General features: G+C 37.9%; 2 long non-coding RNA genes across 2 annotated transcripts; both read left to right on the forward strand.

The window, feature by feature from the left end:
• The first annotated feature begins 39,174 nt into the window (after window positions 1-39,174).
• Window positions 39,175-40,740, forward strand: LOC118479840. The gene is made up of 3 exons (XR_004861012.1): window positions 39,175-39,276; window positions 39,789-39,855; window positions 40,649-40,740. It is a non-coding gene; the product is annotated as an uncharacterized LOC118479840 (long non-coding RNA).
• Window positions 40,741-45,944: 5,204 nt separating this feature from the next.
• Window positions 45,945-47,688, forward strand: LOC118479841. Its single transcript, XR_004861013.1, has 3 exons — window positions 45,945-46,095; window positions 46,608-46,674; window positions 47,468-47,688. It is a non-coding gene; the product is annotated as an uncharacterized LOC118479841 (long non-coding RNA).
• The last annotated feature ends 24,401 nt before the right edge of the window (window positions 47,689-72,089 follow it).

Raw genomic sequence — 72,089 nt, forward strand, 5'->3', positions numbered from 1 at the left:
TTTTTTACAACAGCAATGACTATCAATTTTATTGTTTCATCAAGTTGCTGAGGGCGGCGCTGTATTTTAAGCATTTGTGGAAAGTATTATACGGGGACTAGGTCAGTATTTCCATACAGCAGAAGCCCCGGGATAATACCCCAGATATCACTGAGCATAAAGACCTAGTATATCTCAGAAAGAGGGACCTTTCAAACAAGATTTCGGGGGTTACCCATATATCCAAGAAGTTGTTACCCACGAATTAAGCAAGTTTGAATTTTTGGTTTATATCTCGTCATAATCTACTAAATGTGCAAAAACCTACTGGCATATCCGCAGTGAGATTGTTTATCACATTTTAACTTTCCAATTCTTTAGCATGTTGTGACAGTCCACTGATGTACTATCATTTCCTCTTTTATACAACAAAACTCATTTTTGAATTTTATCATGTTTTTGGCTTTTTCAAATTTTCTAATGTTTTTGGATTTTCTGAAATTTCTTACTCCCCCTAAAATGCAAACACATTAAAGAAAATTGAAAACAAACTATACAGAAAATTGACAACCGATATCAAATCGCCTCAATTCGCCATCCTCTTGGCATAGACAATCAGAACTCCCCCTTTCAGCAAACTATTTTCTCATTATGATTTCAAAGCACTTAAGTTTGTTTTAATCAAAATGATTTTTCCGGAAAATAAGTTTGTTTTTACCACTTGTAGGTTTGATAGAAAACCACTTGTAGGGATTGGTTCATCATCTTGTCCATTCAATCATTCGTATCAGGATTACATCAAGTTCAAACTAATGACCTTGAGTAATCACTTTGTCAGAATCAATCTCTTACCACTTGTAAGTATTTCCAAAACATTTAACCACATGTAGGAATAAAAACATCTACACAAATACATGTTACCAATCAAGATGCTGATTCCTGCTTCACGCTTGCCCACCTGGAAGCTCCGGCAAGTCCTCAATCTGTAAAATTTAACAAACTTTAAGATTCATTTACACAACTAGATTTTAAGAAAGATGCCGATTCCTGATCCAAGATTACAAAATTGGGATCTCCGGCAAGTCAGTTTTTCAAGCAAAGAAAATGTCCACCCAAGCCTGACCAGCCTTGGTTGAAATCAATTCATCAGCAGTTCGGGCGTAAGTTGCTTTCTTTTTAGCATAAAAGTCTTTTACCCCTTTAACTTTCCTATCGTTCATCTTCCCGAAAATTTTCTTAACATTTCCATTAAATGTCTTCTCAACATTGGTATCAAGATTATGGAGGTAGAAAAGATTGTTGAAGTCATAAAACCTTGTTTTACATGTTTAGAATCATGTAAACAGTGTGAGGAAAAATATACAAGGTTTAGTGAATCAGAAAAGATGAAAGAAAAATTGCTAGTTGATGTGAAGAATTTGAAAGAATCATACGATGTTTTGAACAGAAAGTGAATAGTTTGCAAACGACAAACACTGAAAGAGAAAAAGCGTTGAAAATGTTGAATGCAACGATGATGTCGAAGCAGAAAGAGATAAATTTCTACATTGAAGAATGTGCGAAATGGAAGCAAGAGTTGGATGGTGAAAAAGTTGAAAATGAAAGAATCAGACGTTTGCTGAGAAGTTATACAAGTTCTGATTACTTAATTGATATAATTTACCCTACTGTTGCAGGTTTCGAGGCGTTTAAAGATGAAGATAAAGACAAGAAGTCAAAGAAGAAAACGGATACTGGTAAGAAACATAGTGTCTGTTATAATAGGTGTCCGCCTCAATTCGCCATCCTCTTGGCATAGACAATCAGAACTCCCCCTTTCAACAAACTATTTTCTCATTATGATTTCAAAACACTTAAGTTTGTTTTAATCAAAATGATTTTTCCGGAAAATAAGTTTGTTTTTACCACTTGTAAGTATTTCCAAAACATTTAACCACATGTAGGAATAAACATCTACACAAATACATGTTACCAATCAAGATGCCGATTCCTGCTTCACACGTACCTACCTGGAAGCTCCGGCAAGTCCAGAATCTGTAAAATTTTAACAAATTTAAGATTCACTTACATAATCAGTTTTTAAGAAAGATGCCGATTCCTGATCCACGATTACAAACTTGGGATCTCCGGCAAGTCAGGTTTTTTAAGCAAAGAAAATGTCCACCCAAGCCTGACCAGCCTTGGATGATTTCAATTCATCAACAGTTGGGGCGTAAGTTACTTTCTTTGTAGCATAAAAGTCTTTTACCCCTTTAACCTTCCTATCGATCATCTTTCCAAAAATTTTCTTAACATTTCCATTAAATGTCTTCTCAACATCAAATTCATCCTTTTCAGGAAAAAATTGATTCGAGATCTCAACTTTCCTAATCTTTTGTTTAAAATTCTCAGTCCTCAATGATGGAAAGTTCACCTCATCCATTGGAGGAACTGAGTTTTCACTCTTTTTAACAACAACTTGTGGCTCTTCTGATTTTGTGGAATCAGATTCATTGCCAGATTTTACTTCAGATTTCTTAAAACCCATTTTTGGTTGTCAAGTTTCACACTTCGCCTGTAAAATCTTTTCGAACATTCACCAACTTCATATGTAGAGTTTTTAAACACTTTAAACTTCTCAGTTGGTGGTTCTGTTTTATCAACAACAACTTCTTTCAATTTTCCAGAAACTCCCTGTTTTGTGTTGGTTGTTTTAGGACAGTTCCATGCAATGTGACCAACTTCATTGCATCTAAAACAGGTTCTGGTTTCTTTTCTCTGAACTTCATTCTTCTTTTTCTCAGCAAGAAACTCTTGATTTGATTGTCTCCAGAATAAACTCTTCTTTTCCTCTTCAGTAGACGGACCTGAAACAAATTCTGTATTTGTTTTAGAAAATTTTTCATTTTTATAATTTTTATAATTTTCAGGTGGAATAAAACCTAAACCTTTCTTTTTGAAATTACGGTTATGATTTGGTTTCTTTTGAAAACCACAACCAGAACTGTAACTCTTTTTCTTGTTTAACCGTTGTTGAACTCTTGAAGTGTACCTTTTAGGTTTTTCAACAAGATTTAAATCTTTTATTTCAGAAATATTGATTTCTGTCATTTTGAAAACCTTTTTAATCATGTCAAAACGAACACTTCTTATTGGAAACTCTTTATCAAAATACAATTTGTAAGAATCATTCAAAGTATACACAACTTCAAATTTTTCATCATTCAAATTAGATTTTGACAATAAAAATTCTATACTATAAACCCGTTTTCCCGATGTTTTCAAACTCCTGACAGACGAACTCGAACTCCCGATAGACTGACACGAACTTTTGGACTCGGATTTTAACTCTGACTCCTCATCCTTATCCAACACCTGATCGACCATTCTTTTTATTAATTCGTACTCATGATCTGTGTCGGACTCTGTGAACGTGACATCAATGTTGTCTGGCAATACATCGGTTAACTCGGACTCTAACTTTAGATTAACTGCCTTTTTGACTTGTTCCTCATTCGGTTTTCTAGGCAAATACCCTTCCCAAATCGAAGGCGGACACCTATTATAACAGACACTCTGTTTCTTACCAGTATCCGTTTTCTTCTTTGACTTCTTGTCTTTATCTTCATCTTTAAACGCCTCGAAACCTACAAAAGTAGGGTAAATTCTATCAATTAAGTAATCAGAACTTGTATAACTTCTCAGCAAACGTCTGATTCTTTCATTTTCAACTTTTTCACCATCCAACTCTTGCTTCCATTTCGCACATTCTTCAATGTAGAAATTTATCTCTTTCTGCTTCGACATCATCGTTGCATTCAACATTTTCAACGCTTTTTCTCTTTCAGTGTTTGTCGTTTGCAAACTATTCATTGTTCTGTTCAAAACATCGTATGATTCTTTCAAATTCTTCACATCAAATAGCAATTTTTCTTTCATCTTTTCTGATTCACTAAACCTTGTATCTTTTTCCTCACACTGTTTACATGATTCTAAACATGTAAAACAAGGTTTTGTGACTTCAACAATCTTTTCTACCTCCATAATCTTCTCAACTTCGACTATCTTTTCAACAATCTTTACTTCCTTCATCCTTTTTGCAGCTTTTCTCTCTTTTAGTTTCTTCAATTTTTCTGCAAAATAAAGTTCAAAAGTGTCAGAAGATAAATGAGTTTTTCCAAGACTTATTTGTTCAATCTCTTCATCAACACTTGTCTCTGATGAACTGTTTTCTGATGAAACAGATCCTTCATCTTCACTTTTCTCTTCATCAGATAACACTTCTATCCATTCCTTCAACAATTCTGGCTTTTGAACAATCTGAGCAATAAAAGCTCGAACATTTGAATCAGCTGGAATGTACTTGTCCCAGCTAAAACCTTCAGCCATTTTCTCATCATCTTGATCAATAATGCCATAATACGCTTTCTTGTTTGCATCCTCGATCATTTTTCCATGTGCAGTTTGGGTTTTCTTTTGTTGATGTGGTTGATGAGTGATTTGCTGATATATAGACTTCCGATAGTAATCATCTTTGCCAAAAGGATTCTTTGCTCCACTAGGCTCCTGATTTTTGCACTCTCTTTTGAAGTGACCTTTCTCCCTGCAACGAAAACAGACAACTTTAGATTTATCAAATCCTAGATTAGAAAGATTTGCATCCAAGAAATCATTTCTTCCTGTAATCATTCTAAATTTTTCTGCTCTCCTCAAAACACTTGCTAGACACCATTTGATGTCCATGAGCTCCAATTCTTCTGCGTCTATCTGGTCATAATCTTCCTTTGTTAGCATTGGATTACCAATCTTTCCGGCAATCAACCCTTCATAAGATTCCAAAGCAGTAACTAGTAATCCCATATGACTCTTCACAACTTCTTCAAAAAAAATTTGTCCATTTTGAAGATGCAATGCCACATTGCACTGAATCATATGCCCATTACCAACATTCGCACTTTGAACACTTGGAGGATTAACATTTGAAAACCCACTAGTGTTGACTGAACTTTGACTGTTTGATCCGGATGAATTTCCTGCACTAAACGCAGTTTGGATCTTTGGACTTGCTTCAGTCTTCTCAACATTTCCTTTGTAATATAACTTGATGTCTTGTTGAGCATTTGAACTATTCATTCTTGCAATTTTCTGCTGTTCAAGATCTTGACCTTCAAGCTTCTCAATAAATTGTGCAATTGATAGTCTACTAAACACTCATGTATTCTTTAGAATCATGAGATATGTACCCCATTCTTTCTGAGGTAAAGCATCAGCTAACTTCTCGACCCACTCTGCTGGAGTTTTAGTGATTTTTAACAAAGACATGGTACGCACAAGATGGGCAATATCTTTCTATGATACTCTTCGTAGTCTCCCCTGGCATACTCGTGAACAATTCAAATTCTTTTTTCAACAAAGAAGCTTTGCTTTGTAGCATCTCAGTACTTCCTTCAAACTTTTTCTTAAGTGCTTCCCAGATTGAAAAAGCAGTTCCATTATGCTGAAGCAAAACAAATATATCTTCTTTGACACCTTGTTGCAACAGACTTATCATCATTTTCTCTCCTTTATAGCTTTCTCTCTCTTGGTCTGTGAATTTTGAAATGATTTTATCAACTCTCATAGCGTTTTGTGGTCTAACATACTCAGTTTCAATGCTTTCCCAAGCTTTCAGATGGTTCGCCTGAACCCAGTTTTCAAATCTTTCTTTCCAGCTATGGTATTCTTCAATATTCATAAGTTTTGGGGGTTTTTGCAACGTTCCGGTTTCATATTCCACGTTCATCTTTCGAACCACAGTAGCTGGAGTTGTCGGAGTAGCAAACGCATTGTAGAATTCAGAATACATGTTTCGGTATTGAAGAATTTTTCAAACAAGCTTTCAAACTAACTGGTTCACCTCGTAAAACACCTGTATCACCTTCAGACACACAATCAGTTTAAAAACACTTATCAAAGCAACTGAATCAAACTGATACTCTGTGCGAACTGAATCACTCGAACTGATGAATATTCTGTGCGAACTGAGGTTTAAATTGGCAAACCGTGAGAACTGCTATGACTCGGATCAATTTCAAACGATCAGACTCACTACGTGCGAACTGATGGACTTTCAAACAACCTGATGAACTTTTGATAACTTGGAACTCCAAACCATACAAACTAGAACTGACTTTCAAGCGATATGATGACTTTCAAACGAATTAGACCTTTTCACATGACCTGAACACACTAAACGACCTGGAACGAGTTTGAATTCAAACGAACTGGACCTGTGAACTGGGATCAAATTCTCACCGTGTGAAACAGAGTTCACTTTGTGTGAACTGATCAAATATCAAACCTGAATAAAAATTCTACTCATGTGAAACCAAACTAACTCAATCACTTTATCAAATGCCACTGATTTCTAGATTATTTAACTAACAAATGAAACCCTTCATGGCCGACAATTTCAAGTCAATTCAATTTGATTGGGCCACTTGGTCTATATGATGCCCGACAACTTTAATGATGATAACATGTGTTCTCTTGGGCTGACAAACCATAAAATGCAAACTTTGAATTGGAATGAGACATTTTAAGACAATCAAACCGTGATTGGGCCGTTTGACTTAATGGGTCTGTTAAACACTGATTGGTCGACAATTTTTAACTTGTAAAATGTCATTGGGCCAATACAATCAATGTCACAAGGGCCGACAAACTTAAACCACGACCGATACCCTTTTATTTTGTAAACAACTCCCATTGGGCCGCCGCCCAATCCACTAACTGACATCACTAAACAACCACTGGACCACAAATCCGCTTTAAATGCCTAACCAATTGAATCATTTATAAAACTCACACTTTAGATGCGACTGATGACAAAATCTGATTGGACCTCAACAATTTCTACAAACACTTGCATAGCATATGTATCCGACAACTACTAGTAACCATATGATATGATTGGGCCGACTATATTATTCCTTTCTGATTGGACCGTGTGAACTTTATCTTGTGCCACAACATCACATGTGCAACTGACAAAACTCTTGAAGAATGGACCAAGAATCACATGACCATGTGATGTATTTAAACGGGATTTAATTGAACCGTCAAACAATTATCAATTCAATAAATTCTGTTAGATCTTTACGTGAATGTGGCCGACAATATTACATGGATTCGATCAACTTCTATCATTTTTCAAACGGAATAATGGCATCTCAAGTGAAATTAACCAATGAGACCCACTGAAGCGGAATCACCCAATTTGATTATCAAGTGAAATCAGTAACTAATATTCGAGCGGAATCAGTAATATATCACTTTTGGAGCGAAATCAGATCAAATCTTGGAGCGGAATCAGTAATATCACTTTTGGAGCGAGATTAGATCAAATCTTGGAGCGAAATCACGATACGAGCGGAATTAAACCTTACTTTTGAGCGAAATCTTACTTTCTAGCACTTTTGGAGCGAAATTAAAGTCAAATCTCGAGCGAAATCACTTCAAGAATGTTGCTGACGTCATCAAACTTTCGAGCGTTTGAAGCGAAATCATGAAAAATGCATGTTTTAGATTGAATTTAAAGCTGAAATTTTAAAGGCTTTGTTAATACATGTTTACGCACAACATATCCAAAAATCAGCCGATTTGGACCATAAAAACCCGTTCGATTTTGAAAAAATCAGAAAAAATGTGAAAGAATGAGTTGAAATCAGAATTTTCCAGCTGAATTCGACAGAACTCCTCCTCCTGAGCTCTGATACCACTTGTAGGATCGTTTGTAGACCCGAACGAGTCGTTCAGAGGAGTTTTAAACAGTTTCAGGTGCGGAAAACAAGAAACTGATGTAGAAACAGCACGCAATTCACTTAAATCACTGATTTGATTGATATTACAGCTTGTACCTTCAAGAATCAAACCGGCAGCACCTCGGTATGATTTTCTGATTCCCCACCAAATGACAATGTCACAAGCCTATTTATATTACTTCTGATTTCCCACCAAATAACTAAACTTTTGATTCCCCACGAAATGACTAATTTCTGATTCCCCACGAAATGACATGTCCATTTCGTGGGAAATCAACTTTCGTGGGAGATCAACTTTCGTGGGAAATCAACTTTCGTGGGAAATCAACTTTTGTGGGAAATCAACTTTACAACTCTATTTTCCCGTACAATGTGCCCTGATCTAACAAAACTAGTACTAGACTCGATACAAGACGAAGTCGACAGATGTATGCACCAACAAATCACCTTCAACATAAGAAACTAGTTATTAAAGTCATTAATACATAACCAAATAAAAAGTGCGAAAATATTAAAAATAAAAAGTATTACACTAAACACTTGTCTTCACCAAGTGATGTAAAAGACTTAGGCAAACATGGCCTATGATTGTCAAGAACTCTTACGATCAATCTTGGATCCCGAGACGACTCACACACTATATGATGGATGATGGATGATGGTGGTGGATGATGGTGTTGTGATGGTGGTGGTGGGTGGGTGAAGTGTGAGAGAGGTGGTGTGCCAAGGGATGGTTTGCAAATGAGCCAAGCACCCCTATTTATAGCCTGAACAGCAGCTCGGGCACGGCCCCGTGTCCATTGGGCACGGCCCCATGTCCATCCTCCTTCTCTTTCTTCATTAATTGCAGTTTGTCTGCATTAGTTAACCACGCCCCCGTGTCCGCTGAGCACGACCCCGTATGCAGAAGCGTATCTGTACTATCAAGATTTCCCTAGATTCTGCGAATCTTAGAGTTGACCACGGCCCTGTGTCCGCTGGGCACGCCCCCGTGGTGGGTGATAGAAGCTTCTACAACTTTGTCTTTTCTGCTGACACTTGGGCACGCCCACGTGCTCACTGAGCACGGGGCGTGTTCAGTCTTCTGTTCTCTTCTTTTCGCTTGGGAAGATGCTGTCAGGGGGTCGGGCATGCCACGTTTGTTCGTTTTCTTGTATTTATGTTAGATTTTGCTGCCTTTTTGCTTCTTTTGTTCATTTGAACTCATTTAATCCTGAAAATACAAAAGGAAGACAAAAACACACTTTTCCCAACATTAGTACTAAAAAAGGGTTAGTTTTTTGCCACAATCGATGTAATTTATATGTTGCATTTTGTGCACATCACCAATCGAACAACCGGACACTACCCGAAACATCAAAATTTCACTAGAAGCACTCTTTTAACATTACCAAGCTAGTTATGGTCCCCAAACATCATAACACCTCCTAAAAATATCTAATAACTAAAACACATAACTAGACACTTGGATTCCAACCATGATCTAAGCATAACATTACAACCTAGCCTAAGACCCCCCCCCCCCACCTAGTTCATGGCCAACATGGCCCCCACCTTATGGATTTTATCTCAATATTATATTAGATATGCTTGAAATTTACTAAACACTTTACACAAGGGTTAAGATGATAGAATGGATTATAAGAAGGCGTAATGAGTTCTTGATTTCATTTCATCATAACACACCATCACTCCTCTCTCCCTCTCTTGTGTTCTCGGCCGAAGACCACCACCACCCAACCACCACCATCACTTCACTTCCATTCATTCTACATACTTACAAGGGTGCTAGGAGACGTATGATGAAGCTGGGAGCTTTCGGAAGTTGAAGAACCTTCACCGTTTGCTTTTATCCACTTGTTTTCTACACTTGAATCATCCCTAGCCTTGAGCTAGTGGTAAGAACCTTGATCTATCTATTTTACATCTAATTTAAGTGGTTAAAGAAGAATTATAACCAAGAACTTAAAGAACACTAAAGATCATAAGATGTAAACATGAACATAAGCATAATTAATGAAGTAATCTTGATGAAAATGAGTTGTTATGCTTGTTGATCATTGATTGTTTGTAGAAATGATATTGATCATCAAAAGATCTTGCTAGATCATGATTAAAAGCATAATCTAGCATAGATGTGAAAGCAGAAATATGGTAGGATGATGGATCATCCACATATGAATCATGAACTTGAATGACTAAGTGGTTTTCTTGAAAAATAATGATCAAAGTAAGTTATTAATCATGTAGATCTAAAGATTTATGAATGGTTCTTCAAAGAAACCAAGTTAAAAATATGAGTTTTATTAAATCTTGGTTCTTACATAAACAAATCTTATTTTTAATGGTTAAACAAGTGTAGAAACACTTGTGTAACAAGAAGATTTCATAAAGAAACATTTTTAGAAAATATGATTTGAAGTTGTAAACATCTAACTTTTTTAAAAATGAAGTTTTTAAAGAACTAATCACATTTTAAAGGGTAACTAGGCTTACTAATAACACTAGTAAGTTACTACAAATTTTTACAAATAATCAAGTTCATGAAGTAGTAGAAAATGCATGATTTTTGGCAAATTGGTAAGTAAAGATTATTTGTTGATGATTGTGAATTCATTGTGTTGGTTTTTACAAAAGAAAATGATATGATTGAAAGCATGGAAATCTCCATTTTTAGGGGAAACTATGGCAAAATTTTCTAAAAATATAAACACTTAGAAAAATATTTTTAAACAAATATTTACAAGTATATTTTAACCATGAGTTTTCTATAAAAGCTTTGCCATAATTTTTGTTACAAAAATATAATTATTGGAGGTTGATTTTCATAAATAAAAGTGACTAAATATGTGTTAGGAAAATATATATTTAGAAGACACCATGTGTGTGATTATTTGTATATTTTGTGTATTAGTTATATTGTTTTAGGACTTAAAATAATATAACTCATTAAAAATACCAAGAATTACCATCCAAAATATTACCAAAATTCCAAGAAAATAAATATACAAGTTATACACAAAAATATTGGAGAAACCGAACTATGGAATAAGACTTACAAAAATATTCCGGAATTTATTCACAAAGTATATTTTGGTAAATAATATTTTGGACACCAAGGAAACAAAAATATGATTTTTACAATTACTGCAAAAATATATCATATTTTTTACAAGGAAAAATATATTATTTTTGACAAGTATGAAATATATATTTTTCTTGAAATTTCAGAAGATATATTATTTTTAAGAAATATATATTTTCTTACACAAAATACAATATTTTTGGATAAAGAATTTGTCAAATAAATATGAAGAATATCATTTTTGGAGAAAAATGAGTTTATATATATATATTTTCTATGTTGGACATGAAAATATATTATTTTTGAAACCTATAAAGAACTACAAATATTTTAGCCAAAAGAAAAATTATAAATAATTTTTCTAGATAATATTTATTACAATATATATATATATATATATATATATATATATATATATATATATATATATATATATATATATATATATATATATATATATTTTGGAAGTATATATTGGTGGACTTTTATTAAAAATAATGTTCCGGAAAATTAATATGAAATTAAGCATAAAGAATACTTAATGAATTCAATAAAAATACATATTCTCGTACGTATAAATACACACCGGAATACAACCCCGATACAAGGCAAAAATATACAAGTGAAAGATACCCCCATCCTTGGGAAGGAAAAGCATGTGTAAATACCCGAAGTGTATCAAGCCAAAAACATATAACCATTACAAAACTTATAAATATAATTTAAGTTAAAATACTAATTATTTTAACAAATAATTATATAACATGGAATAATATCGAAGACACAAAAGAAACGTAACTCAAAGACATTAATACTAAGGCACGGCCTGTTCGTCTAATAGATTAGTACATTGTAGGTAGTCGTGTTCACCGAAGGAGCTTGAGTTACAATTGTTTAAGACGCAAGACTGTGAGTTCATGTTCCCCCTTTTCTTTAACTATTTTCGGTTTTATAACTTCGGGGGTGAAGTACATGTTACAACTGTTTACAAACGTTATTATTTGGTATGGTTAGCTAAGGAAGGGTACTTCTAGATCATGTGAGTGGTGGGTATGACGCTTAAGGCCATCAATCCTCTGGTAGGACCGAGAGACATGAGTGATAGATCTATTTGGGTGTAGCGAGCCCACACCCATGCGGACAAGGGTGGCCCATGTGGTGAATATGTCTTATTCCCGGAGACAAATTTGCTAGGTTTGAGCTTTCCTGCATCATTTCACATATATCAATGGCCTTGCAAACCATTGGTGATCTGTTTTCCTTGTTGCTTTCATACCAGGAGTTTTACAAACACACATTCATACTTTCAAAGATTATAAAGGTTTAATTCGTGCACACAAACACACACATGAACTCGCTCAACCTTTGTTGATGTTTTTAAACTACATGTATTTCAGGAAATTAAGTATGGACTGGCGGGCGTTTGGATGTTTCAAGTAAAGTTGAGAATAATAGGTGTTGTCCTATGTCTGAGGATTTGGATTGCGTGTCCTATTCTAGATAAGACACAACCTTCAAAGCCTAGTTTTAATTAATGTCTTTTGTCGAGTCTTTGTGAACTTTAAAATAAGTTGCATGGTTTGTACTCAAATTTGATGTCTGTGTTTTAAACGATGTTGTCATGTTCTAAACTAAGTTAATGGATGATCACCTTCAGTTTTATCATATAGTTGTTGTTATGATTGAATGCAATGGTATTAAGAAAGTCACACCATAATCGCGCTTCCGCAAAAAGTCAGGGTGTGACATTCATACCATTTAAACGTATGCAACATGTATTCTACCCCTGAGAGTTATAAATCTGAAAACAGTTAAGAGAAAAGGGGGACATGAACTCACTAGTTTGCGTTCTTCAATCCGACGTAACTCAAGCTGCTACTAGTGTGCACGACTACCTACAACGTACTACGGTTTATTAGACGAGCGGGTCGTGCCTTGACTTAGTATTAATTAGTGTCTTTGAGTTACGTTTCTTTGTGTCCTTAACATTATTCCAAGTCATATAATTATTTGTTAAAATAGTAAATATTTTATCTTAAATTATATTTATGAATTTTGGAATATTAGTTAAAATAATACATTTTAACTTGTCAAGTTTATGTATTTGTACTTGTATAACTCCCCAAGGATGGGTGTATTTGTATTCGTATTCTTATCCTTCTATATTTTTGCCAAGTATCGATGGCGTATTCCGGTGTGTAATTATACATACGAGAATACATATTTTTATTGTGTTTATTAAGTATCTCATACTTAATTTTTGTATTAACCTTTCCAGAATAATATTTCTAATAAAAATCCATCAATATATATTTCCAAAATATATATTTTAAGAAATATTACTTAGAAAAATTATTTAGAATTTTTCCTTGGCAAAAATATTTATACTTTCCATACAAGTCTCAAGAATAATATATTTTCAAGTCTAACTTAGAAAATATACATATATGTAAATCTATTTTTCACCCAAAAATAATATGTCCAAAGTTTATTTCAGAAAATATATATTTTCTCCGAAAAATCATATATATCTTCTAATAATTCCAAGAAAATATATATATATTTTTACTTACCAAAAATAATATATTTCTTCTTGTCAAAATATGATTTATTTTATAATACTCACGAAAATCATATTTTTGTTCTCTTGGTTACCAAAATACCATTACCAAAATATACTTATGACTTAAATTCCGGAATATTTATGTAAGTTATATTCGTTGTTCGGTTTCACCAATATTTTGGGTATAAATTATGTATTTATTTCTTGGAATTTTGGTAGTATTTTGGATTGTAATTTCTTGATATTTTGATGAGTTATATTATTTCAAGTCCTAAAATAATATAACTAATACACATAATATATAAATAATCACACATATGGTGACATCTAAATATATATTTTCCTAAATACATATTTAGTCGCTTTTATTATCAAAAACCAACCTCCAATATTTATAATCTTGTGACAAAAATTATGGCAAACTTTATATAAAATTTCATGGTTTAAAATATACTTGTAATTATTTGTTTAAAAATAATTTTTTCTAAGTGTTATATTTTTAGAAAAATTTTGCCATAGTTTCCCCTTAAAATGGAGGTTTCCATGCTTTTAAAGCATATCATTTTCTTTTATAAACATCATCAATCATCAACAAATCATTTAAGACTTACCATATGCTTTAAATATGCAATTTACACCTTGACATGAACTTGAAATTTTGTAAAAAGGTTGTAGTAACTTAGTATGTTATTTAGTAGGTTAAGTTACCCTCTAAATCATGGTTATTTGTCTAATAATCACATTCTTGCAAAATCTAGTCCTTTACAACTTTCAAGATGATTTTTTCAAAAACAATTCTTTTGTATTTCTCTTGTTAATAACATGTTTCTATATTTGATTTATCACTAAAAATATGATTAGTCTCTTTAAAAATCATGATCTTGTAAATCTTGTAAATAACTTTGTTCTCTTGAAAATATTATCTTTGAAATCCTTTATTTTCAAGACTTATAACATGTATCACAAATCATCATACACTAAAACAAGTTTATTTTCAAGTTCATGTTTAACATAAAGGATGATCATTATGATTTTCTCAAGCATCACCCTCATACTGTCTAGATCATGTGTTTAATCACAATCTAGCAAGCTTCTTATGATGATCAACATCATAAACACAAGAAATCAACAATCAAGTATATTACATACACTTAAACATCTTTGATTTTCATGATTTACAGTTTTATGTTCATGTTTATGCTTATGTTTCTTCATGATCTTTATGTTTAACAAGTTATATCATCTCTTAACCAACATAATATGAAGTAAAATGAGATTAGGAAGGTCTTACTACTAGCACAAGGCTAGGGATGATGTTCAAGAAGATGAAGATGACAAATGAGGTGGATAAAAGCACTAGAGAGAGGTCCTTCCAACTCTGTTGCTTGCAACTTCCTTAGATAGGCCCGAGACACCTTAGAATTACCTTGGATTACATGGAAATGGGCTAGAAAAATTTAGAGATGCAAGGGGGTGCTTGGCCGTGAGTTTATGGAGAGAAGAAGGGAGATGTGTTTGAGTTTCAAGTGTTGGAATGTTAATTGTTATGATCTTGTGGTTATTTTATAAAGTCTTCCAACAATATATGGTATAAAGTATATTATGCTTAGCATATTCCAAACAAATCTAATAAATTATAGTAAAAAAAATATTATGTGGGACCCATGTCGCTTAACCGGCCATCAAAGGGGAGGGGGGTAAAGTGTAACATTTAATGGTAAGTTAAGTGTTATAGTTAGATTTCAAGTATACTAGTTAGGGTTATATGTGTTATATGTTTGTAGGATGTGTTATGATGTTTGGTGACCATAACTAGATTTGTGACACTAAAACAATGCTTCTAGAAAGAATTTGATGTCTCAGGTAGTGTCCAGTTGTTCGTTTCGTTACTGTTCGTTAAAGTGCTAAATTGCGCAGTTTAGTGTGCTTTATGTTGTCTTTCATGACAGTTTTGATTCCCGATACCTAGGAAGGTATTCAGGACCATTAAATCATAATTTTGCTTTTTATTTAGTTGTTAAAAGCTGAATTTTTGCTGAATTTATTTATTTTCTGCAGAATTTTGCAGTTTTAGTGTGTTTCTAGCACTTTCCGGTACCTATGTCATCATTAGGAAGGCAATTTTGTAATTCCTACTTTCCTACACACTATACTAGTGTAACACTTGGTCCTGAGGCTTATTTTGTGTCTTAACATCACGTCTGTCTAAGTACTGAACTCCGGTCAGTACTTCTAGTTTGTCTGATAACTATGCTAACTCTGCTCTGTGCATTAATAGAACTATATTGTGTTGCATGTAGAAATGATGAAAGTCTTGCAACATGAAATGCCATTGTATGTCTATAACAGAAATCAGAAATTCATTCCTCTTGTAAACTAGATCATGCACAGTCATTAAAGCACATATTACTGTTTAATTATTGTACGGAATGCATGGAAAAGTGCCAGTTGTCACATAACCACTGTCCAACTGGAAACCAATGGGTTCACCAGTTGTAGTGGCTGCTCCACTTAAACTACCACCAAGAGTTTCTTGAAACTCAAGGGGTGTAGCCTCCTCAGCGGTTTGTGGGTTAGCAGATTGAAGTTGTTAAGACTCAGTCATTTGTGGAAGTGTATTCTCTTTAATGGGTGAGTGAGAGGGACTGATTTGTGTCTGAATTTCAATTGCCTCAAACAGAGGTATAATGGTGGGTGGAATTGATGGAGAGGGTTGTGGAGTGAAAGTGATATTGCCCTGGGAGAGGGGCTTTTAAGCATACTTTCAAGTGAAAGGTCTGCTTCTTGTTGTGTTGTCCCTAAGCTAACAACATGATCCTTTTGTGCGGATTCATGAGGAGTTTGGTTAGGTGGAGATCTTACCAACTCTTGTGAGGAAGTTGCAACAGTGGTTTCAAGTGACTTTTGTGTTATCACTAGGTTAACCTCTGGGATCTCATATTCCTGAGGACCCTTTTTATTTTGTTTTGGTTTGGTGGCCTTTTTGGAGATGGACGACTTCTTTCTGTTTTGGCCGGTGTGGGTTTCACAACACCGGTTGAGGTGTCATGATCATCAGGAGTAGTGGGCTCAACAACAGAGGTTTAAGCAACAGATGTGTACAGATCTAAAACAGGCTCATCCCCCTTCATTTATGTTTTGGAAACTTTTGACTATTTATCCATAAGTCTTGTTAAAGTTTCACTAGTAAGACTATTTTTTGAAAAGCTACACCTTGTAGAAAATCTTTTTGTGGCACTTGTTTTTTGTTGGTAATAGCTTAAAAGGCTTAGGTACATTAGAAAGCATTATTTAAACCCTTTTGAACATTTTTCACATTTGCTACCAAATCCGAAAACGGTGCTTGGGATTAATTGAAATCAGATTTTGTTAAAATGGCATATCCCAAGTACTGGATTTTTAATAGTATCTCATTAAAAGCAGTGGTCTTGGCAGAGAGACAAATGAGTAGGGTATAGAATAAGAATTTCATTTCAGCAGGGAATTTTGTTTTAAAAATGGTGACCCCTGTTAATTGACCATCATACCCCCTCTCAAAGAACTCTGTGTGAAGTTCATGTTTTTTAAAAGTGGTTTTACCTGCCTGGTCGTCCAATGCAAACGTTGTGGATATTGAGGATGGGGAAATTTGAACAAGTGTTTCTCCGACTTTAGATGTGATATCATAGGGCTGTTTCTTTTGTGACTGTATTTCAGCATTAGCCCAAAAATCTCGGAGTGTTTCCGTATGGATTGGAGCATCGCAGTAAGAATTGCTTTGTATTTTGATGACAAGAATGTCAATTATTTAATGAAAGGGAGCATTTTTGTTTGTTTTCTCAAAGTTTGGAAGGTAGTTGTGTGGATATGTGATTATCGGAGCCATGATCGGAGAAGAAAGTGAGTAGGGTTTAAAGAGGACGATAATGGAAACCGCTTTGGAGAATTTTTGAATTCGAGACAACAGTAAAGCTCTGTTGAAGATGAAACATGGTTTATATAGGGTGAAAAAGTGAATGCTGATGTGACAGCGGTTACAAAGATCTGATGGCTAACATCTGTCCACGTGGCAACCTCTGTTGTGATAATGGATGACAATTGTTCGGAAACCTCTGTTGGGCAACAACAGAGGTTGGGAACAGTGAAATGAACAGTGGCTGATTTTAATCTATCAGTGGATAAACATCAGAGGTTACGACCAACAGCTGTTTAATCAACAGAGGTCATGAAACAGTGGTAAATGGAAAATAGAGGATACCTTTCTAGCAGTGGATGAATTTTTAGCCAATCGGAAGTTGTAAAACAGTGGTTATGGAAATAAAATTTTAAGGATTCTTGAAAATTTTTTCAATCAAATCTATTTTTAAGGATGGATTTTTGATTTTTCTGAAAACATTTTAATGTTTTTTATTCATAGATAACAAAATTTGTTTTCAATCCATGTTTAGCATGCCAATCCTAGAGATCAAGCTTTCAAAGGTAGATGTGTCTAAAGCTTTTGTCAACACATCTGTCAACTGATCCTTAGTTGGAACATGATGCAAAGAAATCAAACCCTTTTCATAGTTATCCCTCACAAAGTGATGTCTGATGTCAATGTGTTTGGTGGTAGAATGGGAGACTAGAATTTTAATGATGTTTACAACTAATTGACTATCCAACATAAGAGGAGTCTTTAGAGCAGTTACACCAAAATCCAGCAATTGATTTTGAAGCCACAAAAGTTGGGTTGTACAGCTTGCAGCAGCGATGTCTTTTGAGCTGCTTGCTTTTTGCTTTGCCAACAAACTAAGCAATTCCCTAGAAATTGGCACCCACCTAATGTGGACTTCCTTGTGGTGTTGCACCTAGCAAAGTCACTGTCTGAAAAACCTGAAAACTTGATATTCCCAATACCAGGATACCAGATACCAAGTGTGGGAGCACCTTTTATGTATCTTAATATTCTTTTCATAGCTATAAGATTTGACTTCCTAGGTGCTGACTCGGATCTTGCACAGACACATGTTACAAACATGATGTTTGGCCTAGATGCAGTTAGGTACAATAAAGACCCAATCATGTTTCTATATAATGTCTGATCAACCAAGTCATCTTTTCATCTATAGTGACCAGCTTTGTGGTTGCCAGGGGTGTAGTACATGGTTTACAATCATTCATATCAAATTTTGTTAAACGTTCTTTTACATATTTTCTTTGATGAATGAATGTTCCATTTTGCAATTGCTTAACTTGGAGACCAAGAAAGCATTGGAGTTCACCCATGGCACTCATATCAAACTCTGATGTCATGAGTTTTATGAACTCTTCACACATGGAGGTACATGTGGATCCAAAGATGATGTCATGAACATAAATTTGGCCAATCATCAAATCCTTTCCTTTCCGTTTAAAAAAAAAGTGTTTTGTCAATTTTTTCCCCTTGTAAACCCTATGGAAATGAGAAAGGTGGAAAGAGTTTCATACCAGGCTCTAGGTGATTGTTTCAAGCCATACAAAGCTTTGCTGAGCTTGTAGACATGATCATGATAAATGGCATCTTCAAAACCAGGAGGAATGCACATTTGATATCCATTTGGTACACCTTAATGTTGTGGTTGACAACAAAGGCTAATAACAATCTGATGGCCTCAAGTCTTGCTACAGGAGCAAAGGTTTCATCATAATCTATGCTGTAAGATCGTGATTTGACCCGAATGAGTTATTCAGAGGAGTTTTACTCTGTTTCAGGTGCGGAAAACAAGAAACAAAGCTAGAAACAGCTGATTCTTCACTTTAACTACTGATTGTATTGATTAGAATGCAATTACAGTCAGTCTTCACAACGGCAGCACTTCGGCGTGGAAAACAAGGTATGATCCCCTGATTTCGCTCAAGACTAGCCTATATATAGTGTTGTGATTTCGCCCCAACATGCACAAGACCATATGAGCGAAATCAGCTAATGTGATTTCGCCCGAAATCACCTCTATGACCCTATGAGCGAAATCAGCATCTTATACACATACACTCTCCTATTTTCTCGTAAAACGTGCACTAATCTATACAATGCAATCTAAGACTCGATACAAGACGAAGTCGACAGATGTATGCACCAACAGACTCCCCCTCAGATGTTGACGAGTCGTTGAGTCTTAGATCATGCCATGTCTTCGCATCTTCAGTCTTGTTCAGTCTCTGGGCTTCTCTCTCTATCTTCATCAGTAGACTCCCCTTTAACAATATGCTGGCATTTCTTTGTTCTTCAGCAGCATCTGTATCAGGATCGTTGTCTGGCTTTCCATCCCACAGTTGTTAATTTCCAAGATCAAAACTTGGCTCTAGTTCTACTTACGATCGATAGCCTGGCTCATACTTTGTCTTCAGCATCTTCAGGAATCAGAAACCTGGCTTTCTTCAATCAGAGTCCATAGGTATCGTAACCTAGCTCTCGTCTAGTTTAGATCTCAGGATCGATTGACCTGGCTCAACTTGACTCTGCATAAACTCTACCTCAAAGTAAGATTTATACATTTAACAATTTGAATATTTAACATATGCACCTAACATCGACTCCCAACATAAACGAATGCACCAACACCCTGATATAATCAGACGACTCCCTCTCATAATGACTTCCCCTTTGATGAACCAATTGTTGAATTAAAAACATATTTTGTTGTTCAAAACACACTCCCCCTCACAACAATGTCATCATGTTTTGCACTTTGAGACTTTGAAAATCAGCTTTCCAACATCAGTTGTCGAAAATCTTTTTGACTTTTTCAAAAGTTTATGCTAAAACACACACAAAATCATTTTGGATTTTCTGAAGAAAGTAAATGACACCACTTGCAGAGTCAATAGACTGCACAAACTGAATATTTACACCCAATATTTTTGTGAGTTTGCGTAAGAGGATCATATCAGCTTTTGAGACATGTCACGAACACTGTTAAGCTGCATTACATTTTAAGTTCTAAACAATTCACCTAGATTGTCAGTATATTTGTCCACTTAAATTTTCACACAAACTTCAATTGATCCGAGATACGATGTTAATGTCTTAGATACTTAAACTTGTTCGTGTGTCCCACTACTTGAATATACTCCCGTATCCAGATCCCAATATTCAGTCTTACAGGTGAGTATACCACAGATGATATCTGTTTAGGGGTTAATTGCGAGGGACGTGAGAGCCCAGGTCGATACTTCCGTATACGCAAAGAGATGACGGCTTCGACTTCCGGGTGTGTCCCCTATAGAGGATCTTTTGATTACAACAGCAGCGACTATCAATTTTATTGTTTCATCAGCTTGCTGAGGGCGTAGCTATGTTTCAAGCTTTTGCGGAAAGCATTATCCGGGGACTAGGTCAGTATTTCCATACAGCAGAAGTCCCGGGATAATACCCCAGATATCACTGAGCATAAAGACCTAGTATCTTAGAATAAGGGACCTTTCAAACAAGATTTCAGGGGTTACCTATATATCCAAGAAGTTGTTAACCCACAGAACAAGCAATTTTGAAATTTTTAGGTTTATATCTCGTCACAATTTACTAAATGTGCAAAAATCTACTGGCATATCCTCAGTGAGATTGTTTATCACATTTTATCTTTACATTTCTCTAGCATGTTGTGACAGTCTACTGATGTACTATCATTTCCTCTTTTCACAACAAAACTCATTTTTGATTTTATCATATTTTTGTATTTTTCAAATTTTCTATTGTTTTTGGATTTTCTGTAAAGAATGTCTACTCCCCCTAAAATGCAAACACATTAACGAAAAATTTGAAAACAAACTAATCTCTTGACCCACTTGAACACAAAACTAACTGTACAGAAACTTGACAACTGACATCAAATTGCATCAATTCACCATCCACTAGGCATAAACAATCCGAGCTCCCCCTTTCAACAAACAATTTTATCACTTAGATTTCAAAACACTGAAGTTTGTTTTAATCAAAATGATTTTTCCGGAAAATGAATTTGTTTTTACCACTTGTAGACACTTGTAGATTAACTACATGTTAAGGTCGGGGATATGGTTCATCATCTTGTCTGTTTCTGTTTTTATCATGTTAGTAAATCAAGTACGACTTCATGTCCCTGATTTACCATTTTGCAATCAAGCAACCTCTATACCACTTGTAAGATCACAAACAATACCACTTGTAGGAATGTTACGTCTACATGAATCGCTTTACCAATCAGGATGCCGATTCCTGCTTCGCACTTACCAACCTGGAAGCTCCGGCGTAGTCCTTTACCTGTAAAAATTCAAACATCTTCAAAAACTTTCATTGAAACTCTTTCAAACATGAATGATGCCGATTCCTGATCCACGATTTCAAAGTTGGGATCTCCGGCATAGTCCTAAGACTTCAAGGGAAACAAACTTCCATCCAAGTCTTCTAAGACTTGATGGCTTTCAATTCTTGAGCAGTAGGGTTGTAAGTTGCTTTTTTAGTTGCATAAAAATCTTTAACCCCCTTTGCTTTCCCATTAAGCATTTTCCCAAAAATGTTCTTAACATTCCCATTGAATGTTTTCTGGACATCAAACTTAGTTTTCTCTGTGTAAAACTGATTCAAGATTTCAACCTTTCCAACCTTTTGTTTAACCTCTTCAAATTTCAGTGATGGAAAATCATCATCACTTACTGTAATTTTCACCTCAACCTGTGGCTCTTCTGGCTTTGTGGAACCAGATTCATCGCCGACTTTCTTTTCAACCTTCTTAACAACCCACACTTGGTTATTCTTTTCATTCTTTTTACAAGAATTCTTTGTCGAACACTCACCAATCTCATAAATTGAGTTTTCAAAAATTTTAAACTTTTCGATTGGTAGTTCAACCTCAACAACCTTTTCTTTCAATTTCTAAGAAACTCCCTGTTTTGTTTTGGCATTTTTCGGGCAATTCCATGCAATGTGACAAACTTCATTGCACTTGTAACAGGTTCGAGTTTCCTTTGGATGAAACACTCCAGTTCCATTCTTTCTCTTCTCAGCAAGAAACTCCTGATTTGATTGTCTCCAGAACAGTTTCTTCTGTTCCTCTTCAGCACTTCCACCTGACACAAATTCTGTTTTTGTTTTAGAATTTTTATCATTTTTATAATTTTCTGGTGGAATAAAGCCAAGACCTTTCTTTCTGTAGCTACGATTTTGGTTTGGTTTCTTTTGAAAACCAGGACCAGAATTGTAACCTTTTTTCTTGTTTAAACGTTGTTGAACAAATGAAGTGTATTTTTTAGGTTTTCCAGTAAGATTTAAATTTTTTATTTCAGAAATATTAATTTCTGTCATTTTGAAAACCTTTTTGATCATGTCAAAACGAACACTTCTTATTGGAAACTCTTTGTCAGAGTATAATTTGTCAGAATCATTTAAAGTGTATGCTACTTCAAATGTTTCATCATTCAAATTTGCTTTTGATAACAAAAATTCTTTGCTGTAAGACCGTCTAACTGACGAATTTGTACTGTTGACAGACGAATTTGACCCTCCAGACTCAAACTTTGACTCGGACTCCTCATCAGTATCCAACACCTGATCGACCACCTTTTTGATTAACTCAGACTCATGATCAGTGTCAGACGAGGTAAACGTGACGTCAATGTTTTCTGGTAATTCATCAGTTGTGTCGGTTTTTAGCTTTATATTGACTGCTTTTTCAAGTTGCTCCTCGTTTGGTTTTCTAGGAGAATACCCTTCCCAAATTGGAGGCGGACACTTGTTATAGCTAACAGTCGGTTTCTTACCTGTATCCTTTTTCTTCGGCTTGTCATCTTGAAAAGCTTCCATACCTGCAATAGTCGGGTAAATACGATCAATAAGATAATCAGAACTAGAATAACTTTGCAATAATCGTCTGATTCTCTCATTCTCAATCTTCTCTGTCTCCAACTCTTGCTTCCACTTAGCACTCTCTTCGATGTAAAAATTGATAGCTTTCTGTTTCGACATCATGACAGCATTCATCATCGTTAGTGCTTGTTCTCTCTCAGAGTTTGTCTTTTGAAGACCAGTTACTGTTTTGTTCAAGACATCATAAGATTCTTTCACATAATTGAGGTTGAACAGTAACTGCTCTTTCTTCTTCTCATACTCAGCAATTATATCGTCTTTTGCTGCACATTCCTTGCATGCTTCCAAACACTTTGTGCAAGGCTTGATAACTTCAACAATCTTTTCAACTTCAATTGTCTTCTCCACTTCAACCACTTTCTCTACTTCAATCACCTTTTCTTCTACCTTTACTTGCTCAGTCTCAACCATCTCCTCAACAACACTTTCAACGTTCATATTCTTAACAACACTTTCAGTTTTCATTTGTTGCTGTTCTTTAGCAGCTCGTTTCTCCTTCAATTTCTCCATGCGATCTTCAAAATAGAAATGAAAACTTTCAGGAGAAAGATGAGATTTAGCAACATTGATATGTTTCTCGTCCTCATCATCACTGCTGTCATCAACTGGTGACCGATCAAACTGTACAGATTTTCCAGAAGTAGCATCTGATAAACCAGAATCTGATGGTGTTTGATCAAAAACAACTTCCTTTTCTGAACTAACATCATTTTGTATACTCTCATCAGAACTCTGTGAGTTTTCATCAGCACTTTCTGGACTTTCATTAGAAACAACAAACTCTTCTTCCACATTCTTCACAGTCTCACCAATCGACTTCATCCATGTGGCAAACATGTCTGGTTCTCTCACAATCTTAGCGACGAAAGCTTTGAACTCTCCTTTTTCATCAACAAACATATCCCAGCTGAAGCCTTCAGGTAGTCTTTCATCATCTTGATCAACTAAACATGCTTTGCTTTCAGGTGATATGTAGTTGTTCCAGTTAAAATCCACCAAACACGCTCTCTTTGAATCCTCAATCTTCCTACCATGAGCCGTCTATGATTCTTGCTGTTGACCAACTTGCTGGTAAACGGCTTTTCGGTAGTAGTCATCTTTTCCGAACGGATTCTGAGCACCATTAGCTTCCCTGTTCTTGCACTCTCGCTTGAAATGGCCTTTCTCCCTGCATCGAAAACAAGTAACTTTAGATTTATTAAAACCTAAAGTAGATACATGAGCATCGAGAAAGTCATTTCTCCCAGTGATAAATTTGAACTTTTCAGCTCGTCTGAGTACACTCGCGAGACACCATTTGATATCTATCAGTTCCATCTCTTCGGCGTCTATTTGATCGTAATCCTCTTTGGTGAGCATAGGATTTCCGATCCTCCCAGTTACTAGACCCTCATAAGATAACAATACAGAACCAAGTAGAGCCATGTGGTCTTTAGCAGTTTCTTCTGAAAAACTTTGACCTTCTGGAAGATTTAGAGCGATGTTTCACTGAATCACATAACCATTTCCAGTTTTAGTGCCCTGAGAATGAAAACTTGTATTTGACTCTTTCGGATTGACACTTGGAAATGATGAGAATCCACTGCTGCTTTTGTTTGAACCCTGATCAGCCTTTTCCGTTGAATCCCCAGCACTAAATGCAGTTTGTATTTTCGGACTTCTCTCAGCTTCTGGAACTGGAACACTACCTTTGTAGTACATCTTTACGTCCTGTTGACCACTCGGACTGTTCATCCTCGTGATCTTTTGCTGTTCCAGATCCTGACTTTCGATCTTTTCAATAAACTGAGAAATCGTTAGTCCATCATAAATACCCGTATTCTTCAAAATCATCAAATACGTTCCCCACTCTTTCTGCGGTAACGCATCAGCAAGCTTGTCTACCCACTCTTCACGATCTTTTGTGATACTCAACATCAACATTGATCGCACTAAGTGGCAATAACGTTCAATCAGCTTCTTCGTATCCTCTCCCGGTAAACTGCTAAACAGATCAAACTGTTTCTTGAGCAGTGCTTTCTTGCTCTTTATCATGTTCTCACTACCCTCAAATTTAACGCGAAGAGCATCCCAGATTGATTTTGATGTTTTGTCATGTTGTAGCAGAATGAAGATGTCTTCTTTGATCGCTTGTTGAAGCAGACTGATCATCATCTTTTCGGCTTTGTACATGTTCCGTTCTTGATCAGTAAACTCTGATAAATCTTTGATAACCTACAAATCTGTTCGAGGTAACACATATTTCTTCAGTATACATTCCCAAGATCTGAGATGGTTTACCTGAACCCAGTTTTCGAATATGTCTTTCCACCCGTAGTATTCTTCGATACTCATCAGTTTCGGGGGCTTTTGGGTGGTTCCCGTCTCATTTTCTAAATTCATGGCTTGTGCAATGACAGTTGGAGCTGACGGTGTAGCGAACGCGTTATAGAACTCAGTATCCATGATTTGTCAACACGTATCTCAAATACAGTCACTTTCGGGCGAAATTAGCAATTTGCAGCTTCAAGTGAAATTTCTATGAACATTGGAACGAAATTACTGATATGGTTCACAAAAGCGAAATCAGATCTTAATCTTTGAGCGAAATCAGAAAGATTTGGCCTCCAGGAGCGAAATCAGAAGCATCTTTGGAGCGAAATCATGTGTTTTGGAGCGAAATCCTTCAGCTTATGTGAACCAGGAGCGAAATCAGAACTGAAATTGGAGCGAAATCAGCAAGTCTTTGCAGCTATAAGCGAAATCAGGAATAACCTGTTTGAGCGAAATCAACTCGGGATCAAATTTAGTCCATTTTTAGTCCGATTTTAGATGTGTAACTTTCAGGGATTTGTCTATGTCCAATTATCTATTATCTGTGAAATTTTGAGCAGGTTTTGTCCGTTAAAACTCATTCTGATGAAGAAAGAAGGTGTAGAAGTAAGAAATCTTGATGAATTCCAGCTAATCTCTGCAGAACTCCTCCTCCTGAGCTCTGATACCAATTGTAGGATCGTGATTTGACCCGAATGAGTCGTTCAGTGGAGTTTTACTCTGTTTCAGATGTGGAAAACAAGAAACAAAGCTAGAAACAGCTGATTCTTCATTTTAACTACTGATTGTATTGATTAGAATGCAATTACAGTCAGTCTTCACACCGGCAGCACTTCGGCGTGGAATACAAGGTCTGATCCCCTGATTTCGCTCAAGACTAGCCTATATATAGTGTTGTGATTTCGCCCCAACATGCACAAGACCATATGAGCGAAATCAGCTAATGTGATTTCGCCCGAAATCACCTCTATGACCCTATGAGCGAAATCAGCATTTTATACACATACACTCTCCTATTTTCTCGTAAAACGTGCCCTAATCTATACAATGCAATCTAAGACTCGATACAAGACGAAGTCGACAGATGTATGCACCAACATATGCCCTCTTCTTGTCAAAATCCTTGAACCACAAGCATGGCTTTGTTTTTGACAACAATGCCCGTTTCATCAGTTTTGTTTTTGAGGACCCATTTTGTGCCAATTGGACTTACACCATTAATAAGTTGTGAAGAGTTTAACCATAAATAATCTCTTAACCAGCTGCCCATCTCCTTTGGAAATGATACAAGTTCCCATACTTGTTGTCTTTTAAACTGTTGGAGCTCCTCTTGCATAGCTTCTACCCAACTATTGTCTTGCAGTGCCTCTTGGTAGTTGACTGGTTGGATGAGTGATAGAAAGCCAAAAAAAAGATAAATGTTTTGGGATTGACTTCTTGTGAGAACCCCTTCATTGATGTTGCCAATAACTTGATCTGGTGGATGATATTTAAGAAAGATTAGATCTCCCTTGTATGGAACAATGAGATTGAGTGGTGAAGGCAATAGGTGTGAATCATCTGAGCTAACATCTGTTGGAAATTTTGAAGAGCCAACATCTGTTGGAGGTGGAGGAATTGGAGGAATGGGTGTGAAACTATGTTGAATTTTATCCACAGATGATGGAATTTTGTCAACAGATGTTTGACTTGATGAAGTGGCAGAGTTTTGATCAACAACTATTGATGCAGCAGTGACAGAGTTTTGGCAGTTGTTTTGAACATTTGCTTCTCTGGTGGTGGAAGTGACTTTGTATTGTGGAATCACAATGTCAATTCCATGATCTAGAGGGAAAGATTGTGTGACACCCGACTATTTTAAGCCTGTACTGTACTAGTATGACACGTGTTATGAATATATGAAGGCGCTAAATTATTAAATATGACATTAATATAAGGTATTTGAAGTGTTGGTAAATCCAAACTTTGTTAAATATTATGTTGGCAATAATAAGATAAACGCTTACCGCGTAACGAACAAAATGCGAAACGAACGTCGGTGACTGCCCAGATAATGTTAAAATCCTAAAAATATTCGGTTAATTAAAACGCTTAAAATCCTTATTTTCCGAATTTAAGCATTTACCGCGTAATACCACGCGTATACTACAAAATACAGACAACGCAGCCAGTCTAGGCAAACAAAATATTGTTCAACAATATTATGGCGAGTTAATTTTTATAGAACGATAAAAATAATTTTAAACGCCTTAAAATGCAGTTAAAACGCTAAATAGAATACCCGGTAGTCTGTTAAATACCTGTTTTTGCATGAATATATGTATGTATATGTGTAAGAGAGAGAATATGTGTGTGTGTGGGTAAGGTGGCGGCACCTTATGTGCCCACCAATTCCCTTGTTTGCTATGTGTTGAGTTTTTAGGAGCTTAATGATTACAATCTTCTTACACTCAACTTAAAACATATATCCTAGAATCAAACTTTACAAATCCTTTCCTTCCCTTACTACCTCTCGGCCGAATACACCCACTTATTTTCAAATTTCAAATATTTTCCTTGAAGATCAAGGCTATTTCAAGCTAGTTTCAAGATGTTTTGAAGATTCAAGGGTGATTCTAAGAAGGTGCAAGCTCCATATCATCAAACTTTCTCAAAAAACCCACCAAAATCTTGAAGGTATAAATCTATTTTTAAAATCATGTTCTTGAACTTTTGTGACGATGATGATAGTGGAAGGTTTCTCTTGATCATGGAATTATTCACAAATTTGAAATTAATAACAGATGATTTTTTATTCAAACAAAAAATGGAAGTATGTATGAATGGTCGTAGGTATGTGTGTGTATATGTTGGAGTTGTGTTTTGATTTTTGTTAAGATGATGATTCTTGTATGATGTGATTTATGAAAAGTGATTGCATGTGTTATGGGTGAAATTCCGAGCCCATATCCTGGATAATATCTTGGGTTATATCTTGATTACATAATAGTTGTTCACAACCAGGATGCTGGATCAGGATATTGGTAACATCCTGATGCTGTATCCTGATGTTTACTAATAAACTGCTTGCAGGTTTCGAGTGCGTGATGGTAACGTTCACCAAGACTTGTTCCCATGAAGACTCGATCTAGATGGTTAGAAGAAGGACGTTGAAGCCGCGATACCTGGTCAATAAGGTTAACAAGGGAATATTCCAAGGCATCCCACCAGTTTAGGAGAATTTTTTTTCTTTGTAACTATAAATATGTGGATAACCAGATCTCGTAGGACACATCACATCATTCATACTCACATCTCTCGAATACTTACACTTTCTCTCACAAATCACACACTTCTAGCAAGCATTGTAACACTAAGCGACTATCTGGGCATTATCCAGCACTGTATCCTGAGTTTTGAAGTAATAAGAAGAACTAGGCAGCTGCAATTGTCAGCTCCCGAGGTTTTATGCCGGAGATCTAGATTGATCAAGGGCTTTTCTCGTACATCTCGTGTCACCCTTTACATTTTTGCTCATTGTTTGATTGTTGATACAGCTTGATATCTTGAGCTATAACCTGAAAACTGTTTTTGCAAACAACCAAATCAGCATATTTTCTATAAACATTGTTAGCACACTACCTCACAAAACTAATTTGATCACTTAATTGCTCCAGTAATTTTTGACCAAAACAATTTGGCGCCCAATGTGGGGCAAGTGGTGCTATTCTTACTAAATACCTTGCTAAAATCTTTACTTGGTTTTCTTTTTTCGAAAATTTTTGCATAACTATTTTCAACGGCCTCAAAATCAAAATGAGCTCTTCCACCATGTCTGCTACAACCTCTGCAACAATCAGTCTGGTGCTTCCACCACCTTAAAGGAGGCAAGCTTCTTCACAGCCTCAAGCTCCTCCAAGAAGGGTTGAAACTCACACATCTCGGGATATTGTTCCTACTCAAAATATCCATGGATCTGCTGCCTCAGGGAGAACTCCTATTATGGCTTCTAATGATGAAATTCTAACTTTGTTTGGTAGTATACAGGACCAGATGAAGCAGCAGCAGGAGACCAATCAAATGCTGATAAGAGAAATACAACTCTTGAAATCTAACTCTAACAGGCCTACTGAGGATACTGTCACTCCCTTGCAGCCCAGAGCATTGAACTTCAGCTCGGCAGTACATACAGAGGATAATCAGGGCAATGTTGTGCCATGCCACTCCCAGGGTCATACTCATGAGATACCTTCAACGGTCAGGGTATCAATTGTGAGAGGCTCAGGATATGCTCCAGGATATGGCCGGAATCCTCAAGCTGGTAACGTGTCTAATAATGTTAATACTCCTGCTACAAACAGTTTTGGATCTTTGTAGGATACAGGTGTGACGTCGGCACTCTCTAGGGAGCTTCAGAAGTTGAAGGATATGATATCCAGTGTACCTGGGGTAGTCCAGCCTATTCCAGAAGTATCCCAGGATAGCCACAGGATATCTCGGTTTGCATATCCTATATGTGATGCTGAAATTCCGAAAAGATTTCAAACCCCCAACATGAAACTCTATGACGGGACCACGGATCCTGAAGAGCATATTGCTCAGTATAGGGAGAAGATGGACATTAACCCTATTCCTCCGGATCTCAAGGAAGCATGCCTCTGCAAGGGTTTTGGCTCTACTTTAACAGGATCAGCCTTAAAATGGCTCTTAAACGTTCCACCTCATTCAATTATATCATTTGCTCATTTAGTTAACTTATTTAATAGTCAATTTTCTTGCGGTAGAAGTTTTGAGAAACTAACCAGTGATCTCTATAGGATAACTCAAGGTCCTCAAGAATCCTTAAGGGATTATGTGAACAAGTTTAGCAGGGAATCCTTGGATATCCCACACCTTGATGTTGCCATAGTTGTACAGGCATTCAAAATGGGGTTGCAAAAGGATTCCCAATTCTATCAGGATCTTGTGATGAACCCTTGCAGGAACCTGGATGAAGCTCGAAACATGACTTTAAGATATATCAGACTGGAAGATGACAAGAAAATGCAAGAGAGGATGAATTCATCCGCAACATATGAATCGACTAACAGGAAGTCAGAATCCTCGTACAAGCCATATCGCTCTAAGCCATATGGCAGGAATGACAGCAGGAAAGTGAATGTTGTTGAGGATGAGGATCCTGAGGAGTATCGAATTGTCAGAATATTGTTTTTTCTGTTAATATACCTGAACTAATGTATGCTATGCAGGGTTTGGGAGATAAAGTATGGTGGCCGAGAAAGAACCAGCAAAAGGCTGACTGGAAAGATAAATCCAAGTGGTGTGCCTTCCATGAGGATTTTGGACATGTGACGGAAGATTGCATAGCCCTGAGGAAGGAAATAAGCTACCTGCTAAGCAAAGGATACCTGAAGGATCTTCTGGGCATGAAAAAGAATAAGGTTCAGGATATTGAGAAGGATCCTGAACGAGCAGCATCACCCCCTCCAGATGCCAAGATAATTAACTTTATTTCAGGAGGATCCGACATTTGTGGAACCTCTTACTCCGCAGCAAAAAGACATGCAAAGAAGGCTAAGGCAGAACAGGGAGATAACCGACCAGGATGACAACTCTTACAACTGATAAAGTGATAACGTTTGATAGTGATGACCGGGATAGCGTCCAAGATCCCCATCATGATGGTTTGGTAATTACTTTATATATTGCTAATCAATTTGTGCGCAGGATACTGCAAGACAACGGCAGCTCTGTGAACATTATTCAGCTGGAAACGCTAAAGAGAATGAACATCCCCCAGATGGAGATCACTTCAAAGTCCACTATACTTGTAGGATTCAGTGGAGAGGCCAAGAATACTGTGGGAGATATAAATTTGACAGTATATGTTGAGGGAGTGAATTCAATGCAACGTTTCTGTGTCATGGATTCATTATCATGCTACAATATTATATTTGGCAAACCATGGATCCATGATATAACAGCTGTCCCATCAACCTATCATCAGTGTATCAAGATTCCTACCCCTTGGGGGGTTGTCAAGGTGGAAAGTGATCAACAAGAGGCAAAAGAATGTTATTCTTCCTCAATGAAGTCTTCAACAAAGCCTAAAGCAGGATAGCAATTAAAGATACGAGCCCAGGATATCATGGAGGCCTCAGAGCAAGATGTTAAGAAAATTATCCTGGATCAGGATAATCCAGATATCTCGGTGCTCGTAGGAGCTAATATCCCTCAGGATATTGAAAATTAATTAACTAACTTTTTAGAATGCAGGATGTCCATGTTTGCATGGAAGCATGAGGATATGACAGGTATTTCTAAAGATATTATAACTCATAAGCGTGGAATTGACAGGTCTTTCAAGCCCCTTCAGCAAAAGAGAAGGAAGTTTGCTCCTGAAAGAAACGCAATTATACAGGAAGAGGTTGAAAGATTGTTGAAGTCCAAGATGATTTGTTGGTGCAGTTGTCTGTCGACTACATCTTCGTTCGAGTCTTAGAGTCTTAGAATAGGATTGATTTTAAAATATGAGAAATAGTGATTGTATAGGTTTAGATGTTGGATCGCTAATTAGGGCATTATTGTTTGGACCGCTCATACGGTAATTGTATGAACCGCTCGAGTGAACAAACAAGTGGTTCGCTCGAATGACATCATGTAGGACCGCTCGAGTGACTACTTGGACCGCTTATTGGACCTGTCCAATAAGCGGTTCCCAAACAATATATATACCTCATCAGCGATCTGAGTTGTAACAGTTGGAACAGTTAGAGAAATCGTGCCGAAGCTTTGCCGGTGCGAGATTTGAGCTGTAAACGTTTAATATTAGTAAAACAAGTAATTAAAGTGATTAGCCTGCTGTTTCTACCTTAGTTTCTTGTAATTCCGCACCTGAAACCAAGGAGAAAGCCTCTGAATGACTCGTTCGGGTCAGAATACGATCCTACAAGTGGTATCAGAGCTCGGGAGGAGGTTCTCTGCAGAAATTAGCCGGATTTCATCACTTTTTCTTACTTCTACACCTTCTTTTTCTGATTCGAGAAGATTTCACGGTCGGAATTTGCTCAATTTTTCACAGATTGTGCGAAATAGTATCGAGATAAACCCTAGAAAGTTTCAGATCTAAATTCAAAGTCTAAGTGGATCAAAATTGGAATTGAAGTTGAACCGCTCGATCGAATAGGTTGTGGACCGCTTATCCGGATGAATCAGGAACCGCTCATTCGATCGGATTACCCTTGAATCGCTCATTCGGACGGTTGGGAACCGCTCATCCGAACGGTTGGGAACCGCTCATTCGGACAATCTGATCTTGGACCGCTCCAAATTCATTGTTGTGAATCGCTTATTCAGACTTATTTGGATCGCTTATCCGGACCATTGTGAATCGCTCATTCAGTCGGATTGTTCTTGGGTCGCTTATTCGAACTGATTTGGACCGCTCCAAATTCACTGATTGTGGATCGCTTATTTGGATCATTTTTGGTTCGCTTTTCTGACACATTTAGATCGCTTATTCGTCAACAAACACGTGTCGGTTTGTTTTGCGAAACATGGCAATGATGTTTGATGAACAGGAGAACTATTATTTCGAAAGATTTAATAACTGGAATAATGGATTTCTAGATGAGGGGTATAGGAAAGTGAGCAAAGATGGTTGGGCAAAAAGGTTCAAATATTTCGTGTGTCTGAAAGACGAAACGTTGGAGGATCTTAAAGACCGATATAGTGTTTTACTGAATTATATGAAAGATCATGAGATATACCCGTCAAATGTTGAAAAATTGGAGAAATTTGCAGATGCATTACCGATTGAATGGGGTGAATGTTTGAAGAATTTAAGGGAGAACTCAAATTTTTCAAAACTACCTCTAAATCAATTCATCAGCAAACTTCAAGCTCATGAACTTGAAACCAGAAAGCAAAAGAAAGATTTGATCAAGGTTTTGGAGTATAATGTGCTAGATCTAAGTTCAGATGTGATTGAAGAGATGCACAAAAGGGTTACTAAATGTATCAGGACAAAACATGTGCTGAAATACGATTTCAAACGAGGTTGTTATATTGATTATAATGGAAATCCTTTTGATTTCGTTAAATTGTTTTGTGCAGGTACATTGATAGCAAAGGAAGAAGAAACTTCAAAAGCTGAAGAATCGGTGAAGAATGAAACAATGTGCTCAACATGCGATAACTTTAAGACTGACAATGACAAACTCGTGAGAGACATAGAAAGTTTGGCATTTGAAGTCAAAAAGTTGAAAGACGAGAAGCACGTTGCTGAAAATCAGATTCTTTCTCTGGAAAAAGATTGTGAGAAGTTGAAAGCTGAAAATGACAAACTGTTGGTTGATTTTAACAGTTTGACTTTGAAAAATCAAGAATTTGAGGGGCAAGTGAAAATTCTTGAAGATGGGAGAAATGTGTTTAGTAAAAACAACATTGAAAAACAAAAGATGATAAATTCCCATCTTCAGAAGATTGTCGAACTTGAAAAAGAAGGTGAAAGCGCTCAAAAGAGAATCAAAGAGTTGGTAAAAGAGCTTGAAATCAAACAGAAATCTTCAGAAGATTTAGATTTCTGGATAAAGCTTGAAAACAAAAACCTGAAAGCGAATGAATCAAAATTTCAGGAACAGATCAAAATTTTGATAAATGAAAAGTCTGTTCTTGAAAATTTGAAGGTTGAGAATGAAAATTCCATCAAGTCTCATCTTGAGAGAATATCTCAGCTTGAGGAAGAAGCTAAGAATTCCAGGATCAAGATAGATAAACTTGAGAAGAAATTGATCAGTTTTGCGACTAAATCTGACAAGTTGAATATTCCTTGTCCAAAACCGATCAATTCAGTTCCGATAAGTGTAAATGCTACAAACTTTGACAAAGTCAAAGTCAAAGATTGTGATGATAAAACTGATGAGGAAAATGAGAAATTTTATTCAGCAGATCAGTCTGAGACAGAGTCTGATGATGAAAATGTTAAAAAAGAAAAACAAAAATTGTTTTTAAAGTTGAAAGAAAAATTTCAGAAAACTGTTCTGCAATCAACTGAAAAAGGTGAATGCTCTAAGCAAAAACCTGTGAAGAAGATTGTAAAACAGAATCAAAACTTTAAAAATGAAGAAAAAAACTCATCAGTACGATCATCCAATCAAAAGAAAAAATTACAAAAAATAGAAAATAAAAATTCAAAATTTGTTGTGTGCAGGACGAACCACAGTGCAAAAGCGTCAAAACCAGCACATTTGAGGAAGGAATATCACCAAGCCAGACAATGTTATGATCTGAGCGTTTGGTGTGAAAATGGTGATAGGTATGATAACAGGGTGTGCTACAGCTGCGGATATCAGGGGCATATTGCTGTTAACTGCCAATACTGGAGTTATGAGACCAGAAGGTGCTATAATTGCAATATCAAAGGTCATATTGCCAAAGATTGCCCAAGAAGATCGAATGACAGATTGAGGGCTAATTCTCAAAAAATGGCAAAGAAAATACCAGTCGTTGTCAAGCCCAAAGAATTGAAAGCTTCGGGTCAAAACGTCAAAGAACAGTCAATTTAGGAAAAGAAAGTTAAACTTTCACAGGGGCAGAAAGACAGACTGAGGAAAAAGAGAAAGAAAGCGAGAGAATATCTCGAAAAGATTTTGTCCTCGGGTTCACCCGATAGATCGAAGAAGAGTTCTGATGAATCAACTTCCTCGGCTGCAAAGTCAAGCAAGATGAATTCTTCAGATACAAATCTGAGGACTAAAGAAGATAAGAAGAAGAAGAAAGTAAAGTTTTCACTTCCTGGCGATGATTTTGTTTCTTCGAAAACAAAGGAGCCACATGTCGGCAATGAATCTGACTCATTAAAGTCAGACAAGCCACATTCAGGCAATGATTCTGGTATGGTAAAACCAGAAGAGCCATGTGTTGAGGTAAAGGTCGAGAATTCTAGTTTAACAATGGATGAGAAAAACTTTCCATCATTGTTGAACAAGAATTCAAAATCACCCAAGGCTGGTCAGGCTTGGGTGAAACTTTTCAAATAGAAAAACCTGACTTGCCGGAGCTCCCAGGTTTGTAAGAGTGGAGCATGAATCGGCATCTTTTTAAATCTGTGTTTGAAGATTTTGCAGGAATTGCCGGAGATCCCAAGATGGTATCGTGGATCATGAATCGGCATCTTTCTTGAATTTTATTCGGTAACGTCAATCATGCAAACGGTAAAGAGGTTTGGTTGGGTTTGTGAATGTTTTACAAGTGGTACAGAGGATTCTGGACTGCATATGGTAAATCAAGGACTTTAACTTGTACTTGGATTTTCCTATTTTTGTGTAGAAAATAAGATGATGAAGTAACCCCGTACATAAACTGTTTGGTAAACAAACTAATATTTTCCGGAAAAGCCATTTTGATTAAAACAAACTTAAGTGTTTTGAAATCACAATGGGAAAATAGTTTGTTGTGAGGGGGAGTTCTGATTGTTTATGCCAGGTGGATAGAGAATTGAAGTGATTCTCATCATGTTGTCAAGTTTGTACAGTTTGTTTCAAATTTTCTCAGAAAATCAAAATTGAAACATATTTTGATTTTAGGGGGAGAAAAATTTTAAAAAAATTAGAAAATTTGAAAATGTCAAAAACATTGAAAAAGTCAAAACGAGTTTTGTTGTGAAAAAGAGGAAATGATAGTAAATCAGTGGACTATCACAGCATGCTAAAGAAATGTAATGTAAAATGTGATAAACGGTCTCACTGGTGATGTGACGATAGGTTTTTATACATTTAGTAGATTTATTCGGGATATAAACCTAAAATTTCAAACTTATGAAATTCGTGGGGAACACTACTTGGATATATAGGTAATCCCTGAAATCTCGTTTGAAAGGTCTCGTATTCTGATATACTAGGTGTTTATACTCTATGATGTCTGGGGTATTATTCCGGGACTTCTGCTGAACGGTAGTTCTGACCTAGTCCTTGGCTAATACTTTCCACAAAATGCTTGAAATATAGCATAAAGACCTCAGTTGATTAGACAATAAAATTGCTAATCATCTGTTGTAGGTGAAAAGATCCTCTAAAGGGGACACACTGCTAAGTCGAAGCTGATATCTCTCTGCTGAACGGAAGTTCTGACCTGAGATCCCTCAGTTCTCGCATCTTTCCCCTAATTTATGTACAGACATCATTGTAGTGTTCATACCTGTAAGACTGAATATTGGGATTCTGGATACGGGAGTATATTCAAGAGGTGGGACACATGAATTGAACTAAGTTCATAAAATACCTAAATAGTATCCTGAATAGATTGAAAATTGTATGAAAATTTAAGAGGACAATTATATCGTCAATCTACGTGAATCGTTTAGAACTTAAAACGATTAAAAGCTTAACGGTGCTTGTGTTATGTCTCAAAAACTGATATGATCCTCTTGCACAAACTCACAAAAATATGTTTGTTTTGCATTTAAATTTTTGTCTTTGCATTTATGTTTCATATTTTCAAAAATCCAAAAAGATTTTCGACAACTGATGGTGAAGAGCTGATTTTCAAAATCTCAAAGGCTAAACTTGATGAACATACAGGTTGGTTAAGACGTTTGAAATGTTTAAGATAATTCATTAATCTGAATTAGAAATTGAAATGTTTCAAATTTGTGATCAGTGTTTAAATTGTAAAAATTCTCAAATGATTAGTTGATTCATTAAGTTGAATCACAATTTTATCTGTTTGTGATAGATTGTTTGAGTAGTGCAGGTTTCTGATCCTGTTGCTAGGGAAAGCCAGGAAATACATCAGAACCAGAGAAGAGCTTAAACAGAGAAAGCCAGGAGATAATTTCGATGGTGGTAACAAAATCCCAGACGACTATCCTAGCAGGGTGATAGGGGGAGTCTGATGAAGGTTATAGCCAAAGAAAGATAGATCCAGGCAGAATTCTTGAAGAAGACCGAACTATATCCGAGAATGTCTTGTTGAAGACTCTCACTGAAGATTCCGTCAACATTCAAGGGGGAGTCTGTTGGTGCAGTTGTCTGTCGACTACATTCGTTCGAGTCTTAGAGTCTTAGAATAGGATTGATTTTAAAATATGAGAAATAGTGATTGTATAGGTTTAGATGTTGGATCGCTAATTAGGGCATTATTGTTTGGACCACTCATACGGTAATTGTATGAACCGCTCGAGTGAACAAACAAGTGGTTCGCTCAAACGACATCATGTAGGACCGCTCGAGTGACTACTTGGACCGCTTATTGGACCTGTCCAATAAGCGGTTCCCAAACAATATATATACCTCATCAGCGATCTGAGTTGTAACAGTTGGAACAGTTAGAGAAATCGTGCCGAAGCTTTGCCGGTGCGAGATTTGAGCTGTAAACGTTTAATATTAGTAAAACAAGTAGTTAAAGTGATTAGCCTGCTGTTTCTACCTTAGTTTCTTGTAATTCCGCACCTGAAACCAAGGAGAAAGCCTCTGAACGACTCGTTCGGGTCAGAATACGATCCTACATGATTAGGGAAGTCAAATTCCCCAAATGGCTAGCAAATGTGGTTGTGGTTCAAAATAAGAATGGGAAATGGAGAACCTGTGTAGATTACACAGACCTGAATAAAGCATGTCCCAAAGACCCATTTCCTTTGCCTCATATAGATTCAATAGGGGATGCAACTGCCGGTCATGAAATGCTAACCTTTATGGACGCATCCTCAGGATTCTAGAAGATCCAAATTGATCCCTCCGATCAGGAGGATACCGCTTTCATGAGACCAATAGGTATTTATTGTTAGACTACAATGCCTTTCGGTTTGAAAAATGCAGGTGCAACGTACCAGAGATTGGTGAATATGATGTTTAAAGACAAACTGGGGGACACCATGGAGGTGTATATTGATGATATGGTGGTAAAGTCTAAGAAGGCTGAGGATCATCTCCAGGATATTGAAGGTGCATTTGATATCCTGGACCAATACAATATGAAGCTGAATCCTGCCAAGTGCCATTTCGGAGTGGGGGCAGGAAAATTTTTAGGATATATGGTGACTAAAAGGGGGATAGAAGCAAGTCCAGAACAGATCAAAGCTATCCCGGATATCAAATCACCATCCAACATGAAAGATGTGCAAAGATTAATGGGACGAGTAGCGGCATTGAACAGGTTTATATCAAGATCCTCAGAGAAATGCAAGGAATTCTACGATATCCTGAAGAAGAATAAGAAATTTGAATGGGGAGAAAAGCATGAAGTGGCCCTACAAGAATTAAAGCAATATCTTTCAAGCGCACCTATGTTGATGAAGCCCGAGGATGGTGAACCATTATCCCTGTATCTTGCAGTATCAGGGAATGCAGTAAGTGCTTGTAACACCCCAAAAACATAAACCCGTATATTATAAAGTTCAAAGAATAGATAAACAAGAGTTTACCAACTAGGAATTTAACCTAGTTAAATTCAAAGTCTTGAATTAATGCATGTTATGGTTAAAATAATTAAAACTAGAGAAAATCATAGTTAAAGGGACTAAACTTGTCAAAACTCAAAGTTATGTTACTAATAGTAACAAAATAAACCAAACCTCCCAAATTGGGAGTCTGGTCGATCAAGAAACAAGCAGGGGGGGGGGGGCGACATCCCCATTTCCAAACCCTAACTCAAGCAAAATCCCTTCAATTGAAGCCCTAAATCAGTTCCAAATCGAGCTCTAATCACATATTAGTAAACACCTCGTTGTAAGGATCAAAAGGTATGTGAAATTCAGTAATTTTGTTACATCACAAATTCTAGGTTAATTGTGAAACATGAGAAATTCAGCTTGATTGTTGATGCATGGCTGAAATTAGAAGGAGTATGAGGTTTAGGATCAAACCCTAGATGATTTCTTGACATAACCTTGTATGATACTTGTAGGGTTACATAATCACCATTGTAGGTGGTTAGAGAACTTTAAGAAGCTTGTTTAATGCTGAAATTATAACTCTTGTTTTGCATAATCTGAAAATTAGGAAATAAGTTCTGAAAAGATGATGTCAAGATGCATGCAAAAATTACTATTATAGCGAAATTAGATGTTGAATCGCAAGTCACGAACTTGTTTTTGAATGTAGAAAAATCTGACCCACTAGGTGTTTGTTGAAATGCCTAAGTGAGGATTAAAAGTGAAATTTGGATAAAAACGCAAATTTGATAATGGTCCATAATTGATGTGAAAATGGTCATGAAAATGATTCTAAACATGTTAAAAACTGAATTTTCTAGGCAAAGAGTCCGGTTCCTCTAGCGGGCAAGCCGGAGGAGATTCACGAGGAAAAGGCGCGCTCTAAAGGTATGAAATTTATCGTTTCATTACATTATACATATTATTAGCTTTATGCGTTGCTTAAAAGGAAAGAAAGCATGATGACCAAGAATTTCCATTATGTCATGAATTTGGCTATTGCCTTAAACAAGTTATAAACATGAAATTGAGCGTCCGTAAGGTGTTTAATCTCAGCACCTAAACGGGTCAAACAAGTTTTGGTAATAAACACGAAGCATGACTTTATTATATTGTGCGAATATTACATGAGGTGTAGGCCGTGTAGCGAACACCATAGACAAATTTAAAAGCCTTGTTCTTATTATAGGAGTTAAGGTTTGGATTGGATGCATGATAATAGAACAAACAATTAACTAGAAGTCTTGTAATTTAGCGTGTAAATTAGTTCCCGTAAACAAGCTCGATTAAGAAATAGTTGAGTAATGTTATAAACAAAACACAAGTATGAAGTATTAGCCCAGCCGCTTAGCGATTTATGCGAAATTATGCTGTTTTGACTCATAATGAATCAGCAAGAAAACTGCATTTTAAACAAGAGAGTTTCGTGCAGAGATTACCGTAAATTACGGTAGTACCGTAATTTACGGTGGCCTGCAATTCTTTTACGGTGGATTCCTACTGAGTTACGGTAGGCCCCAAATGTCCAGAAGCCACCGTAATTTACGGTGACACCGTAAATTACGGTGGAGCCCTGTTTGATAAAATTTGTTTTGATCATTTTCTCGAACCAGTGTTCGGACCTGATTCGAATACGTAAATTTCCAAGAGTGATAGTGCTAATGCTTGTTTAAAATGTTAGTTCTCAGGTACCCAAGTAAAGGATGAAGATCAAGCAAGCGAGTCGAACCGAACACACATTTTTAGAACGCTTCCGCATCCGAACTTTTGTTTTTAAAAACTATGTAAACTAACGGTAGTTACCATCTTGAATGTGGTTTGTAACAACAATACATGTATGTTGTGTTTAGTTTTGGGTTTAAACGATGAAAGTTTTTGTTGAGTCGTCATCTTGGCGTTAAATGCATGGTTTTTATGTTGTTAAATCTGGTAATATAAACTGGGTCTTACAAGTTGGTAATCAGAGCTTAAGGTTGCCAATAAGTGTTCGGTTCAAGCTTGATCAACATCCGGTAAGAGTAATTGCTTAAGTAAAATTTAAGGAGTATAGAAATAATTCACGAACAAATATGCATGGAAAAGAGTGTGTAAGCACACTCAAACACAAGAAAAGCATGAAACAAGAATAATAGAATCAAGAGTGTGTAAGCACACTCAAACACAAGAAAGGCATGAAACAAGAATGATTGAGTCAAGTTACGAACTTGATCAAATCAAAACAAGTAAAACATGTATTACAAATGAAATGTTTAACAATGTATGTAAACATTTCAGTATCAAAGATGGCAAGCGGAGGTGATGGTGATGCGGTGCCAAGAGTCACCGAACAAATGAGAATAGTGATTGCCGAAGAGGTTGGAAAGGCGATCGAAAACGGTTTGTCGAACTTCATTGATAAAATCCAAAATACGGTTTTATCAGTGGTAGAAGAGAGAATCAAGAAGCTAGAAGATAATTCAAATCTAGCAAAGGAAAAATCTGGAGAACGAAAACCTTGTTCATACAAGGAATTCATAGCTTGTAAACCACCTATATATAATGGGGAGGTTGATCCAATCGTGTGTCAGCGATGGATAGGCGATATCGAGGGAGCATTCGAGAGAACCCATTGTGATGAGAATGACTACGTAGCTTATGGTACGGGTCAGTTAAGAGGTCAAGCGAAAGACTGGTGGGATAATAAAAAGAAGGAGATTGGAAACGAAGCGGCCAAGGCCATGACGTGGGAGGAGTTTAAGACGCCGTTTCTTAAATACCATAGCCCCAAAGCGGTTATAAACAAGATCCAGGAAGAGTTCATGCAACTCAGACACAAGGGTGAATCCATAGACAAGATCACGGGGATGTTTATGGACAAAATGAAGTTCTGTGACGATCTGATAACGAACGAAGAGCAAAAAGTTTATTACTACCATAACATGCTAAGCGCAGAATATAGGGAGTTCATAACCCCTTCAAAGTATGAGACCCTTACCGAGATTGTCAATGCCGCTCGGGAAAGGGAGATTGAGTTGAAAAAGAGTATAGAGCGGGGTGAACGAAGGGCACAGGACATAAATCCAAGCCCTACCAAGAAAGCAAGAACGAGTGAAACGACGAAGAAATCAGATGCAAAGGGCGGTACACCAAGTTGCAAAATCTGCGGCAAGAATCATAAGGGTGAATGTCGCTTCAAAGATAAGCCTTGTCCTATATGTCGAAAAACGGGACATATGGCTATATCATGCCCGGAAAAAGTGACCGTTTGTTACAACTGTTACCGAACGGGTCACAAAAGATCGGAGTGCCCAGAATTGGCAGGAAAGAAAGAAGGGCAAGACTCAAAAGGTGAAGCCACAAAAGCCAAAGCAAGATCTTTTCAATTGACCGCTGCTGAAGCAAAGGTCGAACCTGACGTGGTCTCAGGTACATTCACTATAAATTCAATTCCCGCACGTGTGTTATTTGATACTGGTGCGAATAAATCCTTTGTTTCATATGGGTTTATTCGACACCCTTCATTTGTTCTAACAAAATTACCTATGCCTTTAGAGGTAGAGATAGGTAATAATAAAAGCTTTATTGTCTGTGATGTATGTGAAAACTGCACGATGAATATTGATGACGAGGAATACACAATAGACTTGATCCCGATGTCGATGGGAGAATTTCAAGTGGTAGTGGGAATGGATTGGCTATCCCGTTACCACGCAAAGGTGGTTTGTTTCCGAAAGGAAATAAAGCTAACGTCTCCTAGCGGAAAACAAGTTACGATATATGGAGAAAAAGGAGGTAACCCAGTGATATGCACAATGCTAGAAGCTCATAAGCTCATGAAACATGGATGCAAGGCCTTTATGGTATATGCAAGCGAAACGGAAAAAGAACTCCTCAAAATTCGGGATGTACCAGTCGTGCGAGATTATGAAGACGTGTTCCCGGAAGAACTACCGGGGATACCGCCAGAACGAGAGGTAGAGTTCGGAATCGAATTGATTCCGGGCGCAAAACCCGTGGCCAAGGCGCCATACCGGCTTGCACCGTCGGAGTTACAAGAATTGATGTCTCAAATTCAGGAATTTCTTGACAAGGGGTTTATCCGACCGAGTGTGTCTCCGTGGGGCGCACCAGTCTTATTCGTGAAGAAGAAGGACGTCAGTATGCGCATGTGTATCGATTACCGAGAGTTAAACAAACTCACGGTGAAGAATCGATACCCGCTCCCAAGAATTGATGATTTATTTGACCAACTACAAGGAGCAAGTTGGTTTTCCAAAATTGATCTCCGATCCGGTTATCACCAATTGAAAGTCAAGGAGGAGGACGTACCCAAGACGGCTTTCCGTACGAGGTACGGGCATTATGAATTCCTCGTAATGCCTTTCGGATTGACCAACGCGCCCGCGGCTTTCATGGACCTCATGAACTGGGTTTGCAAACCCATGCTAGATAAGTCGGTAATTGTATTTATCGACGACATTTTGATATATTCAAAGAGCGAGGCCGAGCACGTGTGTCATTTGCGGGAAATATTAGACACCCTCAGACGAGAGAAGTTGTATGCAAAATTCACGAAGTGTGCCTTCTGGCTACGGGAGGTACAGTTTCTTGGGCATCTTATTAGTGCTGATGGAGTACTAGTAGACCCGTCCAAGATAGAAGCTGTGTCGAAATGGAGCTCTCCAAGAAATCCCTCGGAAATCCGAAGCTTTTTAGGGCTTGCAGGATATTATCGGAGATTCATACATGATTTCTCCAAAATTGCCTTACCATTGACCAAATTAACTCGTAAGGAGGAAAAGTTCGTGTGGGGCATTAAGCAAGAAGAAGCTTTCCAAACACTCAAGGAAAAATTGACCCACGCTCCGGTACTGACATTACCGGAAGGGACCGAAGACATGGTGGTTTACTCGGACGCTTCTCAATTGGGGCTCGGATGCGTGTTAATGCAACGAGGCAAGGTCATCGCCTACGCCTCGAGGCAATTGAAGATTCATGAAAATAAATATCCGGTTCACGACTTAGAATTGGCAGCGGTGGTGTTTGCCTTAAAGATATGGAGACATTACTTGTACGGAGTAAAGTTTACAATCTTTACCGACCATAAAAGCTTGAAATATTTCTTCGACCAGAAGGAATTAAACATGCGGCAAAGGCGGTGGTTAGAAACCGTCAAGGACTTTGATTGCGAAATACATTACCACCCCGGTAAGGCCAATGTAGTTGCCGATGCGCTGAGTCGCAAAACAGATTATACCCCGATACGGGTACGATCAATGCAACTGGTTGTGACTTCAAGTTTACTAGAACGAATTCGAGAAGCACAGAATGAAGCTGTAAAGGCGGAAAACTGGAAAAAGGAAAGAATTATCGGCCAAGTTAAGGACCTTGAGGTGGACAGTCATGGCCTAAAAACTCGTTTTAATAGAATCTGGGTTCCTAACACATGTGGGGTTAAGAAGCTTCTACTTGATGAAGCTCATAAATCCCGTTATTCTATTCACCTGGGAGCGACCAAAATGTATCATGACTTAAAGCAAAACTATTGGTGGCCCGGAATGAAGCGGGACACTGTGAAATACGTGGAAAAGTGTTTGACATGCCTACAAGTCAAGGCGGAACACCAAAAGCCGTATGGTAAACTCCAACCGTTAGAAATTCCGGTTTGGAAATGGGAGCAAATCACGATGGACCTATTGACCAAGCTGCCTAAAACAAGTCGTGGTTTTGATGCTATTTGGGTAGTCGTGGATAGGTTAACTAAAAGCGCTCACTTTATTCCCATTCGTGAGACTTATACATCTGAGAAAATGTCGGAGGTTTACACCAATGAAATCATAGCAAGGCATGGGGTACCGATATCCATTGTGTCAGACAGAGATACCCGGTTTACTTCGAAATTCTGGCGTGAATTCCAAGAACAGATGGGAACTAAATTGTTCCTTAGCACTGCTTATCATCCACAAACGGATGGGCAGAGCGAAAGAACAATACAAACATTGGGTGATATGTTGCGGGCTTGCATTATTGATTTTGGGGGTAGTTGGGATGTCCATTTACCCTTGGTCGAATTCGCATATAACAATAGCTATCACGCGAGCATTAAAATGGCCCCGTATGAGCTATTATATGGCAGAAAGTGTCGGACTCCGGTATGTTGGGGAGAAGTGGGTCCGCGAGGGCTAGCACCAACTGATATAATCCGAGCTACAAATGCGAAAATCGACATAGTTCGGGCACACTTGAAAGCGGCTCAAGACCGGCAAAAGGCATACGCAGATAAAAGAAATAGGCCAATTGAGTTTCAGGTTGGCGATATGGTCATGCTAAAGGTTTCCCCATGGAAGGGTATTATTAGATTCAGAAAAAGGGGAAAGTTAAGCCCGAGATTCATTGGGCCATTTAGAATCATTGAACGGGTTGGTAAGGTAGCTTATCGACTTGAATTACCCGAAGAGTTGAGTGGGATTCATAACACATTCCACGTATCACATCTCCGAAAATGTTTGGCCGACGAGACCGCTCATGTCCACTACGATGATATCGAGGTAGATAACAGTCTCAACTATGCAGTAAAACCGATTGCGATTTTAGATCGTAAAGAGAAAAGCTTGAGGAACAAAGTGATAAATCAAGTCAAGGTCAAATGGGACCACAGAAAAGGGTCAGACACTACTTGGGAACCCGAAGAGGAGATGCGACGTCTCTACCCTACATTATTTGGTACGTAATTCGGTTTCGGGGACGAAACCCTTTTAAGGGGGGTGGACTTGTAACACCCCAAAAACATAAACCCGTATATTATAAAGTTCAAAGAATAGATAAACAAGAGTTTACCAACTAGGAATTTAACCTAGTTAAATTCAAAGTCTTGAATTAATAAATGTTATGGCTAAAATAATTAAAACTAGAGAAAATCATAGTTAAAGGGACTAAACTTGTCAAAACTCAAAGTTATGTTACTAATAGTAACAAAATAAACCAAACCTCCCAAATTGGGAGTCTGGTCGATCAAGAAACAAGCAGGGGGGCGACATCCCCATTTCCAAACCCTAACTCAAGCAAAATCCCTTCAATTGAAGCCCCAAATCAGTTCCAAATCGAGCTCTAATCACATATTAGTAAACACCTCGTTGTAAGGATCAAAAGGTATGTGAAATTCAGTAATTTTGTTACATCACAAATTCTAGGTTAATTGTGAAACATGAGAAATTCAGCTTGATTGTTGATGCATGGCTGAAATTAGAAGGAGTATGAGGTTTAGGATCAAACCCTAGATGATTTCTTGACATAACCTTGTATGATACTTGTAGGGTTACATAATCACCATTGTAGGTGGTTAGAGAACTTTAAGAAGCTTGTTTAATGCTGAAATTATAACTCTTGTTTTGCATAATCTGAAAATTAGGAAATAAGTTCTGAAAAGATGATGTCAAGATGCATGCAAAAATTACTATTATAGCGAAATTAGATGTTGAATCGCAAGTCACGAACTTGTTTTTGAATGTAGAAAAATCTGACCCACTAGGTGTTTGTTGAAATGCCTAAGTGAGGATTAAATGTGAAATTTGGATAAAAACGCAGATTTGATAATGGTCCATAATTGATGTGAAAATGGTCATGAAAATGATTCTAAACATGTTAAAAACTGAATTTTCTAGGCAAAGAGTCCGGTTCCTCTAGCGGGCAAGCCGGAGGAGATTCACGAGGAAAAGGCGCGCTCTAAAGGTATGAAATTTATCGTTTCATTACATTATACATATTATTAGCTTTATGCGTTGCTTAAAAGGAAAGAAAGCATGATGACCAAGAATTTCCATTATGTCATGAATTTGGCTATTGCCTTAAACAAGTTATAAACATGAAATTGAGCGTCCGTAAGGTGTTTAATCTCAGCACCTAAACGGGTCAAACAAGTTTTGGTAATAAACACGAAGCATGACTTTATTATATTGTGAGAATATTACATGAGGTGTAGGCCGTGTAGCGAACACCATAGACAAATTTAAAAGCCTTGTTCTTATTATAGGAGTTAAGGTTTGGATTGGATGCATGATAATAGAACAAACAATTAACTAGAAGTCTTGTAATTTAGCATGTAAGTTAGTTCCCGTAAACAAGCTCGATTAAGAAATAGTTGAGTAATGTTATAAACAAAACACAAGTATGAAGTATTAGCCCAGCCGCTTAGCGATTTATGCGAAATTATGCTGTTTCGACTCATAATAAATCAGCAAGAAAACTGCATTTTAAACAAGGGAGTTTCGTGCAGGGTTTACCGTAAATTACGGTAGTACCGTAATTTATGGTGGCCTGCAATTCTTTTACGGTGGATTCCTACTGAGTTACCGTAGGCCCCAAATGTCCAGAAGCCACCGTAATTTACGGTGACACCGTAAATTACGGTGGAGCCCTGTTTGATAAAATTTGTTTTGATCATTTTCTCGAACCAGTGTTCGGACCTGATTCGAATACGTAAATTTCCAAGAGTGATAGTGCTAATGCTTGTTTAAAATGTTAGTTCTCAGGTACCCAAGTAAAGGATGAAGATCAAGCAAGCGAGTCGAACCGAACACACATTTTTAGAACGCTTCCGCATCCGAACTTTTGTTTTTAAAAACTATGTAAACTAACGGTAGTTACCGTCTTGAATGTGGTTTGTAACAACAATACATGTATGTTGTGTTTAGTTTTGGGTTTAAACGATGAAAGTTTTTGTTAAGTCGTCATCTTGGCGTTAAATGCATGGTTTTTATGTTGTTAAATCTGGTAATATAAACTGGGTCTTACAGTGCTGTTCTGGTAAAGGATCATGAAGGTCAGCAGTATCTTGTCTATTATGTTAGTAAAAGTTTATTAGATGCTAAAACTTGATATTCACATTTAGAAAAATTGATATTAGCTCTAGTTATGGCATCAACCAAGCTTAGACATTATTTTGAGACACATAAGATTCATGTAAAAACTAATTATCCTGTTAAAATGTGCTTAGGAAACCTGAGATGTCGGGTAGGATGGCTTAATGGTCTGTAAAGCTAAGTGCTAATGATTTAGTATTTGAACCTAGAAATGCTATAAAGTCTCAGGCTTTAGCAGACTTTGTGACTGATTTTAGTAGTGACATTCAAAATGAAGTAGACCTAGAAGTACAACAACTAGGAGAAACCTCAGAATCCTGGACATTATATACTGATGGTGCATCTAATGTAAGAGGTGTAGGATTAGGTATACTACTAAAATCGCCACAGGAGGACATATTACCCCAGGCTATTAGGTATGAATTTCCTGCCACTAATAATGAAGCAGAATATGAAGCTCTAGTTATAGGATTAGAGTTGGCCAGGAGTATGAATATTAAAAGTTTACAAGTATATGTTGATTCCTTGTTAATTACTAACCATTTCAATGGGTCCTGTGCAGTCAAAGGTGAAAGGTTAATCGAATATCTTGAAATTTTCAAAAAATTAGCAGGGCATTTCGATGTTTTTACACTTTAACAGGTACCAAGAGAGGACAATGCTGAAGCAGATGCTTTAGCAAATCTGGGATCTACAGTCAGGATACCGGAAGGAACTCAAATACCAATACTACATATCATGTACCCTGCGATGGAACTCTTCAAGTCTTAGGATAAAGAAGTAGCAAGTATTCAGGATCCTGAAGATGAGTATCTTGAGCAGGATCCTAGATCCTGGATGACCACGATCATGAAATATCTCAAAGAAGGATACATCCCAAAGTATGAGAATCCTAAGGTTTTCAGGATGAAGGTATCTCGTTTCACTATTATAAATGATGTTTTGTATAAGAAGTCTCTTGCAGGTCCATACCTAAGGTATTTAGAGGATCCTGAGACCAAGGAGGTACTTCAGGATATACACGAAGGAGATTGTGGTAACCATACTGGGGGCAGATCATTGTTCTCGAAGGTGCTAAGAACAGGATACTATTGGCCGACTATGAGGAAAGATGCTGCAGAATATGCTCGAAGATGTGATGCATGTCAGAGGCACAACAATATACTATAACAGCCTTCTGAGCCACTATATCCTATTGTTTCCCGTTGGCCATTCATGAAATGGGGTATGGATATAGTGGGAAAATTGCCAAAAGCTCCAGGAGGAAAAGTTCTTATGCTTGCAATGACAAATTATTTCTCCAAATGGGTTGAAGCTGAGGCCTTTGTTCAAGTCAGAGATCAAGAAGTAGTATCTTTCATAAAGAGGAATATCCTGACTAGGTTTGGGGTACCTGTTGGACCGTGTTTTGACCCTAAACAGTCAGTATAAGGATGTTCATCTTCACGTACGAAGGCGGAATCAACGTAAATGAAGTTACACAACTTTTCTTATTCAATTCCTTCTCTTTTATTGCTTTCTGATGTAAATTTGACAGAGTTCCGTTACAGCAACAATGATCTAGGTCCGCTCCAAAGGTTACAAATGATCAGGTATTTATAGTGTTGGAGGTTCACTTATATGGACTGACATAAAAGCGGATCTACCAACTTGACAAATAAGCGAACCATACCTGATGACTAATAAGCGAACCTATGTCTAACTAATGACACATAAGCGGATCTACATCTACACAATGTACACATAAGCGGATCTATCAACATATAATCTAATTTTGACTTTCAAGACCCTATGTTGACCTATCTTGACCTAAGACGAATGCGGACGTAGTCAACAGACATTTCCTGCATCAACAGACTCCCCCTTGGATGTTGACGTAGTCTTCAGCTCCTGAGTCTTCAGTCTTGGTTTTTTTTTTTCAACTCTCTGTCTTCTCATCATAAGCACTCTTTCTTCACAGGCTTCAGAATCATTACCTGACTCTAACTTCCATCTTCCCTTTGATTGTTGATCCAGACTCCCCCTTTCACAGACTCCCCCTCTCAATATGCTAGAATCTGAGATATCTGGTTCAAGCTTTGACAGTTTGCTTCCTTTGGGAATAATGAAGTCCAAACCTGTTACTCAACCAATAACATTACAATCTATCTTTTCAAAATAAATCACAAACTCAATCAGCTTTAGAAATCCACTCAAGTATTCAGGTTCAAGTTAATGACCCTGATTACTCAATTAATCTACCAAGTTCAATTTAATGACCTTGGTTGATTATTTGACGATTCAAACTGATTTTGTAAAAACATTTTCACATTTTCTAAAAAACAAAGTAACAAGCATCAACTTAATGAACTTGTTTTAACTTTGAAAACATCTCAATCTCTGACAAAGTAAGCTCTTCTCATTCTTCAGCTCAGAACTTTCCTGCATCTGCTTCAATCTTCTAGAATCCAACAATTAACTCTCTACTTTGGTTTGTCAAAAATAAAGCAGAAATAAAATCTTTTTGAATTTTAATAAAGTGTTCTAAACTAAGAAATGAAATACAGAAAACTTAAATTGCAGAAAATAAAGAAATTGAACTATATACAAACTTATTTTTGGCGAGCGCAGGGAATCATATCAGCTTTTCAGACAAATTACTAGTACCGTTAAGCTTAATTACTTGCTCAGACTTTAAACAATTCACCTCGATTGTCGATATACTGATCCATCTTAAATTCTCACACAGATTTCAATCTATTCAGGATATATTTTGATGACTTATGAACTTAGCTCAATTCATGTGTCCCACCTCTTGAATATACTCCCGTATCCAGAATCCCAATATTCAGTCTTACAGGTGAGTATACTACAATGATATCTGTACATAAATTAGGTATGCGAGGGCCGAGGGATCTCAGGTCGATACTTCCGTATGCGCAGAGAGATATCAGCTTTGACTTTTCAGTATGTCCCCTTTAGAGGATCTTTTAGCTACAACAGCAGCGACTATCAATTTTATTGTTTCATCTGCATGCTGAGGGTTTATGCTATGTTTCAAGCATTTGTTGAAAGTATTATCCAAGGACTAGGTCAGAACTTCCATTCAGCAGAAGTCCCGGAATAATACCCAAGACATCATTGAGTATAAAAACCTAGTATATCAGAATACGAGACCTTTTAAACGAGATTTCAGGGGTTACCTATATATCCAAGTAGTGTTCCCCACAAATTTCGCAAGTTTGAAATTTTAGGTTTATATCCCGAATAAATCTACTAAATGTACGAAAACCTATCGACACATCATCAGTGAGACTGTTTAAATCATTTAGTCTTTACAAATCTTTAGCATACTGTAATTGTCTAGCCGATGTACTATCATTTTCCCTATATACAAAAGCTCTTTTTCAGATTTTATATTGTTTTTGTATTTTTGCATTTTTTTTACTGTTTTTGTATTTTCTGAAAATAAACTATATACAACTATCTACTCCCCCTAAATACCAAAACAAGTAAAAAATCGACAAACCATTGCAGATTGTTTCTCGTCTTCATCCGCAACAGTACTCTCATCAACGCCAATTATACCGTCCGACACCGACAGAAGCTTCATACCGTTCAGTTTTAACAAATATTTAAACCAATTTTTATCAAAAGCTTTGGTATGTAAATCTGCTTTCTGTTCGTCAGTGTGGATTTTCTCAATTCGTATCAACTTTTTCTCGAAGCAATCGTGAATAAAGTGATGACGAATCTCTATATGTTTAGTTTTAGCGTGATGCATTGGATTCTTTGTTATATTTATTGCGGCCTCATTATCAACAAACAAAGGTGTGTTAAGAAACTGCAAACCGTAGTCGCACATCTGTTGCTGTATCCACAGGATCTGAGAGCAGCAACTGCTAGCAGAAACATACTCCGCTTCACATGTAGATAACGCCACAGACGTTTGTTTCTTACACTGCCAGGTAACCAATCGAGGTCCAAAGAACTGGCATCTTGCAGTCGTTGATTTGGTATTGACTTTGCAGCATCCGAAATCTGAATCGGAATACCCTTTGAGCGTAAAATCGCCTTTTCTAGGATACCACAACCCCAATGTGGGTGTTCCTTTCAAGTAACGTAATATCCTCTTGACAATGATCATGTGCGAAGCTCTCGGGTTAGATTGATATCTTGCTGCGAGGCACGTTGGGTGCATGATATCAGGACGTGAAGCAGTTAAATACATCAAAGAACCTATCATGGAACGATAGAACGTTTCATCAGCCCTGTCTCTGGTGAGATCTGGGTGAATCCCATGGTTTGTTGCTAGTGGGGTAGCAGCTGGAGTAGAACTTAACATTCCAAATTTCTCTAGAATATCATGCACATACTTCGTCTGATGAATGAAAATTCCCTCAGGTAGTTGTTCAACCTGTAGACCCAGAAAGAATTTCATCTCCCCCATTGATGACATTTCGAATTTTTGCTTCATCACCTGTTCGAAATCTTTGCACAATTTCTCATTCGTTGACCCAAAAATTATATCGTCTACATAAATCTGAACTATCAGAAGATGTTCGTCGACCTCTTTAGTGAAGAGAGTGGCATCCACTTTTCCACGTATAAACTTGTTGGCTAGTAGGTGTTGAGACAAAGTCTCGTACCAGGCTCTCAGGGCCTGGTGTAAACCATACAGCGCTTTGTCCAATAAGTAGACCTTGTTTTTGTGGATTGGGTCAGTAAAGCCCGGCGGCTGACCGACATAAACCTCCTCTTTGACCTTCCCATAAAGAAACGCCGATTTTACATCCAACTGATAAACTTTGAAGTTCTTCCAAGACGCAAATGCTAAGAAAATTCTGATTGCTTCTAGTCGTGCTACAGGAGCATAGACTTCTGTAAAATCAATCCCCTCCTGTTGACTAAAGCCCTGAACAACAAGTCGAGCTTTGTTCCTTACAACCACTCCTCTGTCGTCTCTTTTACACTTGAATACCCATTTTGTATTGATTTTCCTTTGACCATCTGGTAAATCCACTAGCTTCCACACTCCTAACTTTTCAAACTGACTCAACTCTTCTTGCATTGCAATGACCCAAGAGTCTTCAGTAAGCGCCTCTTTATACGTTCTCGGTTCGACCTGCAAGATAAAACATGTTAAGCCCTGGTCTATTTGATGTCTTGTACGAACGCCTGAATGCAGTTCTCCTATGATCAACTCCTCTGGATGATAAGAAAGAATTCGCGACATCACTTCGCTTGGAAAATCTACATTTCCCTCCAGATTAGTAACATTCTGATCTGCATCTTGGTCACCAACTTGGTTTGTTTGACTTGATATCTGGATCTGCTCCCCCTCAGGATCTGAATCACCATGATCAAATACTGGCATGTTTTCAGCTTCTTGATTATCATTCACATCCGACTAATTACCAGGAGCAACTTCATCATCATGTTCACCAGCATTGCTAGGACCTGCTTCATCATCATTTGAAGTTTCCCGAGGTCTCCTAGAATACTCCGCTGGGAACCTGAGCTGCGACTCATACTCTCGCAAAATATCCAGCTCATCAAAGAAATCTTCATCTTCCTCTAATTCTTCTCTCATGTCAAATAAATCCCAAAGTTTGTCGTAATGATAATGCCATGAATCACCAGGATTCTGTGGCGGCATAGTGTGACCTTGACATTCAACATTCGCTGCTTCAATAATCCGCTTCTCACTTGGAGCGAAGACACGTCGCAACGGATTAGCATAACCAACAAATATTCCCTCAATGCACTTCGAACCAAACTTTCCATGAGGCTCTATAACTGTATAGGGTGACCCAAACGGTTCTAGATACTTCAAATTCGGCTTGCGGTTATTGATTAGCTCAAAACACGTTTTGTTGAACTTCTTGACAGTGAGAACCCTGTTGAGCGTATAGCATGCGGCGGAAACAGCTTCAGCCCAAAAATTTATCGGTAACTTTGAATCTGCAAGCATAGTTCTAGCCGTCTCGATTAGCGTCCGGTTTTTGCGTTCTACGACTCCATTCTGTTACGGAGTATACGGAGCACTAAACTCATGCAGTATACCTCTTTCATCACAAAATTCTTCCATTTTGCTGTTCTTGAATTCAGTACCATTATCACTTCTAATTCTACTGATAGGCCTTTGGTATAGATTCTCAATTCTTTTAAACAACGTCATTAAGCTGTCAAACGTTTCGTCTTTCGTTTTCAAGAAAGAAACCCATGAAAATTTGGAATAATCATCAGTCACGACCAAACAGTAGTAATCTCCTGTAATACTCTTGACATTCACTGGACCAAACAAATCCATGTGAAGTCTTTCCAGAGGTCTCGAAACTGAATTGACTTGCTGTGTAGGGTGTGACTTTTTCTTCTATTTGCCTTTGACACAACTAATGCACTCCCCTTCCAGATGAAAACCTTTAACATGAACTCCTGTGACCAAATCATTATGCACCAAATGATTCATCTTCCTTAGGTGAATATGCCCCATTTTCCGGTGCCACAATCTCGATTCTTTTTCAGTTGCTCTGGACACAAAACAATGAGCCTGACCCGTGGTTGTAGTAGCTACGCTCATGTCCAACACGTACAGATCATTGACTCTTGGTGCCCTCATGATGATCCATTCCTCAGGTATCACAAATCCCGGTTTCAAGATCAAACATTCTTTGTCAGTGAAGTGAGTAGTATACATCCTGTCACAGATCTAGGAGATACTCAGCAAATTATTCTCCAGCTCAGCGATGTAGTTAACTCTCTCAAACGTTATGATCCCATTGGATAATGTTCCTTCACCTATAATCCTTCCTCCTTGATTACCAGCAAAACCTACGTAACCACCATTTATATTTCTCACATCATACAGTAACGCAGTCTTCCCTGTCATATGTCTTGAAGCTCCACTATCCATGATCCATCTGGATACAAGTTTTGGAAGATCCTGCTATAACAAACTATCACTTAAACATCTTCAAGAAAGATGCCTATTCATGCTTCGCAATCCAGGAAGCTGCAGCAATTTAAACTGCTTAGTCAAACATGGTGTCCACCTAGGCCTCATCAGCCTTAGGTGTAACCTTGACTGTTTTAACTCTCGCAACTTGAATTTTAAAGTTTTCAGCCTTCAGAGGTGGAAAATTCGCATCATAATCAACTTGAATTGATTCCTCAGAAGGTGAAACCTTTTTCTCAGTTTTTGGTTTCCAAACTTGTTGAGATAATGCAACCCTTTTGTAAAATTTGTCATTTTTAGTTACCGACTTCTTTACGGGTTCATTTTTCACTTTGATGCTATCATTTTTCACACTCTTTTTCTCAACAATGATTGGTGCTTTACCCTTCACATCAACTTTCTTCTGTTGAGTCTTCACAGTTTCAGTCTTAGGCTTCACATTGGTACACTTTCGTGCAATGTGACCAACTTGATTACATCTAAAGCATGTTCGAGTATCAACACCTCGATTTGTGCCTTCAGACTGAGACTGAGAAGCTCTTTTCTCAAAGAACTCTTTGTTTGATTTTGAAAAAATTTCTTTTTCTTCATCAGCAAGTGAACTCGAACTGTTCACAAACCTTTTCTTCTCGACAAACCTCTTGTTTGGAACATTTCTTTTCTGATATGATTTACCCCCCTGATAACCACCCGATTGATTGTTTCTGTTGTTATTGTAAAAACGCGGTGGATTAACAGATTTCTTGTTGTAAACCTTTTCTTTCTCAAACCTCATTTTACTTTTCTTTTGACTTAGATTGTTCACTTCTGACAATTCAACTTCAACCAATTTGAAAACATTTGTCAATTTGCTCATGTTTACATTCTCGATCGGAAACTCTGAATCCGAAAACAACTTATTTGAACCTAACATCTTGTACATGACAACATTTGATTCTTCATTTAAGTTGTTCTTGGACTTTTGTTTCGGAATGTAATTGTCCAAGAAACACCCGTCTTCATCAGTAGTGTCACAATCTGTTTTTAGCACATTTTCAACAACACCTTTTACAATATCATTTTGGACACTATCGTCATTGGAAGATGTGAACGTGACATCAATGTTCTCCGGAAGTTTAACTTCACTTTCTTCCTCAAGTTCAACCAACCCAGATTGTTTTTTCGTGTAGTTATCAAGAACAGGTGGTGGAACTCTATGAAAACCCACCCCGGTTCCATCAGAATTCACGTCTTCGCCAGCTTTGTTTTTGCCAATGGGTTTTGGAACAATATGTTGCAAAACAAAGCTTGCGGAGCTATAGCTGTTAAGCTTCAACTAGATTCGCTCGTTTTCAATTTAAGCCTCTTGAACTTTAAGTTTCAAATTAGCGATTTCATCCAGTTGTTTGTTGATTGATTCTTCTTTTACTCTAAGCACTGCTTTTAAATGCTCGTTTTCTTTAAAAGTTTTACCATTTCGATCATCACTATCTTTCACTGTGCCTTTGAGTTTTTCAAATTTTTCAGAAATCTGACGGTTTTCAAGAATTAACTTTTCATTTTCTTGTTTAACTTTTTCATGTTCAATTTTATTAGTTTCAATTTGAGCAGTTAATTCTTTAATCCGTTCAATTGAAGCTTTAACTGTTTTGTCACACCCAAGAATCTGATTCTCAACGCTTCTGACCTTTGTTGTCAGATCTTTAATTTTCTCACCGTTGAGATACGTGACAGTGTTACAAAATTTGCACTCTTTGTTGCAATTTTTGCAATCAACATTTCCTTCGATCTTTTTACCTGACGCATTCGTTGACAAGTTTGAGCTGACCTGGCTTTTTGACTCAGACACGGAGTTAGAGTCTACCTCAAGTGCTTTAGCAGCCAGCACTTTGTCAACCATTTTTCCCAGGTTCTCTGCCGTCAACTCCTGCGTTGTATCGATAACTCCAGTATCAATTTTCTTTGCTTTCTCGATCTCTTCTTTCTCCTTTTTCTCTTTCTCTTCTTTCTCTTTCTCGGTTGGAGTTCCCCACCATTTGTTCTGCCAATACTCATCCTCTTCTTTAAACTCCTTGATGATGGCTTCCAGATCAAGCGTTTTGTCATCGATCGCAATATTTCCATACTCATCAAGATAACACTCCCTGTCCGGATCCCATCTTCTCGCTCTCTTCGCTTCCAAATAGATACGAGAAATTCTAATGATTCTGTTTTCAGCAATCATTTTCCTATATTTATACTTCTACTCTTCAGTACGATCGTCTTTCCACGGAATAGGTTCATTTTTCGCCATGAATGCATAACCGACCGCATCTTCTTCTGGTAGAACCACTTTGCTCCAATCATACCCCTCATCATCATAAATCACCGCAAGAGCTCTAGATTTCTCTCTGTTGTCTTCACCCTGCTTCAATCTAGGCGGCTCAGATTTATTCTGATGGTATATTGCCTTCTTGTAGTAATCATCTCTGAAAGGATTCTCCGACTCATCAGCATACGCGTTCCTGCATTCTCGCTTGAAGTGACCTTTCTGCTTACACTTGAAGCAAGTCACTTTGGATTTATCGAACCCCAACTTAGTAGATGGACCACCAATCGTCTTCCTGCCGGTTATTTCCATAAAACGCTGTGCTCTACGAACAGCACTTGCCATAGCCCAACGAATATCAATCAGCTCCATTTCTTCAGGATCTATCTGGTCATAATCTTCCTTCGTCAGGTTGGTATTGCCGATCTTTCCAGCTACTAACCCTTCGTATGATTCCAACACCGATGCCAAGAAGACCATTTGTTGCTTAGCCGACTCCTCGTCAAAATTCTGTGCATTCTTCAAATCTATTGCAATGTTGCACTGAAACTTAGCATCAGAATGACTTGCAGATGAGGAAGATCCACTGTGATAACCACTGTGATTTCCACTGCTTTGCTTGCTGTCGACACATTCTCAGCAGAAAATGCAGTCTTGGGAGGAGTAGCTTTCGGCATCATGCTTTTCGGATAATATAGATCCAAATTCTGTTGATAAGATGAGTGATTGACTTTGTACGTCTTCTTCAGTTCCAGTTCATGACTTTCAAGTCTCTCAATCACCAAATCTGGTTTCAACTTTTCAGGAGCAATAGTGTTCTTCAACATCAGCGCATAATATCTCCAATCCATCTTGTCTGGTAATGAATCGAACAGTTTGTCAACAAGTTCTTCATCAGAATATCTGATATCATGTCTTGCTAATTCCAGCTTCAGATGACCAAACCTTTCTATCATTTTACAAACTGACTCATTTTTGATACAACCAAACATATCAAACTCTTTCCTAAGAAGTTTCTTTTTACTTTTCACAATTTCAGTACTTCCTAGACATTTATTTTCTAGCTTTTGCCAAAGATCTTTTGCATTTGAATAATCGATCAAAGAGATTATGTCCTCCCGAACAGACTGGAACAACAATGCTACACATTTTTGTTCGGCTACAAACGAATCAATCTCATCAGCAGATGTTAGGGCTTCACCATTCTTGTTTCCGTTTTCATAACCGTTCTTCAGACTTTTCCAACTGGGAAATGCAAATGCCATCAGCCAATCTTCAAATTTTCTAGACCACCGACTGTACTCCTCTATAGCCATTAGCTTTGGGGGTTTATTGAATGTTCCGAAGGCACTTTCCGATTCCCAAGCTTCCTTTTTCTTTTCTTTCGGCGGATTCTCGTTCACATTGCTTGACGATGTATCATCATTTCCGGAATTTCCAGCAAACGTGTACATGTCGCTGAACGGGTTCAAGAAAATATCATCCATCTTGAGTGTACCTACAAAATCAGCAAACACTTAGACAAATTTCCAAAGTTTTGAAACGATGTGACGAATGAGCGAAACTATAGTTGTCCGAATAAGCGGAACTATAGTTGTCCAAATAAGCGGAACAGAAGATGTTCAAATAAGCGAACCAGAAGATGTACAAATAAGCGGACCAGGTTATGTCCGGAAGAGCAGAAGTATCAATTTGTCCGGATGAGCGAACCTGAATTTGTCCAGATGAGCGAACTTGGATATGATCAAATAAGCGGACCTACAATGTCCGTTCGAGCGGATCTACAAGGTTCGTTCGAGCGGATCTAGTTTGTTTGTTCAAGCGGATCTACTTAGTTCATTCAAGCGGATCTACTCCGTTCATTCAAGCGGATCAACTCAGTTCATTCGAGCGGAAGTGCCGAAAAAGCGAACCTACTTGGTTATTTTTGAGCGAAACTAATGTATTTCAAGCGAACCTATCGATGTCCGTAAAAGCGGATCTCACTTTTTACCCAATTTTAACCATTTTTAAGCCAAGTTTTAACCTAAAACTTTCTAGGGTTTGTTAATTGTATATTTCGCACCTAATACTCAAAAATCAGACAATTTCAACCGTAGGAACCACTTCAAATCGAAAAAGTATGAGAGAAAGTGAGTAGAAATGAGAGATTTCTGAAGATTCAAGCTGTAGTAGTATGAACTCCTCGTCCTGAGCTCTGATACCACTTGTTGGACCGTGTTTTGACCCTAAACAGTCAGTATAAGGATGTTCATCTTCACGTACGAAGGCGGAATCAACGTAAATGAAGTTACACAGCTTTTCTTATTCAATTCCTTCTCTTTTATTGCTTTCTGATGTAAATTTGACAGAGTTCCATTACAGCAACAATGATATAGGTCCGCTCCAAAGGTTACAAATGATCAGGTATTTATAGTGCTGGAGGTTCGCTTATATGGACTGACATAAAAGCGGATCTACCAACTTGACAAATAAGCGAACCATACCTGATGACTAATAGGTGAACCTATGTCTAACTAATGACACATAAGCGGATCTACATCTACACAATGTACACATAAGCGGATCTATCAACATATAATCTAATTTTGACTTTCAAGACCCTATGTTGACCTATCTTGACCTAAGACGTAATGCGAACGTAGTCAATAGACATTTCCTGCATCAACAGTACCAGCTGAGATAATTTGTGATAATGGCTCTCATTTCATCAGCAAGAGAACTACTGATTTTTGCAAAAGTTGGGGGATCAAGATGATTACATCAGCTCCGGTACATCCTCAAGCAAATGGACAGGCAGAATCCTCGAACAAGATAATTGTCAACAATGAATCCTCAAACAAGATAACTGTCAACAATTTGAAGAAAAGACTAGGTGCTAAGAAAGGAAGATGCACAGAAGAATTACCCTTTGTCCTATGGGCTGACAGAACAACGGTAAAGAATGCTACTGGGTAAACCCCATTTTCCTTAGTGTTTGGGACAGAAGCAGTGATCCCGACAGAAGAATTAACAAGGGGCTGAGTCTGTTGGCCACGGGACCGTGGGCATTCCTAACCCTAGAGACGGGGTCATGTCTAACAAACACGGGGCCGTGTCCAGACCTCCTGATTTCAATTTTTCGCATAATTTTTAGCACGCCAACTGTCTTACTAGTTCTTTCTTGCAGGAATGGCGCCACACAAGTTTCTGAGATTCAAAACTTTTGAGCTTGATTACAGAATTGGTTTGAAGTTTTGCAAGCTAGGTATGAAGAACCCCCAAGATAGGTGTGCTATGATACGCTTGAAACTCTTGGACAAAAGGTGAGATATGATGCTCTAGTTACTTGTCCACTCCATATCTTCCTAGAGACCCGACTCCGGTCGATCCATGAGTATAACATGGAGTTCTTGAGCACCCTAACTTTCAACAAGAACAAGCAGGATCTCTTTGACTCAGATGCAGTACAATTTAGGTGTGGGGGTGAGTGGTACAATATATCCGTGGCCCAGTTCGGCGTAAACATTGGGCTATACACTAAGGAAGACACGGCAGAACCCAACATCAAGGAAGCTGTCTGTGAACTACCGGATAACCTGAGGCAGGCTGCTTGGGCATTGATCGGAGAAGGCCATTATAATCCAAGCTCCACGAAGAGCACAAAGATTAGGGACCCCCTTATTAGATATATTCATCGGGTCCTTAGCGGCTCTTTGTGCCAGCGAAAGGATAGTTGTTGGTGCACTACATCTGTTGATTTCGTCTTAGATCGAGTCTTTCATTGTATTGTATAGATTAGGGCACGTTTTACGAGAAAACTGGAGAGTATAGATGTTTTAGAGAGTAGGTTCGCTTATACGTACATGTCCGTATATGGGAACCTCTTATGTTCGTACATGGGAACCTCTTATGTTCGTATATGGGAACCTCTTATGTTCGAATATGGGAACCTGTCATGTACGAATATGGGAACCTCTCATGTCCGAATATGGGAACCTGTTAGGTTCGCTTATTCGTACATGTACGAATGTGGGAACCTACCAACACTATATATAGCCATAAGCGGATCTCATTTGTAACGATCGTGATTTCCATACCGAGATGCTGCCGGTGTGAGAATTGAATGTAAACGTTGTCAAATCAATCAGAAAAGTGATTTAAGTGAAGATCTAGCTGTTTCTACGTCAGGTACTTGTTTTCCGCACCTGTATGTCACACCCCGACCGCGTGTAACATGCAACCGCGGCGGAAAACGTCGGGGAGTGTTGTGGACAGAATTAATTGTTATACAACCATGGAAATTAAAGTTACATTTTATTTATGAAACACGGGTGTTACATTGTCTTAAAAGGAAGTACAGAATTCAAAACATAGTTATACTAGTTCTATCTTCTTTTTTTTTGTCTCTAAGGCACAGGTCCGCCCTAGTATCGTGATCAACATCTTATGGAACAGCTCCTGAAAACACATGTGAAAGTAGGTACGTCAGCATAAAAATGCCTGTGAGATACATAGTTTTGTGAAATTGGGATTCATGACTTGAGTTTTAGAGAAATGTTTAATAACAGTCAGTCATGAACCTTGTAATTTGTCTCGCTTTGTAAACCATTTGAAAAACGATAATATCAGATGATATGTATAGATAAACGTAAGGTTAAATGAATAACCTAGTAAAATGAGTTGAATAAGATAAGTTGTTTTGTAAGACAATGTTTTATGAAAAGTATGTTATTTGTATAAAATGTTATATGTCTAAACTGAAATGATTTAGATAACACTAAGATATGTAATATTATACAAACATTTATATATAGGAAGTACCAGCGGCGTATCCACCATGTTTGCATCATATTACATACTTCACGTTACTCAAACCATTTACCCAAACCATCCACCATGTAAGATTGTTCTTGTATAACTCAATTGTCAAGTGTTATTGTGTAAATCATGTCAAATGTCTATGTTCAATGTAAACCACCAAATGTGTATGTCAATGTCAACGTGTTTATGTTCAATGAAAATCATGTAATGTGTATCCCAAAATGTATCATGTACGGTAAGCGAAATGTATCAACTTAAACCATATGTAAAATGCACAAAACAAGTCGTTGAAGTAAAACGTGGTTTAAATCAATGTTATGTTCTGTGGAAAAATGCATGCTCTATTGATATTAACATTTATGCGGTATTGTGAAATATGCATACATCCAAGCCTTGATACTGTGGCGATAAACCCTTAAACAAATTAAAGGTTTATCTAAGTTATGTATATCGAATTCGGTCATTCCTTACAATCCTATCAAACCCAGGATTTCAGGAACGGGAGTTGTCAATTCCTATGGTACCCCTACCTACTAACGAACGGCGTGATCAATGTTAATGAATGCATTGTCCCATGTTAAACAAACCAAATGTCATAACAAAATGAAGGCATGTGATGTAAACAATTGTACTAAGTATGCTAAGTAAACATACGAAGCAAAAATGTTCATGTAAATCAATGTGCCCATATGCTGAGTAAACATATGCAGCAGAAATGTTCATGTAAATCAATGTGTCCATATGCTGAGTAAACATATGCAACAGAAATGTTCATGTATCAATGTGTCCATATGCTGAGTAAACATATGCAACAGAAATGTTCATGTAAATCAATGTGTCCATATGCTGAGTAAACATATGCAACATAAATGTTCATGTAAATCAATGTGTCCATATGCTGAGTAAATATATGCAACAGAAATGTTCATGTAAATCAATGTGTCCATATGCTGAGTAAACATATGCAACAGGAATGTAATCTAAATCAATGTACTAAGTACGCACACAATGGGCATTCATAGCATGAAATGTAATGAAATCGTGTACTATAATGTACTAACAACATAGCAGGCATATGATGTGAAAACATGGAAAGCATGAATGTAACAGATAGGCACATGTGTTTCACCCCAAAACAGTTTAGAAAACAGTAAAAGAGGGGTTCAATGTACTCACATGAACTCCTCGAAAACATGTAAAAGATGGGGTTCTATGTACTCACCTGAGATTGCTTTGGAGTTCTTGTATAATAACCAGATAATGCTAAAGATCACGGGATATCAAACGGCACCTAATAGGTAGCTATGTTAATATACCGGACCAAATCGGAAGGATCGGATAGTATGCGGGTTCGTAAACCAAACGAGCATGGAGACTCGTGTAACATGGTTTAACAAAGCCTACATACTAAAATGAAACCTAACCTAAGTGCTTACGACCCATTACGACCCGTTTAGGTAGCTTATGCCACCTTAACGCGTCGTTCGCGTAGAACGCGTTTGAAACGCCTAACATCGTGACCACAAGGCATAACCTCGGAAGGTTATAGCTATGGTCACCTAATGTGTTTGGTCGGATCCTAATGATCGACCAAATGGGTCGGGTTCAAAAGTATAAGCGATGGTTTAGATCGCTTACCTTACGACCCTATATAAGCACTAAACTAAAAGTGACGAGCTAAGCATGTTAGAACATGCTTAACTAAGTTTAGAAAAACAGGTTTGGCATCAAAACAAACGGCTTTGATGCTCACGAGTAGTTTGGTTACAAAACATGCAAGAATGCACATTTTGGCCGAAACTACGACTCGTCACTGAGCCTAGATAACGTGGTAATCAGTAGGTATAGTCACTACGGACTATAACCATCGTGATCATGCTCACGTTATGAAGTTCCACGAACTTCTTGTTGACCATAGGCTGGTCAATGCAGAAAGACAACAAAACGTTGACTTTCGGACTCGAAAAGCGAATAAAAGAACGAAAGAAGACTTACGGAGGGTCCCCGAATGCTAATCTAGATCAAAGAGCTCAGGTATGAAGCAATGGCATCAACTTAGAGCATTTTGATCAGATTGTGTGAGTTTTTAGCAACAAGGGGGGTGTATTTATAGGAAAAGTAGAGCCGTTAGGATCGTTTCTTGATTTTCGTGCCACGATCCTAAGCGTCCACTTGTCAAAATGTTGTGGTTACTGAAAATGGCCCTTGGCTCTTGATTGAGTGAAAGGGCATTGCCCCTTGGTGTGTTTGAAAGGCCAAACTGCAAGAAAAAAACAAAAATTTGGTTACTGGAAGTGCCATGCGGCCCGCATCAGGATATGCAGAAACTCAGGCGGGCCGCCTGGGCCTGTCTGATCTGCATATACTTTCAAAAATGGTAGTTTTGGTCCCTGTTGCGTATTTAAGCCATTTCCGACACTTCTAAGGCCCGTAAAGCCAACTTTAAGGCCATAAAATGATGCCTAAACATTGTGGACATGAAACATGCTCAAAAATGTTCCGGATGTTGGTTCGTTTGGCCGTACGATCGCGATGTTCGGTTAATTACAACGGAATGCGCATAAGCGCGAAAAACGATACAAATGACGCGACGAATGGATTTTTCTCATGCCAAACACTAAGGCATAATATTATAATGCTTACATAAATTTTTGGATGTCTGGATGTATTCAGAACGTAAGTTATGCGCGAAAGTGCAAACTTGTGCACTTTTTGACACTTTTAGTCCCTGAATGACCCAAAAGTTTGTTTTAGCATACCAAACCCCTCAAAGCCTATTTCTAAGCTATGTAAAGGATATTTATGGTATGTTTAACTTATGGACATGTTCCGGAATGTTCGTTACAGTTCAAATTGGCATACTTTCGCAGTTTCTCAAGTTTAGTCCCTGTAAGCGAATTAACTTGTTTTTGCCACACCAAAGCCTTCAAAACTTATTTCTAAGTTATGTAAAGGTTATTTAAGGTATGTTGAGTATATGTTGATGTTCCGGAGTATTTGTCGCATTAAACTGAGCACGTTTAAGCACCAGTTAGCGTATAACTCTCCAGAAGGCGATGTAGAGTTTAAAATCAAACAAAAGTCAAAACATGAAAAATGTAGAACGCAACCAAACAAACATTGGGATAAAATAACATTGTTTTATTGATAATTGAATTGTTCACAATGATTACAAGCACAAATGTTACAGTCTCCCCTACTTGTGGAAATTTCGTCCCGAAATTTATTTAGAGGAAACTCGTGGAAGAAGATGTGGATATTTCGCCTTCATTTGATCTTCACGTTCCCAAGTAAACTCGGGTCCACGCTTAGATTCCCAACGAACCTTGACCAAAGGAATGCGCTTGCGTTTAAGCCACTTGACTTCACGTTCCATGATTTCTACCGATTTCTCAACAAATTTCAGTGTTTTATCAACACGAATTTTGTCAAGTGGTATGTGGAGGTTTTCATCAGCTAAACACCTCTTGAGATTGGACACGTGGAAGGTTGGATGAACATTTCCAAGTTCAGGAGGTAACTCAAGTCTGTAGGCTACCTTACCGATTCTTTCGACGATCTTGAATGGTCCAACGTATCTAGGTGCAAGTTTTCCTTTCTTTCCAAATCTGATCACACCTTTCCAAGGTGAGACCTTAAGTAATACACGATCACCGACTTGAAAATCCAAGGGTTTGCGTTTTAGGTCCGCGTAACTCTTTTGACGGCTTCTAGCTGTCTGAAGGTTATCACGAACTTTCTTAACCTTATCTGTTGTCTCTAAAATGAGGGCAGGTCCAGTAAGTTGAGCCTCGCCGATCTCATTCCAGCAGACTGGTGAACGACATTTTCGACCATAGAGAGCCTCGAAAGGAGCCATGTTGATGCTGGAGTGATAACTGTTGTTGTAGGAGAATTCAATCAATGGAAGATGTGAATCCCAACTACCACCAAAATCGCTCACACAAGCTCTAAGCATATCCTCCAGTGTCTGGATTGTTCTTTCAGATTGACCATCCATTTGCGGGTGATAAGTTGTGCTCAGATTAAGTTGGGGCCCCATAGCAGATTGCATGGTTCTCCAAAAATGAGAAGTGAAACGAGCATCTCTGTCAGAAATGATGTTCAAAGGAACACCATGTCGAGCTACAATTTCATCCACGTAGATTTGAGCAAGTTTGTCAGCAGAAAAATCCTCACGGATTGGCAAGAAATGCGCTGACTTGGTAAGACGATCCACGACTACCCAGATGGTATCGTGACCTTTCTTTGTGCGCGGGAGTTTAGTAATGAGATCCATAGTAATGTTTTCCCATTTCCAAACTGGGATCTCTGGTTGCTCCAATAATCCGGAAGGACGCTGATGTTCAGCCTTAACCTTAAGACAAGTAAGGCATTTGGATACGTATAAGGCAATGTCTTTCTTCATACCAGGCCACCAATACTGTATACGAAGATCCTTATACATCTTATCTGAGCCAGGATGAATAGAATAACGAGACTTATGGGCTTCATCCATAAGAAAGGTACGAAGATTATCTTGGCTTGGGACCCACAAACGGTCCATGAAGTAATACGATCCATTGTCCTTCAGCTCTAGAGCAGGAGTTATGTGATAAGGAAATTCCTTATCCATCAAGCCTTGTGAAACACAAGCTTGTTGAGCCTGAGAAATACGGGCTTGGATATCGGTTTGAATAACAGATTGGACACGTACACAATGAAGCTTAGTACGTTCCTTGCGACTTAATGCATCGGCTACGATATTCGCCTTACCAGGATGGTAGCGAATCTCGCAGTCGTAGTCGTTTAGAAGTTCAACCCAGCGTCGCTGCCTCATGTTGAGCTCTTTCTGATTGAAGATATGTTGAAGACTTTTGTGGTCTGTGAAAACCACACATTTTGTACCGTACAAATAGTGTCTCCAGATTTTAAGAGCGAAGTCAACTGCACCCAACTCAAGATCATGAGTGGTGTAGTTCTTCTCATGTATCTTCAACTGTCTTGATGCGTATGCTATGACTTTGTTCCTTTGCATCAGGACGCAGCCAAGGCCCAATTTAGATGCATCGCAATAAACGACGAAATCATCATTGCCCTCGGGCAATGTTAGGACAGGCGCGTCGCAAAGTTTCTGTTTCAAAGTCAGGAACGCTTCCTCTTGTTTGACTCCCCAATCAAAAGGCTTGTTCTTCTGAGTTAGAGCAGTTAGAGGAACTGCAATCTTTGAGAAGTTCTCAATGAAGCGGCGGTAATAACCCACTAGACCAAGAAAAGAACGAACCTCAGTAGGGGTAGTAGGCGTATCCCAATCCTTAATCGCACTGATCTTGGAGGGATCCACATGTATACCTTGTTCGTTGACAATATGTCCTAAGAATTGAACTTATTTAAGCCAAAATTCATACTTGGAGAATTTGGCGAAAAGCTGCTCTTTCTTTAGGAGTTCCAATGTAAGACGAAGATGTTGTTCATGATCAGCTCGCGTCTTAGAATATATCAAAATGTCATCAATGAAAACGATGATGAACTTATCCAGATAGGGTTTGCAGACCCTATTCATCAAGTCCATGAAAACAGCAGGAGCATTAGTCAAACCAAATGGCATGACTGTGAACTCATAATGTCCATAGCGAGTACGGAACGCTGTCTTAGGAATATCTTCTTCATGCACACGGAGTTGATGATATCCAGATCGCAGATCAATCTTTGAAAAATAGGAAGCACCTTGCAATTGATCAAAGAGATCATCAATGCGAGGTAGGGGATATCGATTCTTGATGGTAAGCTTGCTAAGCTCACGGTAATCGATACACATCCTAAAAGATCCATCCTTCTTCTTGACAAAAAGAACGGGAGCACCCCAAGGTGAAAAGCTAGGATGGATAAAACCTTTGTCAGAGAGCTCCTGAAGCTGCTTAGATAACTCTTGCATCTCAGACGGTGCAAGACGATATAGAGCCCTGGCAATGGGATTTGCACCAGGTACGAGATCAGTATGAAACTCGACTTGGCGTGCTGGAGGTAGACCAGGTAACTCTTCAAGGAAAACTTCAGAATAATCCCGAACGACAGGAATATCTGAAATAGACTTACCCTTGCCTTTATCTGCTATAACATGTGCTATGAAAGCCACATAGTGCTTTCACAGATACTTCCGAGCTTTAAAACAAGACATGAATTTGAGACCACCGGCAGGCTTCTCACCACGAACCTGTAGGATCTCGCCTGTCGACAGCGGCACATGAACAATCTTCTCAGAACAAACTATCTATGCACGATGCTTAGATAACCAATCCATGCCTACTATAACGTCGAAGCTTCCAAGTTGCATTGGCGTGAGGTCAATAGGAAAAATATGGTCGTTAAGGTTCAACTGGCAGTTGCGTAGAACCGAATCAAGAACAATGGGTTCACCACTGGCAACCTCTACTTTCAAAGGTTTACCTAGTTTCGTTCTAGACACGCGAAGCATTGGCTCAAAAGACAATGACACAAAACTCTTGTCGGCACCCGAATCAAAAAGAACAGATGCTGGCTGATTATTAATAAAGAACGTACCGTTCACAACTTCGTTGTCTGCTTGTGCCTCTTGAGCATTCATGTTGAAGACTCGCCCTCGAGCCTGAGCCTGATTCTGGTTTGCATTCTAATTCTGGTTGGCTAGTCTTGGACACCGATTTCTGTAGTGGGTCAGATCCCCACAGTTATAACAAGCACCTGGTGGGTATTGTGGTCGTGCAGCTTGACCCTGTTGCTGCGCAACTTGTTGAGCTGGGTTCTGAACTGCGCGATTCTGAGCAAACCGACAGATATTTGCAAGATGACCTGACTTCCCACAGTTTGTACAGAAACGACACTGATGTTGCGGCTGATGGTGACTGTTGCATTGATTGCACAAAGGTGCACTTCCTGAATAGGGCTTCATTGCTGGAGGCTGGTTGGGAGCTGCCTGGTTAGCTTGGGCAGTGACAGCATAGTTTTGGGAAGCCTTACGCTTCTTTGCCCTTTTCGATGAACCAGACTCCTTTCCGTTCTTGTTTTGACCTTTCTTGCTATCTTCCTTGTCAGCCGACTGCTTCTTGCCCTTGTCACCCTTCCTGTGTAATTTATTCTTCCGAATCTGCGACTCAGTCAACGTCGTTGATAACTCGATCGCCTGACGGAGTGTGGTAGGGTTGCTACCAGTAAGGATGTCTTGTACCGAGTCAGGAAGGCCGTCGATGTACCTTTCGATAGCCTTATCGAGTGGGGTAACCATAGTCGGGCAAAGCAGACTCAACTCCTCAAACCTATCAGTATAAGCCCTGTGCCCGCCACTATCTTGCTTCAAAACATCAAGTTCTTTCTCCAACGCTCGTTGTTCATGACGAGGACAAAACTCCCTCATCATAAGAGCTCTCAGTTCAGCCCATGTCTGAGCTAGAGCAACTTCTGCACCTTGATCTCTCATAACCCCGTCCCACCACGTAAGAGCCCTCTTCTGAAACACACTCGAAGAAAACTCGACCTTGCGATTGTCAGGACACTACACATGACGGAAAGTGTTCTCAATGCTCTCGAACCACTGAAGAAGCCCAGTTGCTCCCTCAGAACCACTAAACTTGAGTGGCTTAGCCGCGTTAAAATCCTTGTATTTGCATGTACCATTGTTGTTGTTGTTGGCCTGGTTCCATTGAGCAAAGAGATTTGGGAATTGAGCAGCCATCTGCTGCGCAATAATTTCTGCCAGCTCGGCAGTAGCTATCTGGTTGTCGCGTCGAGGAGGCATTCTAGAAGAGAAAAACATGAAATGAAACGAGTGAGATGACTGGATGAAGAGAATGAGATGAAACAGAATCAACAAAAGCAAAGATGGTGGTTATGCATCGCAAAGCAAACAAGCGACACGAAATGTCTAGTCCAAGTAAGTGGGTCAAAATAATGTATCGCGAAGACATGTTCGCCTATAAGTGAACACTCACCCCAAGAGTTCCCAGGTAAGAGTGACTGGTCCGATTATGTGGATTTGTACGAACACTCTAGCCTTAGACAGAAAACTCGGGGTACAGGCATTCACTCTTTCAGTTCGCACGTGTTCACACTATTAAATCCCGAAAACCTTGACGAGATTTTTGAAAATCCAAAGAGGTTCAAAACCATATAACAGAGGGTTCAAAACCTAGTAATCAATCATCCTCGAACAAATGATTAATTTTCAAAGCGGATTCGGAACCGAAGTTCTCGTTGTGGTTATCACCTAAGGATAGGTGATGTGCATGTTTTAAACTCTAAACACAAGATAACTTGTGTTAGGGTCCTAGAAAGTTATAGTCTAGGTCAAAGCATTACTAATAACCTAATTCCCTATAACCATTGGCTCTGATACCAACTCTTCTGTCACACCCCAACCGCGTGTAACATGCAACCGCGGCGGAAAACGTCGGGGAGTGTTGTGGACAGAATTAATTGTTATAAAACCATGGAAATTAAAGTTACATTTTATTTATGAAACACGGGTGTTACATTGTCTTAAAAGGAAGTACATAATTCAAAACATAGTTATACTAGTTCTATCTTCTTCTTTTTTTGTCTCTAAGGCACAGGTCCGCCCTAGTATCGTGATCAACATCTTATGGAACAGCTCCTGCAAACACATGTGAAAGTAGGTACGTCAGTATAAAAATGCCTGTGAGATACATAGGTTTTGTGAAAATGGGATTCATGACTTGGGTTTTAGAGAAATGTTTAATAACATTCAGTCATGAACCTTGTAATTTGTCTCGCTTTGTAAACCATTTGAAAAACGATAATATCAGATGATATGTATAGATAAACGTAAGGTTAAATGAATAACCTAGTAAAATGAGTTGAATAAGATAAGTTGTTTTGTAAGACAATGTTTTATGAAAAGTATGTTATTTGTATAAAATGTTATATGTCTAAACTGAAATGATTTAGATAACACTAAGATATGTAATATTATACAAACATTTATATATAGGAAGTACCAGCGGCGTATCCACCATGTTTGCATCATATTACATACTTCACGTTACTCAAACCATTTACCCAAACCATCCACCATGTAAGATTGTTCTTGTATAACTCAATTGTCAAGTGTTATTGTGTAAATCATGTCAAATGTCTATGTTCAATGTAAACCACCAAATGTGTATGTCAATGTCAACGTGTTTATGTTCAATGAAAATCATGTAATGTGTATCCCAAAATGTATCATGTACGGTAAGCGAAATGTATCAACTTAAACCATATGTAAAATGCACAAAACAAGTCGTTGAAGTAAAACGTGGTTTAAATCAACGTTATGTTCTGTGGAAAAATGCATGCTCTATTGATATTAACATTTATGCGGTATTGTGAAATATGCATACATCCAAGCCTTGAGACTGTGGCGATAAACCCTTAAACAAATTAAAGGTTTATCTAAGTTATGTATATCGAATTCGGTCATTCCTTACAATCCTATCAAACCCAGGATTTCAGGAACGGGAGTTGTCAATTCCTATGGTACCACTACCTACTAACGAACGGCGTGATCAATGTTAATGAATGCATTATCCCATGTTAAACAAACCAAATGTCATAACAAAATGAAGGCATGTGATGTAAACAATTGTACTAAGTATGCTAAGTAAACATACGAAGCAAAAATGTTCATGTAAATCAATGTGCCCATATGCTGAGTAAACATATGCAGCAGAAATGTTCATGTAAATCAATGTGTCCATATGCTGAGTAAACATATGCAACAGAAATGTTCATGTATCAATGTGTCCATATGCTGAGTAAACATATGCAACAGAAATGTTCATGTAAATCAATGTGTCCATATGCTGAGTAAACATATGCAACATAAATGTTCATGTAAATCAATGTGTCCATATGCTGAGTAAACATATGCAACAGAAATGTTCATGTAAATCAATGTGTCCATATGCTGAGTAAACATATGCAACAGGAATGTAATCTAAATCAATGTACTAAGTACGCACACAATGGGCATTCATAGCATGAAATGTAATGAAATCGTGTACTATAATGTACTAACAACATAGCAGGCATATGATGTGAAAACATGGAAAGCATGAATGTAACAGATAGGCACATGTGTTTCACCCCAAAACAGTTTAGAAAACAGTAAAAGAGGGGTTCAATGTACTCACATGAACTCCTCGAAAACATGTAAAAGATGGGGTTCTATGTACTCACCTGAGATTGCTTTGGAGTTCTTGTATAATAACCAGATAATGCTAAAGATCACGGGATATCAAACGGC

Source organism: Helianthus annuus, chromosome 6, assembly GCF_002127325.2.
Source record: "Helianthus annuus cultivar XRQ/B chromosome 6, HanXRQr2.0-SUNRISE, whole genome shotgun sequence".
Classification (NCBI taxonomy): Eukaryota; Viridiplantae; Streptophyta; class Magnoliopsida; order Asterales; family Asteraceae; genus Helianthus; species Helianthus annuus.